The following is a 56,193-nucleotide window of genomic DNA, read 5'->3' on the forward strand; positions in this document are numbered from 1 at the left end:
TCAAGCCATGATATGAAAGCATATTTACAGTGTGGCACAGTTTTAATGCACGCCCACTTAATAAGTATTTGATCCAGAAAATAACCTCCCTGGCACTGCACCTCTCTCTGCAAAAGCTTGTGCAAACATTTATGAATCATTTTTAATGTATGTACAGAAAGTGTGCATCTTGGGGCATGCTAATGTTCCTGAACTGAAGTCTCAGGTGAGGTGCCACTAAATGAAGTGAGCAGGTCATCGCATGTCTGTTTGAACTGCAAGGAATTAAGCTAATGAACACACGTAACTGGCTGTAAAGGTGTGCTTCTTTGGTATTCAAATAATACGGGCAGTAAAGACTGATGGGTTGTGTTATTATAGCATGCTCAAGTATCACTAAATGACTATGTGGCAGGTATAATGTTGATAAACAGAACAAAACCACAAATCAATTCAAATAATATTTTTGTTCAATTTCACGGGAGAATCTTTTTTGTAAATATTCATGTTACAGTTGGTTGCAGCCAGTAAGACTTCACACATTTCTCTAATATATCTAGCATAGCCTCTCCAGAGACGATGATGATTTAATCTACATGACATGTATTACACGTATGTATATTTTGCCTCAATACAAAACACCAACTATTGAAATGGGAAGTGCCGAGTTACCATTCTCTCCAACCTCACAAGTCAAATTTGAATTTTAATCATATCTGCTTCATAAGACACTATTGTAAATCCTTTATCCTTTAGAGACTCTGTAGAGGTCTGCAATACCTTTTCAGGCGAAGAACCGGCATATTCTTAGCTTATCATAAATGTTTATGACTTTACTGTCAAATGCATAGCAAAGGAATAAAATATGCTTTTTACTTGACACTGTCAAATGCAAAACACTATAAAGCATGGCTCAGAGGTGCAAATGTTTATAAATAAATAATTACTGTGTACAGAAAGGACAAAAATGGGTATCTTATTTATGACTACTGTAAAAGTGTGAAATATTGCCCTGCTAAAAAAACACTGATTAATTTGGCTAAGTGAGCATTTTTAGTAGCACCTGTCAGATGAAATAGTGTTACTAGAATTTGTGACCCTTTGCAAAGCCCTCCCAGTTGATTAAAAACACATCCCTTCTATTACATTACAGAATTAACCAAGCCAACCGTTAAATACATGAAAGTCACAGTCAGTCCTTTGTTGCATTTTTTAAATTAATTCACTAAATATTTTGTAAGATACTAACCTTAAGTCCTCTTTTTGCCTTTGTTGGTGTAAATTAAGTGCTTTGAGATCCATGATTTGAGTTTCCGTCAGTTAGTGGGAATGTACAGAATGGCGAGGAACGTGTTAATCACAGTACAGGTGGTCCTTTTCATAGAGACTGCGATCACTATTTTCAATCTTTTCTATCATTTTTCTTTTGTTCTTCGTAAGCGTTTCGGTTGTTGAGCACAAAAGGCCTCTGTTGTTGCTTTTCAGTCATTATATCATCCAGGTCAGCAAACTGCAAGCATGGAAGATTACAGGAATGCCAAGATCACATTTTCACAAGTTCACAAACACACGTGTACTGTTTTGAATGTCTTAATCTTCTAAACAACTGCTAAGCTTTTAGACTTGTCACGGCTTGATTTTAGTGACAGCATTTGATTGCTTTGTGTTACAACAATATATCACAGGAGTTTGGTTCTCTGAAGCCTTGAAAAACAATGATGTCAAATGCGTGACCTAGGAATACATATAAAACCAACTGTAAAACAAACCCACACGAAAGCAGGTGGATCAAACTCTGTATGCCTTCCTCAATATGAAAAAGGTGGCAGACTAAGCCCTAGAGGCCTTTCACCTCCGGAGTGCAGAAATTAAATTAGGCTGATGGCCTTAACTGACATTAAGTATTCGCTATCGAAAAGCCCTGAGAACATTCAGCCTGATTGGGAGTCAACCTTAGACCAAGCAGTGACTGACATGGAGACTAAATTAATCTCTCGTGCAATGGATGGGGTCTGTGCAGCAGTTACTGAAGACACGCTGGCAGGAATGGTTGTGTCAGGTTTGTTCATGAGGGGCTTGTTGTGTGGATCTGTCAGTGCCATCTCTCCATCAACTTTCACGAGCATCCAAAACTCCATGGTAAAGTAGACAGCTGTGTCGAAGTGTGCAGAACATGAAATGGGGTTGTGATGTCATAAATAATGCAAGTGTTTTTATATAACTTGTTTTTAGCCGGAAGCGGAAGAGTTAGCAAACCTTTTTTTTTGTTTCCCCCCCCCACCCTTTTTAGGTAGATGTCAGACCCAGTTGGGAACACATCTAAGCATTTTTCACAATCCTTCCCTACGGATTTGTACACTTCACAAAACCAGTAAACAGTGGCTTTGCCACCCGAAAGATACCGAAAAAAGAAATAAATCTTGTCTTCCTAAAATGATGAAAATGGGGCCCTGTTGTTTTTCCATAGTCCATTTGTCAAAGCTGCACAGCTTTAGCAAGACACCTGTCCTGTTAGCAAGCATGAGAGATGAAAAACAAATGTGGCATTTCCTCAATCTCATGCAATTAGGTGTGTTAAACCCGGCAGAGAAGGCATTCACTAATACATGACAGATGCATTAAACATGGCTGCTGGGAGAGTTTATCAAACTGTCTTTCTCGTAATGGCTACACTTGACTGATAAGTTGTGTGTAATGTTAGTGGTCTTAGAAAGGTGAAACATTTTTCTGTTTGTAAAAAGTATCATATTCATGCTGATAACTTATTAGACATTGCAGATACTGATCCACAGCTTTCTTGGAGCTGCTATTATTTTTGTGGGGCAACTTGGTGATCAGTGACTTAAGTACATTTTTAAAGTGAAAGTTTCCTTTTTGCACTGCCAGAATATTCATAACTTAGATATTCATGAATCTACATTTTACAGATAACTGTTTTGTCATTGTAGTTATATATTCCTCTGTTTTAAGCTTTCTGTCATACCAACAATTAGTAGCTTTCACCACAGACTCTGCAAGATTGTTTGTATTGTGCCAAGAGTAACTGTTTGTTCTTCACTCCTCAAATAATAGTTTTTTTATGCTTTTAACGCAAGGGAATCATCAACATAAGCAAAACTGAACGTGGAACAGACGTAAAACAAGGAAAGGAAAAGATGAATCTCCTTCGTGAATAATCTCCAATAATCTCCAATGTAGCTTTGAGTGCACAGAACTGCCATGAATAACTCACTCATCCCTGTGGATCACATTCTGCCATTGCTTCGATGATGATGATAACATCAATAAAATGAAATGTTATCATAATAAATAATGATACAGATAATAATAAAATAACATTTTTTAATAATAAAAAGAACACCAACATTTACATTCAAAATGGGAAGTTGGTTCATAAGCCTAGTCAAACAAGAATGATTTAATCTTTTTATGTGCACTATTTAATATAACTCTTTAATCAAAATTTACATTCATGGGCCGACCTCCCTAGGGGGAAATAATCTGCCTTAGCAGCAGTGGATGTACGATGGGGGGAAACATAATTCCTTATTGTGAATACAATCAGTCATGCTGCCATTACATGACTGCAATAAATGACAAGTAGTACTATTAAATCTCAGCTCTTTTGCAGCTGGCTGTCATCGATGGAGTATATATGCCTGCATGTGGTGTTAATTATGATATTGATTAAATATTGAATATCCAACCGGGAGATATATCTTACAGCTATATTAATATGGAATAGGGTGGGAAAAAAACCCGGTGTATTTGCATTTTCAAGGTATGATTTCATTAAAAATGTTTTCCAGCAACACCAATGACTTTCCTGCCCCGTTGTTGCACCTTTAATCAATGTTACTTCCATTTCATTACCATAACTCCACCGTAGCTGTCATAGCAAGAGCAAGACAGCCGAACAAAATAATGGAGATGTCTGAAAATTCGAAGGACCTGGCTGGTGGACCTGCTGTAATGTGGTCTGCGGGAGGGCCTGTACAGAAAAGATACTGCTTCAAACATTGGCCACTATGCCTGCGGTATTGAGAGAAGACTGATAAATGGCTAGCAATGTGCCTGCCAATGTCAATGTCCTGGCATATGGTTCTTTGAGATCAGAGAGGAAAACATACATGCATAAACTGCTTCATAATGTACGAGTACTAATGAAGCCATAACATCCCTAATATCTACAATAGAAACAAACACAAAATGACTATGACTGTGCATAGACTGGGCAACTGGTTTCCCAGTTGAATTGTACATTTGAGTGTTTTCCCTGCCTTCAGTTGGGAGGTTGGATATCAGGAAACACACCCTTTTACAAGTCCAGTTTTATCTGATGCCCTTGTTAAAGCATCAGTATGTCATCTGAGGAGAACAACCAGCTACTGTTTCTGCTCCTTTCAATCCTTCCAGTATGGGGTTGTGAAGTGCAAAACCTCATGTTGTTTTTCTCCACCCCACCCATGCACAAAAGCTCAGTGAGATGAGCTTGGATATACATGTAATATGTTCTATTCATCAGATTTACAGCTGTTCTACATTTCGCACAGTACAAATCTACGCCTCAGATAGCATGCAGAAAATAGCAATAAATCATAAATTAGGGGTGGACTAGTGAGGGGTTTACTGGAATTTCTACAGTGTAAAAATATATAGAACGTAACAGAACATCTGGACATACAACACATGCATTTTCATATTTAAGGAGTTAGGCTTTTGCGAATATGGCTATGGTTATTAGGGCATAACAACGTCAAGTCACAAAACAAATTAACTAATTTAATGGCTATGATAAACATCTCATTCTCATAAATGTAGCAATGTAAGCATCTAATGCCAGATTGGGACTCTATGCATGTTTAGCCTGCTGTCCTAACCATTCCAAAGATCAAATAAGAAACAATACAGAACAGGGAAGAGTACAGAAAGAATATTCAATTCTGGATACGACCAGTTCAGTTCAGTAAGTGACTCCTATGGTGAAGTACAAAACAATACCAGTGAAGACTTAAAGACTGACAACGCAATTTTTAGCAAAGGATATACAGCTTCTCACTATATAATTTTGAATGTGATTGTACTGTAAATAGGCGGAAATTTCAAACATATCTCTCGTTACATTTGGCTCCTACTTCATAGTAGAGACATTCTGCAGTTAAAATACTTTTTTACGAACAAGAGACCACCTTGGGTTCAAATGAAAGTGTCTGGTAACAGCATTTTACCAGCATTTTTAAGCCCTAATTTAACACCATTTCCAGATTGCACTAATTATGCGCAGTCATTCTTTAATTAAAGTTCCATGCCAGGGACCTATACAGTCTGTTATTATTACTGAAAAAGTGGTTCCTGCATCCTGCAGACTATTCTTATTGAGTTTTGAGTTTTTCGATCCTCAAATCTTACCGACAGCAGCTTTTTATCTTGTATCCAAGGCCATAAATAATAATACACTCACGCATAAGAAAACATAATTTTGTCAAGAATAATGAACAATAAAATTCTCGCCTGCTTGAAAAAAATGGGCTCGGTTCATTCATTTGGATTTGTTCCATACATTCACATGTAGAGGTTTTATGTGTGAGAAACACTGAAATAATCCAGCATATAGGAACCCTCGGATGGGTTTAGGACAACAATTCAGAATTCAGTTTAATCATGAATGGGACTTTTGGGCTGGGTGGAGATTTCAAATAAAAGCAGACTGAGAAATGTGTCCCGGTGAACATCGAGGGGTGCACCAAACTGGAAGAGTTTTAGGTGAGAGTGAGTAATCATCATTTTCATTTTGCTAAATTAAGATGCCTCGCATTGTATTACTCTTTAAATATTACTGCCTACCTTGGTAGTGAAGTGCCCAATTTCATCATTAATATTGTTTTTAACACCCACTGAAAATATGTTGTATGACAGCCATGGCCACTGGAATGCTTTTTCAGTGTAAGCAGCAATCCATTATAATGTTATAATATATGCTCTGTTTTCACCTCTGGTAAAATCTCTAACCCAGATTAAGTGCGCTTGAGGTTGAAGTGACCTGGGGGGATATTAATAAACGCATAAAGAGAAGGGGAAGAAGACAAGCCCAGATCAATGCGATATAATTGGCTGCATTTAACAGATTTTAACTTTTGATGCATAGTGTGTACACTTGTAGTCCTGTCAATGTATAGTCCTGTCAGTCGATTTTATTACATATTATGTATTTGCTCAAGGTAGCCCACAGTGGAACATCAGGATGCTCAGTCTGAATTGCAACTGTAAATAAAGTAACCCAAACACTACAAAACACATTAGTCCAAGCACTTGTCTGTGCTTGCGTATATACGTTTTATTAAGAAATAAAGTACTTGCTACAGGAAGCCCAGGATAGCTGAAGCGACAAACAATCAGCTCAAGACTTATGCCAAGCACGACAGTCGGGACACTTAGTTATGCAGCGCACAGCGTTTAACTTTGCGCACTGCTTAAAAGCAATCTTCCCAATTAATCACATTCATTTTAGGTTGTTTGTATTTAGAAGGTGTAAGAGTAAGATAAGTGATACAAGAGTCATTTAGTCTTTGTGTCTCCATGCTTATCTCACTCCTTTGGGGTGTCTTGGCACTGGGCAGAGCAGTCAATCAACTAGTTATCATTTAAACAAATAGCAGTTGACCTAATCCTCACACGTATACTTAGGGTTTATTCTGTTTATCGTGGGGAGCAGTGCTAGTCTCATCCCAGAGTCTTCAAGGTCAAGCTGCTAGTTGAGGCCTTAAATACTAAGGTACACAAACAAGAGCTCTTAGGTTGGGAGTAGCTTGTCTCTCCCACTTCCCAGGGGTGCACTTCTGCACCCCCATAGTGAATGATGTATACATAAACCCCAGACAAGGCCAGGATGGACTACAGGACGTGATATTACAATCAGTATGTCTGAAATGGGGTTGAAATGCAGCTGGAGGGATGGCTCAGTTGTTTTAGAAACGTTGGTTCACCTTCCCCCCCTGTGGACAAAACAACCGATTGCAGCTGTGCTTCAATAAAACTCATCGGTGGCAGTAGCAGGTAGTATTGAATGAAGCTGCTCGTGTAGATATCTTAACTGGAAATGTGAGAATGCTTATTGTTTTAGAGAGACACTAAGTAAAAGCATATAAAAACATTTACAAGGACCAAAGTAGGTCAAGTAAAGAGCTCATCTTAATCCGTTCTTTCACACTTGTTGATATTGTATATGCAAGCTGAGCTTGCCATTAAAAAGTTAATTGAAATATGATCCATAAGGAAGTTCAGGCATTTTATGACATGAATTGTGTTCAGATTCTTCTCCCTTTAAAAGCCTCAAATTTCCATACAGATAAAAATGCCACAGTAATGATATTCCGACACAGAGAAGTGTCAGATAGCCCTTTGTAAGTCAGGGTAGAATAGAAAAAGCTGAATGCGTTCAAAAGAGAGAATGCAAATGACTGTGTTGTTAGAGAGGCTGCATAATAAAAATGTATTTATATAATATGCAGGAGATCCATTGTATAGAAAACACTTAAACACTCACACTGACACACACATGGACACAGAAGTTATGAATATCTCAGAATATTCCATTGAAAAGTCAGTTGATTTCAGATTATTTGGGGTGAAAGCTTGACTTGAAAGTCTGCTTATACACCTGGGTTTACTTGGCACACCATTCTTATTGAACTTTTTACCAGGAGCATGTGTGACATATTGGTGTACAATCAGCAGTCTGTGATGATGGACAGCATGAGCTAAGAAACAAGAACCTGAACCTTACTATGTAACAAAAAGCTGAAGCACATGTCAGGAATAACAATTTGCTGAGGCTTCTGCCTTTTCCTCTGTACGAAGAAGAAATTAAAATCAATATAACGTTTGGTTGCCAATGCAACCCTGGTTATCTGAAAAGGAGGATACTGCCAAAAAGGGGAGGGGCCTATGTCGTTACAGCCTTTCATCTTTGCTCCCCTTGTGGCCAGTGAAAGCATCCACCTGAGCACAGACACTCCTGCACACTCAGCCTAGGCCCGGGCCACGGCCTTAGATTCTTACAGGACCCCCTTTGGGTAGTATTGTTAATTTTAAAGTTCACCAAAATATTGTTTGTGCTTTTTTAAAAACATACACCACTACATAATATATATTACGTTAATAAATAAAAAAAAGGTCTACATCAGTGAAGCCCTTTCACATTACAGAAGTTATTTCCAGTTGGACCTTTTCTCCTAGATCTGTATTCACCAAGTTTCAGCACACACATTCTTTTTTTTTTTTTTTTAACATACTTCAGCTATAAATTATTGTCAGTGGCTGGTAAATGTCAAACACTACTGTGTATGTGAGCGAAAAATACATGAATAAATAAATATCTGAAATTGAAATGTGATTGAATGTCCCAGATAATATGACATGCAGAAGATAATGCTTTACTGACCACATCTTTATGTAAAGCAGAAAGATACTCTCTCCCACAATGAAAGACTAAAAGCATGCACCCAAGTTGTCAGATGAAGGCAGGAAAGTCAAATGTATCTTTAAATGCAGAGACATCAGCTTTGACATCTACTGCAGCGGCTGACTAGCGATTAGATCCGTGGTGATGGAGATGCAATAATTAAAATTAAACTCACTGACTGCAGATAGTATACATTAAAGGAGGGAACTGCTGAGAGTCATGCACCATTTGATCTGCAGTTACAAGCCAAATCTGTTTAATTTTAAATGCTGTTCAGCTAAGCAGATGCACAGCTTTAGTCTTTTATTCCATGCCTTTCCTTTATGTTGTAAAGATATATTAATTAAACAGAAAACATGGACAGTTAAATGCAATGCTGAGGGAAATTATCTTCAGATCTTGAGAGCTATATGCAAAGTCAAGGATAATTCTGTTGAATAATTCAGTCTCATGATTCAGACATTGTGTGTGCTTGTTCTGTCTGAACCCATGGTCTTAACACTGTGTCTTAAGTGCGCAATGCACATAGTGCCATGGAAAGTGGAACTACCAGACACATTAACGCCACAGTACTTAAAGTCAGGCATTCGTTTGCCTGTGATGTCATTTTTTCCATGACAGCCAACTTTTTTTTTAAAGCAGTGTGTTAATCAGTAGGTTACAATTAGTGTCCTTTTCTATTTATTTTGGACAGAAACATATTGTGAAAGAAAAAACTGTGGGCTGGAACACCAGGAAGGGCATGGTTTACTGACATACAATATGCTACTGCAATCCTCCTTTAAAACAAATACTAATAATAACAGGCAAGTAAGCAACGCAGCCCAAACTGGTTCCTCTCAGCTCTGCTTTTCCGTTGTTCTCTTGACTTTGAAGTGCTAAACCTGTAACCACCAACCCCATTTGGTGAAAACATGGAGGTGAACTTCACTCCTCAATGTTAACTTTAGAAATAGCTAATGATGCAATGCAGCAGACATGAAGTGAACTTACACAGATTAACAGCACGGCTGCACTTACCATGTCTCAAGAGCTTCCGATGACTGCATGTTTGCAACACACCTAGCAACATACTTTATTGAATTAAACCATTTGCCTTCATTAAATGGCCCAGTTCTTTTAAGTTAATACTCTACCAAATATGAATGTCTTATACACTGAACAAAAGTGCACTACAAGAAAAAAGTTAAATTGCACAACAAGAAATCTTACCTTCCACCATTAAAATCCATTAGCACTGTTTAAAAGTCTTAATATGCAATTATACACTTGAGTGCCTACCCTTGAAATTGTCTTCAGGCAGTACTTACTCCTACTTTGTGGTAAAGGGGCAGGGAATTCACTCACAAATGAGCACCCCTTCTCAGAATTAAGGGCAGAACAGCAAACCAGCACACATCCAACACATCTGATGCAAAAATGTGATCTTGTTTCCCCTGATAATGTGTATACTAGTGCAGACAAATGGCCTGAGTCATCAGCATTCTTAAATTACATTTGGGTAAAAGAAATAGAGGAAATAAGACATGCTAGACAGACAAATCGTCAGGAGGAGGTTGGAAGATTAAAAAAGAAATGAATAAAAGTAAGAGCAAATATCTTTTAATTTGGACTAAGTGAAAGATCTTGAGGAGGTCTAATAAGACAATTTTCTAACTGATTCTGTTCTGGAATAAGGGTCTTTGCACTTACTTAAAAACAAATAGATGGCTGGGTAATGGGAATGTAGTCTTTGATCAACAGCTGAAGCTTTCCCAGTTTTCCAAGGTGCCACACTTATAAACCAAAATGGAAAATTTTAAACCAGTGCCTGGTGACACATAGACACTGCTGTAGAAGGTCTTGCCCACACTGTGGGATATGTTTCACCGTCACCATCATCATCAGCCTATATCAATCCACTGCTGGATGAAGGTCTCCCCAAGGTGTTTCCACTACAGCTTCTCTTCTCCACATCCCGCCTGCAAAGTTTTAAGTTTATTAATCTTCCCATCTTTTATGTGGTCTTCTTCTAGGTCTTTTTTCATCACTTGGTATCCAATTCAATAGCTTCGTCTGTCCATCTTTGATCTGTTCTTCTTGCCAATTGCCATTTGAACATTTTCACTGTCAATGATGTCACATATTTTGGTTTGGTTCGGATACATTCATTTATTTTTCTATCTCTTCTTGTTGTTCCAAGCATCCATCTTTCCATGCTCCTTTGGGCCATCTGCTTAATTGTTGCATGAAGTGACCAGGTTTCACAGCCATGTTTGTGGGAAAAGTAATTCCTAAAGACTGTGTTATTAGTATATTGGTAATTGGTAATTGCGTTTTTGCCCAGTCTAGGAAAAAATAAGTCAGCTTGTTCTGTACTAAGCCTAAGCCTGGTGGAAATTTGCCTATGATTTTAATAGGTATCGATAGTTTGTTTTTCAAACTGAAAGAGATAATGAATATTTACCACAGGTAAGCAAATGTCCATAAAAGGGGAGTCTGCACTAAAGAGGCAAATGTTTTTTTTGTTTGTGTTACTATGGCAGTCTCTTTAAATATTAAATACAGAAGTGATGCATTATATTAATAAAATATTTACCACAGGCAACTTTCTACAAGGATAAACACAAGCAACATCAATATTTTAATGTAAATTTATAGCAGTGTTAAGTTATTTTCCGCACGTACTTTGTGTTCAGCGTTACACAATATTCAACGTTGAAGCACACACAGAAAAGGGGCGAGGGTTTCTGCTCATTTAAGCTCCCTGTGAGTGAACATTTTGTGTACAGATGTTTTCGAAAAATAAAGCGTAAACAGTTTAGCTGCAAACAGTCGCATCACCGGGTGGTAATGTCTGCGGATTTCTGACTGTTGATCCTTTCATCGTGGTCCTCTTAGGCTCCCGGTTTCCTGAGCAGTTTCAGCTGTCACAGTTGCTTAGAGTTCACTGTGCTGTTTTTAGTTACGCATTCAAATATTCATAGGAAACGAGGGCTGTAGTTTGCTCTCTGTTAACAACTTCATTTTCTGCTCCTACAGAGTTTGTCCTTGTGGGATGTCTGTCTGCAAAGGGATTGGCTGCTTCGGGGCCATGTGACCTTTCAGGGGTAATGGAGTTCCACTGGAGTAGTAGAAAACGGCATGTTCTACCTTTTATCTCTGCTTGACTGGACAATGAAAATAATTGCACCAGACAGTTATGGATCATCAAAGAGACATGTGAAATGATCAAACCTATATCAAACACTAGTTTGTGCTACCAGGGGGAGCTGTGGCTTAAATAATTCATCCTGTGGGAAAGCTCACATCTCCAGAGTCTTCAACCGGTCACATTTGTGTGCAAATATTTACTTAAACAATATTGTACTTTAACATGATAATCAAAATAGGTGTAATTCATGTACAATTGCTGAGAAAGATGATGAACTGTGACATATTTTTCAGAATTTCGGAAGAGATGGAATAGACATATTGCTGATGATTTATTAAAATGGTTGTTTCTTCTTGTGGGAGGTTAAAAGCAGCACTTAGGAGAAAAAAATATATTCTCTGTTTCGACCAGAAGGACTGTTAACTACACAACTCTTAAATACAGTCTCCTACTGGAGGCTGAAGTCTTTGTGCATTCAGAGCATATCTGTCTGCCAACAGCCTTTTTTAAATAGTGAATTTCTGGTAAACATATTTGTAAATTGCAGTTTGGAGTGGGTGATTTGTTTAATTTGTGCATAATGACAAATTGTGCCATGCATAGAAAAAAAAAGTCATACTTATAATTTGTGGATGTACCAGACGCATTCATTTACTGCCATAAAAGGCTCTTTCTGAAACTGCCGGAAATAAGATCCTCTACATGTTAATAGTTGATACAAATGCACCCAAATGTCTGTATCTTATCACTGCATGTCTGTCTTGTAGAAGGTACATTCAAAGTAGGTGCAACTAGTGAAATGTAATTAGCTTTGTTTACTGGGATACAGCTGGCACACTGAAGGAAAACAAAAAGGGGGATTTCATGTGGAAACTGGGACTAAGGTGAAAATGGCCAGGCTACATTGGTGGTAAAATAACCTAAAAGATGGCGCAGATGGCTGAAGTCAAAATAAACATTTTAATGAGGAACCAGTGAATGCCAGCTGTCTAGGAAAGTGTGGCAAAAACATGTAAGAGCAACTCCAAGGAGCGTTGTTCCCGCAATTCAGCAACACAGCGGCAGACCAGCAACTTATAAAGGCATTGCAAACAGATGGATGATTTTATCTAGAAAGCAAGCTGCAGCAGCCCATAATAGTCTCCTATATGGCTAAATTCTACAGTAAAGGGCTCTGACTTGTAACATTGTTTGAGATAGCAGATTTAGAGGCTGTTTCTCAATTGAAAACACTGTGGACAACATGTCAATGCTTAAGCCTTGCGCTGCCCTCTTGTGGTACATTGCAACACTCTCGCCTTTATGTAACAGCCGAGGTTGATTGAAAATCCTGCACCACACACACATTCATACACATATCGAAAAGGTCAACAGCGAAAGGTGTTTTATGCAGTTTCTTCACAAGACGTATCAAATCTAAATGAAAAACGCCCTTGATTTATACAGTCTGCATGAGGAATTTGCAGAGCAGTGTCAGTTTTAAGAAACAGCTTTTCAATTATTTAGCTTGAAAAAATTATAGGAGCACAAATGAGTTAGAAACAAAAGGATGCTTATTATTATTATTATTATTATTATTATTATTATTATTATTATTATTATTATTATGATCATCGTATTTTCAAATAATGTTAACCTACTATGCAAGCTGCCCCCTCAAGCAGACTTTCACTACGATGATAAAGAAATGCCTTCTGCTTCCTCTTACCTTCATAATCACTTCAGAAGCTATCCCCATTACTTCTAATTGGATGCCAAGACCTAGCACTTTTTAGTAATTGCTCTTCAGTGAGATATAGCTTTAATTTCTGCTGTAATTTAAGACGGATGAGTTCCCATTTTCCTAATATTAAAACATGTCATGATGATCCATAAATGGTTACCTATAATGTCTTTCATTGATGTCATATGTACTGTGTGCCAAAGTGAAATAAAAACTGCAGTGCTCTACTGCCACCTGGTGATTTGGGTACTGGAAGAAACCCAACCCAAAAATAAACACGTTGTTATTGGTGATGTACATAGAGAAATTCTATTTTTTATTAGCTAGATTCCTTGAAATGAACATATCATCTTATTTTCTGTAACTGTAACATGTTGCCATGCTTTTCACAGAAAGAATATACACTCACCTAAAGGATTATTAGGAACACCTGTTCAATTTCTCATTCATGCAATTATCTAACCAACCAATCACATGGCAGTTGCTTCAATGCATTTAGGGGTGTGGTCCTGGTCAAGACAATCTCCTGAACTCCAAACTGAATGTCTGAATGGGAAAGAAAGGTGATTTAAGCAATTTTGAGCGTGGCATGGTTGTTGGAGCCAGTTTGAGTATTTCACAATCTGCTCAGTTACTGGGATTTTCACGCACAACCATTTCTAGGGTTTACAAAGAATGGTGTGAAAAGGGAAAAACATCCAGTATGCGGCAGTCCTGTGGGCGAAAATGCCTTGTTGATGCTAGAGGTCAGAGGAGAATGGGCCGACTGATTCAAGCTGATAGAAGAGCAACTTTGACTGAAATAACCACTCGTTACAACCGAGGTATGCAGCACAGCATTTGTGAAGCCACAACACGTACAACCTTGAGGCGGATGGGCTACAACAGCAGAAGACCCCACCGGGTACCACTCATCTCCACTACAAATAGGAAAAAGAGGCTACAATTTGCACAAGCTCACCAAAATTGGACAGTTGAAGACTGGAAAAATGTTGCCTGGTCTGATGAGTCTCGATTTCTGTTGAGACATTCAGATGGTAGAGTCAGAATTTGGCGTAAACAGAATGAGAACATGGATCCATCATGCCTTGTTACCACTGTGCAGGCTGATGGTGGTGGTGTAATGGTGTGGGGGATGTTTTCTTGGCACACTTTAGGCCCCTTAGTGCCAATTGGGCATCGTTTAAATGCCACGGCCTACCTGAGCATTGTTTCTGACCATGTCCATCCCTTTATGACCACCATGTACCCATCCTCTGATGGCTACTTCCAGCAGGATAATGCACCATGTCACAAAGGTCGAATCATTTCAAATTGGTTTCTTGAACATGACAATGAGTTCACTGTACTAAACTGGCCCCCACAGTCACCAGATCTCAACCCAATAGAGCATCTTTGGGATGTGGTGGAACGGGAGCTTCGTGCCCTGGATGTGCATCCCACAAATCTCCATCAACTGCAAGATGCTATCCTATCAATATGGGCCAACATTTCAAAAGAATGCTTTCAGCACCTTGTTGAATCAATGCCACATAGAATTAAGGCAGTTCTGAAGGCGAAAGGGGGTCAAACACAGTATTAGTATGGTGTTCCTAATAATCCTTTAGGTGAGTGTATAGTCAAAGCCCAAAACTATTTGCTCTGCTGCATAAACAATACAAAGCAATGAGTGTGAAACGGGGGATCCATATGTGTCACACATTTCACAGTAACTTCTCTAAGCACTTTCATGTGGAAGACTGTCTAACGCCTAACTTTACACGTTAGGCAAGTGGTAGAAATTGACTGTCTTGTTAATTAAAATTAAGAAGGGGGTGGGGGGTGCAGGCATTCACAAAGTCTGTGAAATAAGAATAATATTTATTTTACTGCTGAACAAATCATGCAGCGGAAATAGTACACAAGACTTATTAAGCAGGTTTTCAATTTCAATTTCTTTAATGTGGACATACTAGTCCAATAAGGCAAGGAGACCCAAAATGATGGACAAGGCCCGTCTAGATATCAAATGCATTTGGCTTCTCATTCAATAGAAACTTTGCACTGATGAGCTGTGCTTTGAGGAGACAAACATCACATTGGCAAGAAAAACACAATACAAATAAAAGCATATTATTGCATAGTTAAATGTGACAGGGACTGTTGAACGACACAAATATTAATATTAAATGTTATGATTATGTAGGTTAATTCCCATTTGCAATTTGCACTTCTATTCTTCTATTATTTCTATGTGTATTTACCTGAAATTAGAAAATACTAAATCACCCATTCATGGATTCAGTAGTTATAGCAGAGAAATACATTTTGAACATAACATCCACTGAAATAGATTTAACTTCTTCATTGTATGTATGTATTATTGTATTCAATTTTAAAATGCATATCAGACCACAGCTAGTTTATTTTGCTATATAAGTAAACGTGGGTAGTATGACAGGCTAGGCTGTGGTGCTGTATAGGCGGTAATAGCAGAACGGTTGAGTGAGTCTGAGAGTCTCATCTGTCCATCTGTGTTGTCACCACTAAGTGGCGTAGTTTCTATACAATATGAACAGTGTAATAAAGGGTCCTTTGAAAGAGGGAATTGCCTGATGCTTATCTTTACATTGTTTATGCAGACATATGTTCAGTATTTTAACTCATTCTGCACTGGTTTCAGGATATGTCCAGGGTTAGGACTACCATATTTTGGATTGCGCTACGATAAGGATTGCACCCCACATTTAAATTACACGTTGATTTCTACTGAATTACATACAAACATATACATATCCAGTATTGTGTTATTCAGTCGTTTTGTATGAGGAATTTCAACAGTTTTTACTGGAATTCAGAGTATATTATTATTATTATTATTATTATTATTATTATTATTATTTTAACATAGCATTACATTTACATTTGACACTAATTTCCTTTGACAACCTTGCTAGATGGAGCAGCAGCATAAACATGTCCCTAATGAATGACTGTGACATCACCAGAGGTGTTTATCTTGTGGGGCGCCTTCTGGAATTTCAATTGACTCTTCTCTCCCATGTGCCGTGTTTCCCCTCCATGCTTGTGTGATGACATCTATCCAGCACCCTCAATCGATCACATTTAACACTGCCACATCAATGTATTACTACAGGGAATGAATGTACAGGAAAAGTGGCTCGTAGTGTTCTTTACAAAGCCACTGATGAAGTCCCATATAGAAATATGCAAGGCAGGCTAAACCAGCAGAGTAGCATTTGTTATTTCAGGACTGAAGCAGGAAGAAGCAGTCATGGTGAAAACCGTGCATAGAGGGCGCTGTTGAAGTAGGCTACATTTCTCAGCATGTGTCTTTTCGTATGCTACATTTAAACATTACCTTCTGTAATCCTGTGACAATTCATTAAAACAGTATTATTTACAATGTAAAGGGTTTAAACCGTGTCGTCTAGGAACCAGCCCGATTCCTTTACTAAAACAAGTTTCCTCTGACTCCTGTGAAGGCTGACTGATTCCTGAAACAAAGCTAGTGTGTTTATTGTATCTGTGCTCCTACTGTCGAGAAGCCTCTGTTTTTAACCGTCTAGTTGTTAAGTAATATAAATGTAATCTGTATTTACATAAATTATGATCATTTTTAATGTATTGCCTTCAAAACTGGAAGAGAAAAGCATATGAACATTGAAGAGTTTTGAAGTCTTCTTTGAACTCTTCCACACTTTACGCCTTCACGTGTGTCCTTGTAAAATATATTTTAACCTCTACTAGTGCGATTACTTAGTACACAAGCATTTGGACCGAACAGAGGCACCTACAAACACACATATACGAAACATACAAAAAGAAACAAAAGATAAAGCCCCATAAAAAGATGTGGAGTGAGTAACGGACAATATCGCAGACACAGAGAGATGGACTGCTCCTTATATGGGACCATGGAGCATCAGGGTGTAGCTTATTCGAAAAGTATGGAGACTGCTAAGAGGCATAAATCTGAATGGACAACAGAACACCGCAGTGTCATGCTTTCGGGGGCTTTTGCAAGTGAAGAAAATGCTTAAAAAATGTAAAAGTTCAACCTGTGATAAGTGGAGCAGTATGAGAGGTACCAAATCTAATTAAGGGAAGGAAAAAGATTCTACAGCCTTAGGGGGGACTCCTTTTATATCCACGTGGATGTATAAATCAAGTTAGTGTGCAAGGGTGAGCTTTTGAACAGTTAGTGCAAGACTATCTTTATCTCTCCCAGCAAAATGGGCATTTCTCAGTTAGGTCAAGCACATGTTCTGGTTCATTACAAAATATATAAATATATAGTTAAGAGTATATTCAGAAGATGTTTATACTTATACTAATGTTTCAAAGGAGAAAAATCAAATCGCTAATTTTACAATTAAGGAATAAGCTTGTTGAGTCAAGATAAGACTTTCTGACTACTTTTAAAGTATTAATATCATATCTTTTGTATTTATTTGTGTGCCCCCTATGGATCAGTAGTTGATAAACAACAATGTGTGCTTGGCAGAAGTTTGAAAACAAATATCTGTCATTCCTGAAAACTGAGTGTCAGTTGTACATAGACCGTGTCAGAGAGAAACCGAGCAACTGGATACTTTTGAAGTAGCTTTCTTTATCTTTCTTTTAGCTTGCTTCCTTCGTTCCATCTTTTTATATTTTTGTAATACCGATTTTACTTTTCAAGCACTTTGCCATGACGTGGCAGTTACAGTTGCATGGGAGCTAGAGTTGTTGTCAGAATAAATATGCTTTTTGTACTGCTGTCGGGTTCAATGCCTGCCCTGTGTGCATGTTTAAATTGGCCTCTCTTAGTGTACAACAGGGGTCCAAACCTCTGAATGAGATCTCTGAATAACCCAGTTGAAATACAATAGCAAACGAGCTCTCTCCTTCCTGACTATGCATATATGAGCAATCAGCAGAGGACCCAGACAAATCCACGGCAGGACTGAGTAAAACATAAATGTGAAGGAAGACTATTATGTAACAGTGCTCACCAAAAATGTATTTGAGTGTGTTTAAAAATGAATTATTGATGTAAGAAGAAACACAGCACATAAGCAGTTTTTAGGACACACTGGAGCGATATTTTTATGATATTTACAATCACACTATACCACAACTTAAATTATTTATGTGCATGACATGTTTTTTTTTCCTATTTCAGATAAGCAAACCTATTCGTGTGTATGTTTATTATTTTGATTCACACATTGTTTAACGAATTACTGTGTATGTAAATTGCTGTGCTTATTGAACAAATATACAACAGCAGCTGTCTGTGCAGAAGCTGATCGATAAGATGAGAAAATCTTAACATCAACTCTCCATGCAGCTTGTACAAAACACACAATTTCTTTGGCACAAAGTTCAATATCTCCTTAAAGGTCCCTTCCATGGTATTTGCAAATGTTGAAGCTGACCTAGTCAATCGCCCCGGCGCTGTCAGGCAAGACATTCCATAGTCGGCGGACAACAGCGAAGAGATTGTCAGCGTAAATTTGAGTGAACTTTAATGGGGCCAAAGATGACCCTTTTATTGATGACCTTTAATGACTGGTATCAAAGACTGAAGAGAGAAACAAAGACTGAAAACTTGAAGGGAACAAAAATGAAAATAATGACATAAATAAGTCTTCCAATACTTTTGAAAACTGAAGATGAAAAAAAAGGGGGTTTGAAAGAAGACCACTGTGGTGAGCGCCCCAGTTCTACTACCCTAAAGGCTATCTCATGTTTGGATTGGCTCCAGTTTTTATTAACAGAACTGACTTGGGGTTGATTCCAAACAAGAGAAATGCACTCCAAACACTGGCCTCACTGACGTCTTAAATGACTGCACTGGCTTGATTTTTTTCAAAGCCCCATGAAATAAGATATAAACCCACTATAAACTTGAGAGAAGGCGTTAAAGGTAGAACTGGAAAACATACATCTTGGCCTGTTACCTCAAATTACAACCTTTTTTTTTCCTTCATCATCTTCAGAAATTGCAAGCGATGCAGTCGGGAGAAATCAAAGACTTGTGTTTTCATTAGGAACTCTTAGAGCCCTGGCTGCAATTGGTATTAATTCTCTGTTTCTTTAGTCCATTGGAAACTTTCAACTGTCAAAGATGGAAACTGTAGTATAACGCTGGTAAAGCTGGTGGCGTGTTACAATTAGAAAGCAAAAGACTATGTAGCATTGAAATGGTTAAAGTAGTGATCGAATGCCTTGGCTGATGATTTGTATAGCTGTATTAGAATATTTTTTTCTTGTGTTTGTCAGTAATCTTTACTCTTGTGTAATTCTACTGCACTCCCTGTTTTTTTTATGTTCTCCCTCCCTTTACCTCACTCCTCAAATTAAAATTGCCAGAGAAACAAAAGCAACTACACTTTCCAGTAGTTCCATTAGGAAAAGAAACATTGATACAATACAATAACGTTGTACGTAATCTGTTTTTTAAGCTGTAATATTTGAAAAAACTAAATCCCACGGAGTCTCATCCACACAGATTCATCACTTGTAGCTATGGAACCATGAAACAGTGCTGGGATCCTGAAGTTGTACCTGTAGGGCGAAGCAGCATCTTGCAGACTCACAAGAGCAAGTTTGGTGTGCGTTTGTGAGTAATTAAAAAAAGCATTTATCATATCTTAATGGAGCAAAACGGCACTTTATGCCACTGGTAGAGATTCTGTCTCTTAAAGTTATACCCAATTTTAAGGTTTGAAAAAATGAACCATGAAATGATAGGCCGATTAGAACGGTCGTATGTAATACTCTGTCAGCATTAAGTGTTTAAACAGTGTGAAACTAGAATGTGCCCTGGAATTTTAAAGAGAGCCCTGTAACAAGATTTCAAACACACAAAGGGGTTCTGAACGAGGGAGAAACAGGGCATCTTTCTACCCTTATAACAATATAATTCAAACCAAAGTTAATAAGAAGGTATATATATATATATATATATATATATATATGACTACATTTGGATTTGTGTAATAAATCAATAATACACCTTTTCAGTCTTCACATGTTGTTGTAATTTAATCCAATAAAACAACAGGGATGGCATATCATTGAGATTGTATTTATGTATTTTTAAAAGAATTGTATATAATTGTGTCGGTTTTGCGAAAGAAACATCTGACATTTGTTGAAATCAAAAATACAAAGCAGTTGAGATAATGTTAAAAAAATGAATCTCCTAAAGGTGGAAAAAAAACTAAAACATTTTTGAGAAATAGCTGATTCTGATTCTGTGTGTGTGTGTGTGTGTGTGTGTGTGTGTGTTATCCTTTAATAAGGACCAGGTTAAACCTCACATGTCTAAACAGGACAGAAACAGTATGGAATATTGCTTTTATTCTGGCCTAAATCAAGTTTGGTTACTATAATGAAATATTCTATATTTATGAGATATTTACTGAGATACAGACTTTTTGATAAAGGTATACTGCCAAATATGAAATAAATCTGGGCACCATTCATATGTTTCTAGTTATATAATAATGCCTTTTTCTTTCTTTATCTAAACAGTACAACTGTGTGTATATAATATAAAGATACTTGTTGCTGCCCATGGGACAATGTCTGGATGTGACAGGTTGCCAGGTGTGACTGAAGTATTTGTCCTCCATGTCTCTGTGCAAAGCTCCATCATAACCATCATTTATGTTTGTTTGTTTGTTTGTTTATTTCATATATAGATAGCTGATTAATTTTTTTAATGCGAAGTTGCATTCAAATAACCGACAACGTTCAAGATCATAGCTGTGCGTCAGTGATGCTAATATACCAGTTCACGTTACGCATTACATCATTACCCTGCCAGACGAAAACGCCAATATTACATTTATGCTTTAACACTGAATAAACATCTGTATGAACTATGTGCATTAACTGTATTCATTAAAATTCTTAATATACCTCCAGGCTTCTTACAAACTATCATGGACACTAAAATTCCTGCTTTTATACAACTGCTACCAACATACATATTGTAATATACTTTTACTTATTAACCTACAGCTATCACTGATACTAACTTACTGGCTATATTACCATACAAAACAATGCACAGAATACTGTAACATGCAGACCAAGTACTTTCATATACTTTAAATTCTAGTTCGACATAATAGGCAATATTCAGTCGTAAATAATAATTAAAATAAAGACCTGTACTGACCTGAATTTACCATTGGGCAAGAGATAAATCAGTGCTGAGGAATTATTAATAAGACCTAATTCATCTAATAAGAAATTAAAATGATGCTCTATTTTTACTCTATTGTTTTTGCAGGAAAGAAGTTGGGTTAAATCATAACTCTTTTATGTATTATTATTATTATTATTATTATTATTATTATTTTATTATTATTTATTATTATTTCTTGGCAGATGCCCTATGCAGTTCTTTAAAGCACATTTTAAAATAACCAACTCTTTAAGCAGCCATTTGTGGAACTGACCGAACTTTATTACAGCATGTACAAACAGGAGTTCACATTATGTATGTGGGCAGTTATGTATGTGAGCATGAATACAAATTTTTATTTCAGAGTGATGAAGACTGTGAAGTACACTGGTTATAAACAAGTCCAGAAAGCACAAATAGATCCACTCTGACAAGATATGGATTAAATATTTGGCATTCATAGTGTAATATTTGTGCATCAATGGCAAATCAAATGTGTAAATCATAATGCTAATGATCCACAAATCCTCTGCATTTGTTTTAATTTCCTGAACAAGAATCCCGCAAATGAATTGTTTTAACAGACCGGCATGAACTTGTTCTGTTAATTTCTGACTAGTGTTACACTCAAACTGAACTGGAACAGCCTTCTGAACATCAGTTGCCTCTTTGTGTGATTTCATATCAGCACACAGTAGTGCCAGCCTGCACAATCTGTTTTGATAGAGCACACCCTTCTAACACTGATAACATCTGGCCCGTACATCCCCCAGTTCACTGCAGTCCACGGTGATTCATCAGTCTCTTCAGCTGTTGCTTCAGTCACATTTTTAAAATCACATGCTTGCTCCGCGCACAAACACATTGAGACCATGCGGAACCGACCAGTTCACACGGTCAGAGCATTTGGTTTGCTGCTCAGAGTTGCACATCTGGATATTCAGCCTCAAAACACTGTCCATTTGGGTCTGTACGTATATAAATCTGTGGATATTGTCATCATCTTCTTCATCCATGACTGGGCGATGGCCTCCTCTAGATCCTTTCACAAAGTTTGTCCTAAGCCATCCTTTTCCAACCCAATCCTGAATCTAAGTTTTGTTTGTACAGCTAGAGCCTAACATTTTGAGACATAGCTCTACTGTATAGCCACAGCCCTTTACTATTCTTAATCCTATCAAAGTACTTGGGCAATATGCTGTGATCAGATTCCATCCTTCTCCCACATTTTGATCTCTGTACACAACTTAGACAAACGCTGCAATTACCTCACATGTGATCCTAGTGAAACTGTGTTCTCGGAAGGCGAAAGATCTTTTGAATTAACCTGCCCTGCAGCCTCTACTCCAGAGAGCTAACTACTAGCATCACGATAGGAGCCCCCACTACTAATGAAAGATGTATTGTATTGACTTCCACATTTCTGTGGGGATTACTCTAAACATCTCTCTGCTACTATATAATGAATAAGCTTAAACATTGTACTTTTTTGTAATGCTTTTTCATCTGTTGGCCTAGTTTCACATGTGAAAGGAAGCAAAGACGGTCTGTTTCCTCTGTGCAGAAAAGATCTACAATCTTTATATCATAACGAGAAATAAAATGTGTTTCTCTGTTTTTCTTGTTTTTGTATATAACGACTACTCGAAACAGATGTTAGAGATCTCTGAACACATGCTATTCGTAATCTTTTCAGGCGAGTCAGTCTGTAGTTTTTGCAAGGCAAAATATGAGCTAAGTCTTACATTCAGAACGTATTACAGAGGGTGAACATGCCTAAAAAAGAAAACATTGAATTGAAGAACAGTATTTGCCATCATAAATCGACTATATGTATATCATAAAAAAACAATAGATGATCATGAAATTTGCAGGCAAAACAAATTTAAGCAGAGTGAAAACTACTGACTCTTTGAAATATGTAGTTATGAAATATTGAAATGTAAAAGAAGAATAATTAAAAAGTCCAAGGAAAGCAGGTTTCTTCTTCCTAAATTGTTTTACAAATCCGTGGGAATGGAGGTTTACACTTTCAAGTCTTTGCTTTCAGTTTAAATTCATAAGCCACGCTTGTAGTAAATTCGATTAACCTTAAATGCTTCACAGTTATTTCTTTTTTTTTAAACTTTGTTGTCAACGCTTTTCACTACAACATACAATTATCATCTGAAATAGTTTCCTTTTGTTAAAATTCCCTTTAGGTTCAAATGTAAAAAATGTCAAGGGGGTGGGGGGGCGAGGGGAATGGAAAATAAGTACCAGGACTTCCACTCTCAAATATTGATATTTTCTTGGCTCCATAACTGTCAAAACATTTCGGGAGTTCAGGCAATGCTCTCCTCTTCAAAGTCAAACTTTTCGGCTGAGGAGGCTGGATTAAATTTCTTGGTTGATGATCCGGCCTCCATAAATTCCTCATACGGATCCTTTTTGGATTTTTCATTCTTTGAGCGCACATACCCGTAAAACACTGCCAATGCCAGAAAAGAGTAGAAGAACATGACAAAAAGTATGTAGAAGTAAGCATTGTCATAAACATTGAGTTTTTTAGCGTTAGTTGACAAAGTAACGTTCACCTGTCCTCCTGCATTGTCAGGTTTACGTCCAGGCTCCCCTTCTTCTAAAATGGCCTTTTTGCATTCAGATAGGAGAGAGAGCAGCACAGTTTTGTTCATGTTGGTGGCACGGAGGTTGTGCTCTGAATGGCGAAGGAGGTAAGACAACACAGTCTCGGTCTACATTTGGTAAGGAATGCACATCCCCGATGTCCACTACTGCAAGCATTCAGATAATGACATATTTTAGATAAACTCCTATAATCAGCCCTCCGTCTTCATAGCTCTGCTGGCTGTCACAGTCCTGGAAAGCAAAGTAACACTCAACACGTTTAACAGCTTGCAAACCAAGAATAGTGCCTAGTGCTCCAAAAGCAACACCACCTTATGTACTCCATATATTTGTCTGTTGCAATACTACAATAAATAGCCACAGGCCTCATGTAAAAGTAATAAGTACATACACGTCTAAATACAATAATAATACAGTTTTAAAAATTCACAACTGTTAATACATTATTTTAAAGCAGTATGCTTTGGTTTAAGTGAGTTAAAAATAAATATATATAAAGGCAGCTCTTGCAGTTTGGATTAATTTAATTAGAACAAGAAGTTCTGAAGTGGGGGACTGGGGTTAGGTCCTGCAAGTGAAATAGTACTAGTAATTCCTAGATTGTCAACTAAGTCAAGTGGCTGAGTCTTTCAAAGAGTGAGAGGTCAGAGGTTAAGTTGTCTCCAATGTGTGTGGACACAGGTCATACCCAGTGGCATGCCAAAGGCAAAGTAGTTCCCAGTACATTGCTATTGTGTTTTACAGGTTAAGTACTTGTAAAGTGAGTTGTTGGTACGGAAAAGTGAAATCTTATCTTGCTTGGGCATAACCTGCCCTAAGACTGACAGAAGCAGCTGTTTCTGTGATCTTAAGCGCAACAGGGCAAGAAAAAACACAGGGACTTTGAAGTATATCACTGATATCTTCCCAGTTCGATGCTGTATTTTAAACATGACCCCTGAACTGATTTTGTGATGACTAATGCTTGTGTATTTATTGTGGTATATTTATATCACTTAAACATGCCTGCTTTTATCATTAAGGTCTAGGCCGACGGATGAAGGATTTGTGTGTGTGTGTTTTTGTGAAACTTAGAAGCCAGCATTAATGAGATCAAATATACACATACATATGCATTTTTTATGTGAAGTGGTTGTGTAAGCTGCAGTAACCCAAAACGCCTCCTGATTTTATTTGACCTATTATTTTCCAAGCTAGACGTAAGTCTCACAGTGTGGTCACATCTCCCTCCTTGGTTGAATCTAGATCGTCTCTGGTGTAATTCTAAAGGTTTAGCAAAGAGAAGATATTACTTTATTCCAAATCTCAATAGTAAAATACATGTTTTGTGGAGGAACGCAAATAGTAACAGTTGCAAATAGGAAACTTGCCTTATTCTCTGAATGTGATTTGTCTGTTTCTAATTCTGTCTGTAATGGTATATTGATAGATACTTTGTTATACAAAATTTATTTTAAACCTTGCAATTAACAGTATGATTGGACAGTCATGAAAAGGCTAGGCCCAATTTCACTAGAGTGCTTTCTAATTAGGGTTAATATCCTCAGGGATATTTTATGCCACACAGAAGAACCCTCTGTCTATATATATATATATATATATATATATATATATATATATATTATAATAATACATGTTTTTGTGAATGCTCTCGGTTATTTTCACAATTTACTATTTATAACAAAAGTGAGTTTGTTAGTGAGTGTTCGGACATGGTATTAATAGTCTTTGCAGATGTTGCGCTCTCCGCCCCCGTCTTATCAAAGGCAGAGTTTTTTTTGTGTGTTATTTTTAATGTTACCATTCTCTTGAAGAGACTGCTGCTTTAGGACTGCATTAGACCAGCACTAATTTCACCAAAGCAAAGTATAATCTCTTTTCTTGTGCTTTTATGTATGTATTTACTTTTCTTAATGATTTCATAGTGATATAAAGAGTGGTTCAGTTGCTCCCACGTGTTTGTACACCATTTTAAACACAACGAGAATAGGCTTTTCTTGTGGCAAATAATCTGATTCATGGAGTTAAATCGAACATTTTCACACTACATACATATATAAGAATTGTTATTCATTTAAATGTGCCATCTCTACATAAAATTGGGTAAGAGGTTAATAAATAATTAATTCCAATAAATAAAGACTACAATTAAAATACTGTAGGTTGATTTTAAATAGTAGGCTATGAAAAAAGATTCCAAGCTTTGCATTTTTTCATTTTTTTATTATAAATAGTAAATATTACTGCATTTGTACACAAGACATAATACATCACAATCTTTCTGTGCGGTCATATAACAAAAAGGAGTTGAAATTATAAAAAAACAAAAACATAAAAACAAAAAAACAACGTGTAATTTCCTTCACCATTAAGACAAATGTACAGTCTACTGCAGAGTGCTACTTCTGAGACAATATCTAGACTTACTAAACACCACCTAAGGATACACATGAATAAATAACAATTCAGCCAAGTAGCTACAGTCCTGTTTGTTTGTTTGTTTGTTTATTTACACTGAAGTACTGACTGGGGGATACGCCCTTTCACAATAAATCAATTTGGCTTTTCTTGTATTTCCGTCTGACTGAAACATCAATCCTGTTTGTTTTCTGCCGAGAAACGAATAATGTGTCTGTTGTTCAAGCCACCCCATGTTTACTGAAAAAAGAAAACGAAATCAGCAGTTCACACACGTAACAGAAGTGAATGCGACCTCCAGCATTTGTGATACACACAACCAGACACCTCAAAGGTCTACTTTGTTTAATACAAAAATAAAGACGCCAATGTAAAAATACATTTTGATACTCTATAAGACATATTCATAGGTCCATTTTTTAAATCTTATTCTGAGGTACTTAATATTGCACTTAGGCAGTTTGCAATACACTATATGCTGTACATTGGTCCTACGCTTCAAGATTCCCTGGGACTCAACCCTTGCAATGGTGGCTCCCAGGGGCAGTTTTAAATCCTTGCTGATTTTTGTGTCTGAGATTGATCTGTTTTTAGCTGTAGAGTTAAACCCTTTTCTTAATAAAATGCAATACTGAAGACACATCTACACTGTGTCCTTCCCATAGCTTCCTACCTTTAATATCACCATTGGAATATTTTCTGTTCTAGCTTTGCCTCTGCACTATGATCTTGCCTAGAAAATTGTCTGCCAGTTGTTGGTTCCTGATTTGTTTATTTTGCATTAATGCTATAAATAATATACAGCATTATGTCCTCTTTCCAAGGTTTCTTAAGCTTAACCTGAATTGTATTTTTTCTCTTTTTCAATTATTATTATTTCTTAAACCTAATCGCTTGTTTGCACTGTCTGTATCACCCCTGTACTGTACAGTCACTGCCCTACTGTAGCCGATGTTATAGAAAGCACTGCTATGGTGCCCAATATGAAAAGGCAGTATATAAAATAAAACATTGATTGACTGGAAAGTTTTTGGATTTTACGTAATCATTTCAATAAATCCTTCAATATTTTTCTTTCAACAGATTTAATTCTCTCCGGGAAGAATACAGATCCATATGTAATGCAAAATGGCCCCAAAACCAATGAAGTAGTGCTAACAATGTAGAAAAACGTCTGCGTCAGTGGTCTGTTCAGATGAGAGCTTGTATTTTATTTTTCACATCAGGCAGTTTTTGCTAGTTTAGCAATGCAAAAGTCACTTCAGGATTGTCCCTTGCCATATCCCATCTGTGTTGCCTTGAAAGCAAAAGAACTTGTTGACAAAGTCTGTTTCTAATGGTCGTTCTGATGTTCGTTAGAAATAAAATGCAGAATAGACGTTTTTTTTTCTTTTTCTTTTTCTTTCTTTCTTTTTTTTTTGCTTGGAACTGGCTTCATTTTCAAAGCATGATGTGAAATTAATGAGTCAGATGCCAGGTAATTCGAGAGGGAGTCCTTTTGGTCCTGATTATCTGAATAAACCCTTCTTGTACCAGGCTGGAGTGCAACCCCCCCCCTCTCCCAAGGTTTCGGAGCAGGGGAAATTCGAGGGTTAACTAGGAGCTTTCTGTAGACACTTCAGTTCATGCAATATCGGGCTTCAAATAATGAAAGGCACCTGTAAAATACAGAAAGAAAGGCCATCTCATAAATAAGGTTATGACAGCATCTCAGCAAGGGGTCGCGTCAATTCTAGTACATTTACAATATTGTCATATCTAATAGGGGCAGCCCAAAGATTTAAAGCTAATGTTTATACTATTAGGACAAGTTTGACAATGCAATGTGAATCTGGGACAACAATCAATAATGATTCTAGAGTTGACCTATGGTTGAAACACATGTTTTCAATACTGGCATGCCAAGGGCGATTTAATTTTTTACAAACCTTCACTTCTACATAAATGGCACGTGGATATCAAGTCTCAGCAATTAATAACATCAAGATGTTGTTGACAGCACATTAGACAATGATTATGTATCCCTGGTCTGTCAAATGCTCTGTGCAACATGTATTTTTTTTCTATAGCCAGGAATATATCCATTACCCAAAGTTGTTTCTTGGTTAGATGATTGTGCCAGGTCTGATAAAAAAACACTCCACTTAGAATCAAAGATCCGATTAAAGTGGACACTGAGTAATTCCACGCAAGGGCATGGGGTTAAAATGTGAAGTCACTTGTAAGAAAATAAATCTATATAGTTTTAATCACAAAATAAACCTTACAGATGGGGTTTATTGTACAGCCCTGGACAGATGACATTTCAGTGTGAGTTATCTTGCGTTTAACGGAAATGTATCGGGTTTATCCGTTATTATATCACTTCAATGCCATTTGACAAGCATTATCAGGCAGGTAATTGACTGCAGCCAGTGGTAAGAAGGAGATGTAGGTCAGGTCACAGTCACCCTGACAATAAGGCATACTAAAGCTGTATATTGAACTAATCTTTGCGTAGAAAATCCCACATTAGCTATAAATCAGATGTGAGGCAGTATTTCAGTGGCTGTATAAGGTAGCTATTTTTGTTTTCAAGGCTTGTCTGACAAATGAACAAAGAAGGAAAATCATAAATCATTTGAAATAAATGCTAATAAATACAAAAGGTGGTATTGACCTTACTTTGGCCGTATTGCCCGTACTGGTAGCTTGCAACCGGGTCCACACTGTAGCCTGACGAGCTGTAGGTGGGGGGGCAGTACGACTGGGAGCTGGGCAGACTGTCCAGGGTCTTCATGTGGTCGAGGCGCTGGCTGCAGCTGGCCGACATGGCGGTGCTGGGCTCCAGCCCCCCAGTCAGAGGAGAAATGGCGTAGTCGCTCTGTGGCTGGTGAGGGACTCCACCGGGATTTAAAAGTCCCATTACCTGCAGAGAAAAGCAACAGAGACAACCTCCATTACATCTCCTCGTCCAAAGCGTTCGCACGGACCTCAATGCGGTGTGAAATTAAACAAAATTAAAATGATGTGAAACCGTGGCCGTTTGTGTTCCCCCATGAGCTTTCAGTAGTCCACACTGCAGAGTTCATTGGGGTTAAACTGACACTCACGTAAGGAAGGATCAATAAACGTGTATTTATATTTAAATATTGTATATTCAATTGTATAATAATGGATCTTGATTCCCTATCAAAACTTAAAGAAAATAATATTTTAGTAACAAGTCTTTTACTTCTCTTTCAAAGTATTTTTTTTTATGAAAGTTACCATTTTGTTGTATTCTGCCATCATAAACAGACTTGTAGTGAACCGTGTTCAGGTGTAAATTATGAACACAGACCTAACATCTACACATTTACAACATGAGATAACAGATTGCAAAACAGAGAAATGCTCTTCTTAAATAAAGGGTTATCAGAAAATATTTAAGTAATAATACGTTTTCAAAAAACATTTGTCTAAGGCGGTTCTGCTCATAAAATGTACGTTAGGAATTGACCTGCAGTTGATTAGTGGCAAGATAATCAAATTTAGAGAATTTTTGTTTGGCGTTTGGAGCAGGAAAGAGACCCCAGGCCAAGGGGTGTCAGTGAACGGATTTTAAAATGACCCTCTCATGTACACAGACCTTTATGAAATTTATCGGCACAAAGATCTTCAGCACAGTATAGAGCATTTCTTCAAATCATGTTGTTTTTATAGAAATCATGGTGAACTTAAAACTACCAGTACCTTAAATGCATCAATTCCCACAAAACATACTTTTCTCTCTTAATACTTAATCAAAAGCAGGTACATTGAAATCACTGCTTTCTTGGGTTGCTTATAAGTGACATATTATTCTACATTTATCCAGACACATGGTTCGAGTTAAATCATTTCCCAACCTAAGGACAGAGTGGCTAATGTTGATTTTAAGGAGTTGTGTTTCTTTACGCAGTAACATTTTCCTTAAAAATTATCTGCCTTTTAGACTGGCCATGACTTGTCTGTTTAATAAGGAAACTATATGGCGGGCTGAAGAAAACATAGAAAAACGTATTTATTTCTTATTATTCCTAATGGGAGTGAGACTTCATACCTGTTAATGAGCTAGTTATTACATTAAGTCAAATTCCCTCAAAGTAGTGGGCCAACAACAGTTAAGAGATGGGGAACAGTGAAGAGAGGACTGGAGGCAACGGGGAGACAGAAGGGATTTGCGTCTGTCTTCGTTTTTCTGTATTATTGTAAGAATACTAATGCAAGTATCTTAAGAATGTCAGTTAGGGATTTGCAACACTGTACCTTTGTTACTTATTGGACATTGAAAAGACTGTTTTGTAATGTGTGAAGTTAGGCTAAAGCTTGTAGTCAAGTTTTGATGTTTCTCTGGCAGCTGCTAATGCCGGTAAGGGATTCAGTAGAAGCCAAGCACGGGTTCCCACCTAGGAGCTGCATGCTGTCTGTGGATAATTTACAGAAGCTCTGTCAGATGAATCTTGACAAATGCCCCTGAAGAGGGCCATGTTGTGTTCCTTACAAATGTGAAACACATGCAGGTCAGAGACCCCATTCGTCAGAAAGAGAGTCAATTTTGCAGCAATTTTTGAGGGTGGTAAGGGTTCCCTACACCAAAATGCTTGGGATTTGTTAAAAGCCAGAAAAATAATAATACATGAAAACAAAAATGTATAACAACAAGCATCCAGTTGTGTCTTTGCAGTTTTTTTTTTTTTTTTTAGTGGTTAGGAGTGAAAAGCAAGACAATCGCCGTGGAACAACACAATAAACCGCAAATATGTGTCAGATTAGATACGAGCTGGTGTGAAATTTTACATGGGATGACTGAAGAGTGAGGGCCAGTAGAACTCATGTGTGAGGCAATGGAAGGACTGTGCAACTTGATATATGAACAATACTCCTTTTGATGCTTTTGGTTGATTCTAAATTAATTATTTTATAAAGCGCATTTATAAAATCTCTTTAAAAAAAAATAGTAACAATGTAGAAGGGATCACGAAACGTATAATAGTATACAAGACGTCCAACAGAAAAAGACGTAGGGACAGAAGGGGAAACTTCACTGGGAGCAACAACTGTTTTATATATTGCAGCTGTAACATAAATTGGACTGACTGACCAATGCTACCTTTTATATCAATTTTATTCAATGTACCAACTGCAGCATTTATTTTTTTTAGAAAAGAAGAAAACATTTAGAAATGCATTATGCCCTGAAATGGAAATTAACTAATTTAAATATATACATCAGACAATAAAATGTTCCACACTGGGCACAAAATTAAGCTGAACAAAATAAGTAATTTGCATAAATTACACACTAAATTATCATACATTTTTAAGGATAACCTATTCAATAGCAATCAATTTAGCATTGCAGCCTTGCATAATTATGAATCTTCAATAAGAGCACAGTTCTTCCCAACAGTTCCAGCAGGCCTATAAAAGCGAGAGCGGCATTTCTGTAGATGGTGCAAGGTGCTAATGGCCAAAGCAGAGCTGCCAGATGACCCATCGTTTGCACCATAATTAGATCAACAGACAACATCTTGTCAAGTTGCTTCAAGTGCTTAGGCTCAAGAAAACAAACAAGCCACTTAATTCTGTGTGCTCAAGACGTCTCTTAAAGGATTGTAAAAACATGACCTCCTCCCACTTCAAGGAAGGAAAGAGCATGAAAGTGTTTACATTTGGCTGTAACTATATTACACATTTTAAAACAACGTGGTTTTGAACAAGGCCAGTTTGGTTTATGTCACTTTTTGTTTTTCACTTTCAGTCCTTAACTGTGTTTCTATAACATTCAGTTATTTTCAGTTCAGTCTGCTCAGTGTACAGAAGCTCCCATTTGTTTGAACACATTAGACATTTACATTTAAGGGAAACAAAGGGAAATATAAACTTTTTTCATGTTTGAACTCCAGAATCTACACTTCTTTGTAGCTGAAATCAATCGGCCTAGCTTTTCTCTTTTTCAGAAAATTAATGGCATTTTTGCCCTCTGGCAAAATATTTATTTCATTGACAATGTTTATAACATTCTCGGGAGTTATCACCGCTGTGCAGAAACCAGAGATGCAGCCTACAACATGAAACCCGCAGCTTCATAAAAACGAAGAAAGCCCACCAACGAGAGCAGTTATCCTGGCCACCCTTTGTGCCATTAAAATCTCATTTTCTGCCTATTAAAATGCCCCTTACTGTTTAGGTAGTGGCGATAGCCAATGATAAGTGTGTAATTGACTATAATTGTCTTTTCAGTTTTCATTTGTGTCATTTTGTGCTTGCCTCTGTATCCTTCACCAGAAAATACATTTAAAGGGAATAGAGCTGTTAGAACCATTGCCCTTAACTCTTTATTAACTTGTGATTTTAATTATAGATTTTATTGCCCCTTTGACATATCTTAAAAGCAAACTGAAGATCTCCCCAAAAACACCTGTGCCAGGTTCATGCCAACTTAAAAATGCTAATAGCAGCGAACGGTGTGAACCTCAAACATCTGTTCAGAGTTTTGGAAATTAAGCTCCCATTTTCTGACAATGCATTAACAAGACATGCATCCGGATGTCTTCACGCTTCTAAGAACCAGTGTCAGTGCAAAACATTTAAAACAGTTTAATTCTGTGTCTAGCACCAAACCCACACAAATGCAAGCTCTCACACACAATGTAAGATACAGTAAATGCCGGTGTTAATAATAAAACATTATAATCATTGCTAGACACACACACACATTATTGTTAATCAGAACATTAATATCTTCTGCTTCTAAATAAAAATAAAACGTACAGTTTTAGTTATTTTATCAATGCCAAGTTTGTTCATTTTTTGTTATTCATGGAGCAATAGAAGAAATTTGGTGGACGAGCCGATTCATCAAAGAAAATGTTGTCTTTAAAACAAACAAGTCTGAAACCAACTGTGTACAATGGGTTTTGATCTCAAGCCCACATTCATAAGTGCTTCAGCTATTAAAGGAAATAAAGAAAACCCACAGTGTGTGTGTTCATGTCATATGAGCGCTGATGAATCGCATGCAGTGGTTTGTCGCCGGGTGATGCACACAGCGAGTTAGCGCCCCAGGTAAAACAGCCCGGGAGTCTCCCAGACACAGTGGCTGTTCTGTTTAAAAAAGGGAAGGGACTGACCTGAGGTGAAAGGCCATTGCTGATGGAGGGGTTCATGGGATTGGAGGGTCCTGATGCAGTCACAAAGCTGTCTGTGTAGCCTGAGAAGCCATGTCGGCTAGAGGGCAGGCAGTAGGCAGAGCTGCTCTCCGGGGCTGAGTTCAGGCTGCCCTGGTGTACGGAGGTGGGCGGCAGAGGCTGAGGCCTGTGAACCGTGCTCGTCTGCTCTGACACTGCTCGTGACACGCACACAAACACACAAACAGGGTTAAGACATATTTTCACTACATGGCCACTGTTATAACAGAAAAACAACAACTCAGAAAACAAAACGCCACACAAATATTTACCATACATTTTCATTAATTGTTCTCAAGGGTTCACTTTTTCTTTCTGACTTTTATGTTTGTTTCTTTAAATAACACCTTCAACTATTGTGTGTACAATTGTGTAAACCACTTCCATCATGTTAACAATGTGTCTGAAAGGGCTATCATTTTTATTTTCCAATATTTTTTGGTTCTTGACACATACTCCAAATCCATTAAACTTCTGACAGGCCTACCTTGTGCTATGGACGTGGGGGGATAGGGGCTGTCGGACAGTTGGTAGGGTGGCAGAGTGGGCATTGCTGATGGAGGGAACCCTCCAGGGATCAGGTGGTTAAAAGCCATCAGCTGATTGGCTCCTGCTTGTTTCCTCCATCTTGCTCTTCTGTTACTGAACCACACCTAGAAAAAAAGACAAGCTCCCAGAATTAGCTAGCCCAAGGAGTAAAACAGTATGACATATTGGGAACACATTAAAGATAAAAAATACTAGTATCATTCAAATTTCAGGGAATGTAATTTAGTGCTGCTATTATAAATCCTATTTCATTTCTTTTGATATTTTGACAACCGGGTCCTGAGGCGGGGCGTGATTCTGAAGATAGTATTCTCAGGGCATTTGTATGTTCAACTACTTCTCTTGCTTTAGGCTAATTAGATACAAATCTGCTTTGACTGTCTGGTAAGTTATATGCAATGCCGTTATCCTTTTGTGAATAGTAGTCATGTGTTTTCTGAAAACAAAAAGGCTAAAAAGAAACATGATGAATACCCATTTACAATGTAATTATGCTTTCTATTTCTTTATGAAAATATGTTTTTTGATCCAAAATCATCTTTAAAAAAACAACAGGAAGTTTTATTTACACATAGACATTATGTAAATATATATTCTGTCTGTATTTACAGTTAGTATGTGTATATATACATGTGTCTAACTCTAAATCTATAACATTAAAATGTACTTTGTAAAAAAGTGTAAACTGGAGCAAATGGCTGTGGCAGGCAAGGCTTAATGTTTAAGGAAGTTTTGTAAGATCCCTGTCTTTTGTCTTGCTATATTTGTGACTGATTGACTGGTATCTGGGGTTTCATGCTGGGCTCAGTAAAATATCCATATGTTAGTTGTTGTGGAGAATTTGCCAGGCAGCACATCAGAGCCAGTTTGTGGGAGATGATAGGACTCGGGGGAGCAGATGAAGCAGGGAGGAATGTGAGGAAGTCACAGGGTTAAAGCTACATTACAGCAGCTGTTTTGTTAATGGGGCTGCTGCTTTTACTAACAATATGGGTCACAGGCTAAGCAAAACAGAAGCACGTTAGAACTTTATTCTGAGCACCTACACCAAGATTTCTGTATACAAATGTGTCTGGGCCCATTTTACCAAAGATATTCAACGTAGTTTGAATCAAAACATTTTGTTTAGAAAGCAAAACCCGAAGAAATTGATGTTTTGAGTTGTTGTAAACAAAAAGAAAAATAACACGCATGTTTTTGATTCTTTTAAACCTTTTTGCACCCTCCTTCCCATATGAACCTCCAAACATTTTCAGATGCAGAATGTGTGCCAGCAAACAACAGGCAGAGTTTTTCAGTTCCGCACAATAACTGCATTTTATGTGAGACAGTTGACACATGAAATAAATGCATCCAGGACATGACATGCATATGAAATAGGATTTATGCCTGGCACGTTTAATAATTTTACTTGATTCATATCCCAAAATTGGCTTTGATACATGTCCCAAATTTTAAATGTACATTTTTGTGGAGCTAAGTAAATGAATGGAGCACAGAGTGAGCTCTTGGAATTGTGGGTATTCAGAAGAATGTTCCTCTTCTTATTCTCTGAAGACTGCAATCCGGAAGCACAACTCTACGGCGAGTGATCGGACCTATCTGCTTGTAAAGACAGGGGACAGTACCTGGACACGTGCTTCAGTCAGCTTGGCTCTCTGGGCCAGTTCCTCGCGGGTGTAGATGTCAGGGTAGTGAGTCCTCTCGAAAGCTCTCTCCAGCTCTTCCAACTGCTCTGCTGTGAAGGTAGTCCGGCTGCGTCGCTGCTTTCTCTTCAGAGGCAGGTCTGGCTCCGACTCCACTTCTGAACCTTCGTCCGAGTGGCTTGCTGTCCAGGGGAATGAAAAGGTTAGATGTTTGTCAAAAAACACAGCCGGTTTCAACTGTCTGAAAAGCACTAGGTGGGGCTAACCTCCTTATCACTGTACCACATGAGAAAGATCCCCAAAATCAAGATCTCAAATTTAAAAAGCACAGGGTAATTTCTGAGTGGTTCTGAGTGTTCAGAATTAGTTTTGTTTTTCTTTTCCACACTCTGAAAAAATTTATACATTGATTTTTAAGCACATAAGCACCCTTGGCAACTGAAAAGAGTCTCCCTGATTTTGTACCTTCAGATGGACCATTACAGAACTGTGTGTTGCAAAGAACATGACCTTTAGATCTGAATCTGAATTTATCACGCAGTCTCCAGACTCATTATCACCGTGGCGCTCTGAATTAAATGCAGAGAATCTGAATATCCTTTCCACATCCAAGCTCCGTTTGTTTTCATCCCAGTAACCACCAGAATAACTGACTTATTCTCACCAATTTCCACTTCGAGTTTAGTCAAAACAAGAACCCTCACTACACTCACATATCATGCATTTAATAGATGCCTGTTTAGACAATTAAATTGCTCTACTCCTGAAAATTCAAAATTATTGAGATAAATTTAAAAATTCTCTCTCCGCAAAAAAGAGAGCAAGTGAATGTGTTTGCCTGTCCTTGGGTTTTCACTGTTTACATTGTGTGACCTCCTCTGGGGGTGTAATACCACGTATCATGTGTGCAAACAAAGTCCAATTGTAATTGAATATTCCTTGCTTTTAAATAATCCCCCGAACATGATTCTGAGGCATTCGTGTGTGATTGGGGAGACAAAGCAAACACAAAGGGCTAATTTTGATCCAGCCAGAGGAGACAGTCTTATACAATTGTATCCATCCTACAAATTCAATTTCGCTCAAGCTGAGTGAACTTTAAAAAACCTCCTTGCAGGTGCATACTAATCTATTTGCTCAGATTTACGTGGGAGAAAAAACAAGTCCCTTTTGGAGGTAATTCAGCAGAAGAGCGCATGAATTGGCTCCTCTAAGCTGTTCGCTCAGCACTGGTACCAAAGCAGGAGACTTAGTCTATTAAAAAATGATTAAGGAACTAAAGCCTGCATGACTGGCACCTATTGTCTATACACTTGAGCCTGCATTTGCACTGCCATAAGTTCTGCTGGGTCTGTCTGATGTCAGACACCTTTTTTTGGGGTCCATTCTCAGTCCATCAGATCCATATGTCATTATTGAAGACTGAAAGAGTTCACAGCAGAATTTTGAAATTTAAAGCACTGAGCAACGTTTGAATTGCTCCAGTAAGAACTGCAAATCTGAGGTAGGTAATATATCTGATTTGTAAGCTTTTTTTTCTTTTCTTAATTTGTGTATCATGGCTTTGTGGGACTGAAGTCTTTGTTTTGTGTAGTTGGCATTCTTTTATAAGTGCTAAATGACAGTGAAGTACATAAGATCAAATAATTGCAACCGTCTTAAGTGAAACAGACTTTTCTTTCTGTGCTGGCGATAAACTGAATGCTGGATGATGCCTCAATGTCTGAGATGCATGCAGATGTATATTCTCAGCTTGTGCTGGTTCTCTCATGTATTTTTTAATTTCAAAGCTCCTTACTGTCCCTTCTTTCAATAAAGGAAAACATTTCAACACATGCCTCTATCAGATTTTGACATTGTCTGGCGTTATGAGAACTCAGCTGGAAACTATATCAAATTCATTCACTAATATGTTGGCTGGGAAGAGTCCAATAGCGTTACCATCCAGAGAGAAAAAGATGATGCAGATATCCATTAGAACTGGGATCAAGAACCGCAAGGTAATAATGTTGACCAGGATGTCAAATTCTTCCTCCAGGATTAAAAAGAAAAAATGGAAAAAGAGGTATGGATAATCAAGAGTAGCAGCAACCGATAGCCTTAGAATAAAGTTTAATTAAAGAAGGAATTACTGAATTGAGAATCTCTCTTTGTACTCGACCCCTGGTGACCTCAGGAAATACTTTTCCTAGTTAACACTGTGGGTTATGAGCAGTTCGGTCTGATTTCATAGGGATTTGGACACAGGGAATTCTATCATTTTCACAGTCACCGGGCAAATTCTTTATTACATTAGGAACAGAGACAGTGAGCAGGGAAGTGGTTGAAGGACATAACAAAATTAATTTTGAACAAGATGTACACTGCAAGCCTATTGAGAATAATACAATGTCTCGAACTATAAAAAGTAATTGTAAACCATCTATCCCTCCTATGTGAGTTCCTAGATTAAATGTTGTTTTCAGTGACTGTAATTTCTTCCCACGTTTCAAAATAGTAGTTATTTAAAATAAATCGTACAAAGTGAAGTGCCTCTGCTAAAAAAAACACAAATTAAAAATAAATAAATAAATGTAACATAAAGTAACACAGGACAACAGAAATGCCGCTCCTAAAGAAAAAAATGATCGAAAAACCCAGACTACAAACGGGATCTTCTCTTCCTGCAAGGGGGAAGAAAACTAAACAAAACAAACAAAACAAACCCTGCAAACTGAAAAGATCTAAAACTACTGTATCATGTTTACTCGGTTGCAAGCCAGGCAGGGTTTTAGTAACTCTGATACTCCATCATGGACTCAGAGTTAATGGCAAATGACACTTTACTTTTGTGATCCTTGGGATTTTTTTGTTGACTTATTTGGCTGCCTTTGTTGCGCTCTAAGAAGCAGCCTGTGGCTCAAGCCTATTCTGCCAATTTCCACGCTCCATCTGTGGTATCCATCAACAGGGCCTTTGCCCGCATTCAGGGCTCTGACACCTGCCTGGTAGGGTGCTGGAGACACAATGAAGGCTGGAGTGGAGGAGCTGGGGGCTGGGGATGGATGCACAGCGGGGGTTAATCCAACCTTCCTTGTATATGGAGCCTGGGAGCACCTGAAAGTTTTCCCCCCACACGCTCCATATTTACACGAAGCTGGTTTGTTCCTTTAAGAAATGTGTCCAGACACCAGCATTGTTGGGGGGAAATAAAGAAAGGAAGAAAGAAAAAAAAGAAGAAGAAGAAGAAGAAGAAAAAATTGACAGAATGGAGGCAGAGGTTGACGATTTCAGTGTGTTTCTATCATCCCTAAGAAAATTACCCCAGCAACTGTATTTGCTTTTGTGAAACAACCCAAATGTCCTTATTTAAGAAATGCTGATGTGGACAGTTTTTAATTTGAATTTCCCCCCAAAATAGCACAACAAAGGTACCCCTGAGACTCTTAGACGTAAAGAGAGACAGAGCCTCGCAATTATAGGCACAAAGCATGATTCTACGTTGTCGTTCTATAGCATAACCAGCACAACCAATTTACCAGACAAGAACGCCTTCGTTCGTCTGTGCTTACAGATGCATACCTCAGGTGGGGAAATCTATTCTGAACCTCCTGCTGCCTCCACAGCCAGGCAGCTCCTTTTCATATGCCCCTTCCCCTTGGGTATCATTGTTTCTCTGTGAGGGGCCACTAACAGGAAAGCCCTCACTCTGACAGGTCTGTGCGTACCAAAATGGTGCAAATAAACTCTGACACTCAACAACTCCCCACGCGCGCCTTCCAACCTGCGAGCACTAATGATTTAATAAGCCCCTCGCTTGCGGGCAGAAAACAGGCCCTCGGTGTCAGAAGAAAAGGAAACGGCCTACCGTGTTAGGTCTGTGTTGTTCTGTTACTTTAAATTGATAAAGTGCCTGCTATATGTGTTGCATTGTGAAAGGAGCCCCACGCAGCTTAGTCAAGTACCATGATCCCCAGCCAAAACAAACTGCAGTCTGCGTCTGTCATAATACTACTGCTGCTACTACTACTACTACTACTACTACTACTACTACTATTATTTCTTATAATTATAATTACAACAACAACACTCATAAGTAATATAAAGGGCAGGATTGTATAATTACAATGATCTGCTTTTTCTCCTTATTACTTTTTCAATTTATATATGGAAAAAGTTTAAAGAGCTGCATTTTAAAGGAAATCATTTATTATATTATATATATAATATTCATGTAACTAATGCAAGGTGCTTATATCTATTTCGTTTTTCCATTCATATGCTAGTCACATAAACCCCCTGATAGCGGCAGATGTGTTGCAACAAAAGACTAAAACATTTTAAAGACAAATGAGTGTGGAAACAAACAAAAAACATAACTGAATTTAAAATGTTGACACAAAAACATGAATATATTTAAAGTTGACCTAAAGTTTCCGCCATACTATTTTACCAAGGTAAGATGATATCAAACTGGCTTTTTACAGTACGCCATTCATGACAGCCTTTTGTTTTTCATACGCTGCTTGAATCCTCTCCGAACAGATATTGATACAATAAAACTTTGTTTAACAGCAACTATGCAGCAAACACTGATAAAAAATACGCTTTTCCAGAAAAGAAAAAGTAAGCACTGCCACTCCTCGGTAGAGTTTCAGAGAAGGTCCAATATTGACCATATGTGCACCAATTATGGCCTCTTATTGAGGAATGGCCATTGCTTCCTTTGGGAGCTGTTAATGAACTGGGTAATTGAGCTGCTGACATGTGTTACCAAAACAAAACAAAAGGAAGAGGAGACAAATGAACAATTTATTTGCGCAGGGAGCAGTTCAGCTTTTCAGGGAATAGGGGACTAAGTGACTGACTGAATGCATAAAACAGTACATTGAAGCCAAGCAGATGCATGTAGAATAATAGTTAACTGACAGCTTATGGCCCATCTGTGCCTAACATTTTGTTAAAAGGAACTCACTTGACTTGCTAAGGAGCCAAATATACAGCTGCCTGCGTGCTCGCTAAGTTAAAGGAATAAATCATTACCTAATCTAGCTCATACTTCGAATGACAAAAAGCCATAAACAGTTACACTGGGACATTATGTCAGCACAGCATGACCCAGTTATTATTCATTTGTAATGTGGATGTGACGGTTTCATTTTATTTCTTGATTCACCGGGTAGGCACCACATGCAGGAAAAGTCCGAGCAGAGTTTACAGCAAATTGGTCGAGGCGGCTGCGTTCTCGCACGTTGTAAAGTGCATAAAAAAATATTTTGTGGGATTATTTTAACCCAGTTTACTGTTTGATAAATTACTAACATTTCAATTAAAACCCACAGCGTTGGAATCTGATTAGGCGTTTAAAAAGGCAGACAATGAAAACTACATTATTTTTAATCCTCATATAATTTTAGCTAACATAAACAGAAAAGCACATAAATTGACAGTTAATCACCCAAAAAATATTGTTTTCTGTTATTGTATAATACCATTTCTGCCAGTAGTTTTTGGTTTATTTCTTTGCTTTTTTCCTATTACCACAGACCATTCTGAACAGTTACTGTGCTCTGAAAAGGCATAAATATGTTTGTCCAAACTGCAAAAAAAAAAAAAAAAATCAGATAACACTACAATCTTTCATACACATAAACCAGTTCTATTTTTTGGTTGACTGCTTATTTTCATAACTAGTCTTACATTTTAATATCATGCTTCTTTAATATCTTACAAAGCCCTCTCCACCAGTAGTTCTACCAGCACTCGTTTTAGCTATGGACTATGTTTTGTTGTTATTCTGGCTGGTCTTGCTTTTACCAGTATTTGTGGCATATTTAATGTCATGATCTGCTTGGATTATGGTAAATGAAAAAGACATTTTGCATTGGATTAATTTAAAATTTAATTACCCAGTCAAATTTTAGTTAACTGAGCCTGTGAGACCACATATTTAAATACTTTGAGAAATATTTTGAGAATTACATAATCTTTCTTAGTTATAATTGGTTTTGATTTCGACAGAATCCTATGAAGAGAAATCTTATTCTGTTAGAAAATGTATGAAAAGTTGAATTTTGAAAGATATCTCCTGTCTGGAAAGGTTAATGTTGCTTGCATTTTAATTGTGTAATTCTACGGTCTCTACCACAGAGATTTGGGTAGATATGAGTTGGAGAAATAAAAGTAATTAGTAAAACAAAATACCTTTGAGGTTTACGTTTACATACCCACAGGGACTGCCGTGCTTTGTTTATCTGGAAAAGTCAAGTGCTGGAAATTATTATATTTATTTATTTTTGCTTTAAAACAAAGGTGATGCTTTAAAATGAATGATTTGAGTTTTAAACCAATTTGTTTTAACATGGAGGACAGGATATTGATTCCTGTCATTTTAACAAAATATAATTCTAACCCCATTTTTTTTTAAGGTTTGGTCACTTGACAGACACTGACCTAATGTTAAACTCTGACCTATAGAAGGCTTGTCTTTAACACTTTGTTCTTAGTTCACTGAGCTACAAGAGGACTACTGCCTGACCTTACTCTCTCCACACAATGTCAGCCACTAATATACTACTGACACAGAGATTTTAAAGGTTTTTCCTCCAGAGCAAACATTGCAGCCCATTTTCTGAAAGTAATTGTTAACGTTTAAAGGCAAATATATAACCAAATGCAATGTATATGGGGGAGATAAATTAAACAAATCGTTTGGTAAATTTAAAGTTTGTTTCTGGAAATTAGCAGCAAATACAGTTACTTGAGCATGAAGAATGAAGCCCGTCATTTGATTCCCAAAGTGCATTGAATGTGTGTCATTTTTTAATTATTTTTTTCATTTTCTAAATAAACTAAGGTTTTTTTTTCAGTTTGATTACATTCAGGTACAAAAATCATAAAATCATATGCCATAAAATATGAATTACTACTAATATTAATCCAAAAAACACATTCAGTCTTCCCATCATGAAAATTCACTTACAAGTTAGCCTGAAAGATGTTTTGTCCTGTGTGAATCTCTCCTTTTCCCCAAGGGCACTTTATCACATGAAACTAAAATATAAATTTTACAGAAAAAAAAAACTAGAATCCTAGACCTTCATTTATTTTAATAATCGAAAGCCTTTAAAATGTACAGCTATCAATATCAAATAAATGAATACATTTTTGTGTGACAGGGGACACTGATGCTGCTTAGAATATAAAGATGCCACCATTTCACCACAAAATATTATGGTCTTCCTTCTATTCAAAACATTCTTGAGGTTTTTTTTTAATGCCCTATTTTTTTCTTTCTTTCTGGGGCATCAAACTATGCTTTGTAGAAGATAAAAAGACACTGCCGAATAACAGGATATGAGCTGGACTGTAGATTGTAACACCATTTGAACACTTTTCCAATCTTGCCATAAAACATTTGTTGTCTGGGCACTGCTGCTGTTACAATATAAACTGGAAGGCTGTGTGCCTCTTAGTTTGCTGATTGATTTTTTTTTTCTTATTCAAAGAACAACAAAATGCCATGGCGTCCTATGGCAGTGTTTCCCAGGGTAATTAGATAACACAGCAGATTGTTAGTCGAATGCTGTTCAAGTTAAGTGATTGACAAGCCTCTGTCTGGCTGCTCAATTAACTATTTCATTTTGTTGCTTTTTTTTGCAGTTTTGCTTGGCTAATACTTCCAACAAATAGAGAGTGTTTCTATAGAAGCTATTCTCCTTGACCTTCGCTTGCCCATTTTCTTTCAGTCACTTCAAACTGTCTTAAAGGCGCTCTGCTGAATACACCGAGTCCATCACGACTCCAGGTTCATCCCAGTCCGTGCCCTGAATTCCTCACTTCAAAGATGGGCCGCATTCATTAATTGCCCTTTGAATTAATATCAGAGGGTCACAATGCGAGTGCCAAAAGAAAAAGAGGCTTTAATGAAGCATAGAGCAACCATTCATTTGCAGATAAGCATGTTTTTATGCTTGAATGGCCACCAAGCGGAAGGCCTCAAGGAGAAGAAGAAGGAAGAAGGAGAAGATGAAGCAGAAGCAGCAGAAGACGAAGGTGACCAATAAGGTGATAGAGAGGAAGATGTAGAGCTGAGAAGGATTAAGGATTCTTCTGCTCCTGTAACACTGCAAAACAAAATCTAAATAATTGCACAAATTCTACAACGTATGTGCCCTGTTCTGCATCCCCCCCTTCCTTTAATTATCCTTTGTTAAAAAAAAAAACAACTCTGGGCCAAAACTAAGACAACTCTTATCACTATCATGTGATTAGAATGCTTAGAAAACTCTTAAAACATGAACTCAGCTTAAATTGTAAGTATTTTCCTTAAATGACATGGTAGAAGTTATGTAATAAGGAATCCCCTTAAATATACATATAACCCATTTTTAAGGTCTTCCTCTGGTTCTGAAGTAGTGTTTTTCTTTCAGACATGAGAGTCACCGAAAAACTGACCAATATTCTCAGTTACTTCACGCAGTTTACATTTCGGGACGCGTAGAAGTGTTAAGTCCTCCGAACTCAGAGTTTACCTCCACACTTCCCGAGGGCTTGCTTTTAAACAAATGTTTTTAATTTACAAATTAAACATGTCGAAAGTGAAAAGTACCCCTCCTCGCTGGCCGTGCTCCAGTGTATCAAGATTAAATTCTATTGAGAACAGTACTGGCTAAATGCTAGAGAGCCAGTTACTCACTTTATTTACACAAACAAAGTCCTTCTCAGTTTCTTTGATAAAAGCAGCTAAATCTTTTTGCTCTTTCATGTTTTGTCAGCACTTGATTCCTTTTGTCCTCTGGCTATTTGCCTGGTTGTGGACAATGAGGCAAGAAGAATGGAAGCAGATTGTTGGAATGCTCCTCAATAAACCTAATTATGACATGTTGACTGCACTCACCATGACATATTTGAACGATCCAGGCTTATTCAATTAGCCTTTCCAGGATTCCCTTTCAAAAATAAAGTTATCCCTTTGACTGTTTGTATTTCTGAAAGGTATTTTTGTTCAGTATAAATGGAGATCCCCAAGACGAGGTTTGCTTTCTTCTGTTACTCTAGCTAATTTTAATTAAATAAATGAGGTTAAAAAGAGATAAGCTTTTTTTTAGTCTCTGAATACATAAGGGGGGGAGTTTGGTTTATAAATATATAGTAATGTTTGCCTTAATTGAATATACCTTATGCAATTGTTGAAATTGATCATTGTTAAAGAAAATAAGTGTCGTCATGCTGTTTCGTTTGCAAAATAAATCTAAATTCGCCAGGAGCTTGTGTGTGTCTGTTTGTTGAATGTGCAATATGAAACCTTGCTGGACACTTTTCCAGTGTGCGAATGGCATTTTAATGGCATTTTAATGCAGTTTAATTTTCTGCCAATGTCAAGGCTTATTATGCATTTACAATTGAACAAATAGACTGATCATATGATAACATTTTTAAAGCAGGTGAGCAAAAGTGTGCTCCAACCAAAACTTGAAACCCACTATGCCTTACTTTCTCAGAGGTTTTGTTCCCTGTGTTTATCTGACGGGTAGCAAAAAGATTTGAAAAGACCATTCTCCTGAATGCTAGAATCTGTCACAAATGAAGTGCCAGGGTAAGTCCGGAGTGGTTCTCAAGAGTTGCAACACAGGGCTATCAGAACCTAGGACCATTTTCCCAGACAAATAAATCTAAATGATCTGGCTTTGATCTCAGTACTTAAGGGAATCTGACAAAAGATACTGAACAACAAGGGGCAGGACTACTGGCCCCTCCATGCACAACAATGGCCTCTGCAAACAACTACTTAATCAATATTTGGCCAACGATACTGAAAACTTCCTTTTCAGATTTTAATTCTGAGTTGTAAAACAACTGCAGAGATTCTAAAGGCATAAAACGCAAAACTGAATGGGAATTACATCTGTACTGTCCAACAGGCAGCATTATCTAAAGCCATTAACACTTCCATTAGGGATTCCTTTGGAATAAACTGAGCTGTTAAGTAAAATATTTAACTTCATACCAAGCCTAAGAGCACAGTCCTCTTTTGATCTTAGCGTAAATTACACCTTGCAAATCTGTAAATTCAACCTTAATGAGGATCTAACAGTGGAATGAAAATGTTAGTTTGGGTGCTGAACAAACACCAGCTTTGCCCATAAGCTTTTCATTTCGACATACTGTAGAACTGAATTTATAAAGTGTTAATGGAAATATAATCAGTAGTTTATATCAGTAGAGCATTAAAAGACTTATTGTAAGACTTGGCATTCCTTTTTTTTTTTTTTACAAATACTGATAATAATTTTAAAATAATATAAATGCATCACATGTTATCAAATAATAGTTACAATGTGATTTTACTTGTAATGTTATCAGCAGAGGAATTCGAGCTCATGTTAGTGAAGGTCTGACAGCCCTCCTCCCATCAAATTGTCTTCTTCTAAAATGTGATTTATTGCGGCCCGTTAGGCACAATTTGCTCCCAAATTAACAGGAGACCTGTTTGCAGATATGGCTCATTTCCCTCCGCTGTTTTACTGCTTTACCCGTGAGAATCCCTCCCTCATGCCCAATACATATACCACCAATAATGCAGGATGAAATCTCTCCAAAGTGGTGGTTCGCATGCAATTGACGTTTGACTCCCACTGCATTGTACATACAGTAATATAATGTTTCCATGAATATGATATTGTTTGAGCCAGGAGAAAGTGTTCTTATGAAGAATAAGGTCAGACTAGACCCTGTACCCCCTCCCCGACCCTGACAGCCAGTTCAGAGTGAGTGCAACAAGTCACTGATTGTAAATGGACATCTAAATATTTCAGCCGGTCGCGTGTCTAAAATACAGTAATCAGCTGTCTTTAATTCCATTACAGCATGAAGGAAAAATGTTTGACAAAAAATCACAAACAGGAAAAGCCATCGAGGAGATGTAGCCCTCGCTAGAAACTGCTCGCCTTTGTCCTGGCTCCTGAAACGGGCACAGACATTTCACGAATGTGCGCCCCCAGGCCAAAGGGGCGGGTTTGGGCCGAGATGAAAGTGAGAAGAAATAAAAGAGTCGATTTAATCTGCTTGAAGAGATTTTCGGTCTGGGGGGGTTGGGGTTGGGGTTGTGTGGATGGGTGCATATGGGGGCAGTGCGCATGACTGGGGCGACTCCATTGTGACCACACCTCGGGGCCAGTTCCCTCTCCGGGGAGACATGGGTGTCTATTCAGGGCAGGACTCTTTAATACACTCTCCAAATGATGAAATGTCACACAGCTCAGCAACAGAAACATTTAGAGGACCCAATTAATGTTAAAGAGGGCCAGGAGAGGGTATTACGGCATTAATACAGCTAATCCCAACAAGAACAAGCTCCTAGGATATTAGTTAATATTGCGTGTGTCGCTCTGATGATGATGATGATGATGATGATTGTTTGTTTGCATGGTAGTTTGTTTTATAAGTATTGCTGCGATTCATTTAATTGTAAAATTCTAGAACTTCGATTCGGAATTATTATTATTATTATTATTATTATTATTATTATTATTATTATTATTATTAATGCTAATTAATATGACAACTTCCACTACCGCAAATAAAATTCAAAAATGCATACGAAAAGGGGTGCATTTGTTCACGCACTTGTTTATTTCACGCAATTTAGTTGTGATCAACAGTCACAAGAGTTGGAAGTTGGTTTAAATGGGTTTTAGCATAAAAGACACTACAATACAATTTCTCATTTTTATATCACGTTTTTCTCATTTGTTGAACAGATTTTCAAACAGTGCAACAAGTCTCTCTCTCTCTCTCTCTCTCGACCAACGCTGTTTAAAATGTGTTAAAACGAACAATGCGGCGGGTCTGAAAAGGGATGCTTCTGCTCCTGCCTTTTTAAAGAATGGCTTCAATTGTATCTTTGAATGGCAGTCGGCATCTTTAGACGACCTAAAAGACTCCAAAAGAAACATTTTGTAGGTGAAAACGGCCATTTTTCCACGGTGGAGAGTCCATAAAACTGCGAGGAGCTGCAGCTCTTGGAGATCACTGAATAATTCATCCCTCATTGCCAGCTCATAATGTCTTTTCTCAGCCCTTTGTGGCTCTGCTTTCTCTTCTTTTCTCTCTGAATTATAAAAAGGTTGGCTTCTTTTGTCCCGGCCAAGCTGCTGCGAGCCCGGGCTTTGTCACCCAAAAGCTGAAGTGTGAGTTTCAATGGACTCTCCCTCCTTTGTTTTCCAAGTTCATCTCCAAGTGTTGATTGTGTACTGAAGGACGGCTTTGTAAAAGATGGCACAGTTGTACAAATGTTTGATCAGCTCATTTGGGACTTGTTGTCTCCTCCTTGCACTATTTTGCGGAAATATTTGAGTACAGTAGCCTCTTAAAGTAGCCCCCTGAACATCCAGGGACAAGTGGACGCACCCCACCGACTCCTTAACACTTTTATCAAACATCCCATCTGACTGCCAGTGCTCACTTACGGCTTTGAAACCTGGTCACTTAACGCAAAAAAATAAATCATAATAATACAGAAACTACGGGACGAATGGAAAGATGGATGCTTGGGATAACAAGAAGAGGTAGAAAAAGAAAATAATTTGTCCGGGTCCAAACCAACATATGTGACATCATTGAAAGAGTGAAAATGGCAATGGGCCGGACACATTGCAAGAAAAAAAAATCAAAGATGGACAGAGGAAGCTACTGAATGGATCCCAAGAGATGAGGAAAAAAATACCTAGAAAATGACCACTTAAAAGATGGGAAGATGAAATAATAAACTGGAAAAGAGAAGCTGTAGATCGAAATAAGTGGAAATGTTTTGGGCAGGCCTTCATCCAGCAGTGGATCGTTATAGGCTGATGATGATGATGATGATGATGATATATGCATGTATGTGTGTGTGATCGGTACATCTATAATAAATATAGCCAATACAAAGACAAGTGGTCTATCAACAATATACACATCATCAACCATGTTTTTTTATGTATTGAAGACTATTCTTATGAATGCTATAATACAGTAGAAACCTCACTGGTCCAACTAAATGCACAAATAAAATCTAAAAAGCTAATTCACAACAGACTACAATTTATAACGCGTAAGACGTGTGTGTCGCGCTTCTCGTCCGAAATGAAGAAACTACGAAAAATGAATTGAAACTTTTCAGTTGCATACAAGTTTTCTCATTTTTATTCGATGTTGTGACGCAACAACACAACTGATTCCATATAAACGAAACTCGAAACTATAGGTATAAAGTATTTATATATACTTTACGTTTGTTTTGTACGATATAACCTATATATAATACTGCATATGTGACTAAGTAAATGTAGAGAAACTTGATGATTTTTTATACATCACTTGGAAGTTGGTTTTATTTATTTTTGTGATGTTAGTTTCTATATGCATTCAACACAATCACTTTCCATGTCATCACTGCATTGCTTCCCTATGGGCCTGAACACAATCAACAGGTTACCAAAGCAGATAACGGTTTATCCAGCCCTTTGATGCCACTCTAACACCTCAGTGAAACCTTTTACCACCTGATAAGGACCATAAAGCAGTCAAAACAAAGCCATAGGACATTTCCGACACACTTTCTTCGCACTGGAAACCGCAGTACAACAACAAAGCAAAATGTGCCATTTTCGCCCTTTAACTCCACTACAAACGTTGTATATGGACCCTATATTTCATAACCATAAATCCAACACGCGTGATTGTATATAATCAGAATCAGAACGAAAAATATGAACAATCAAACGAATCAATAATTTACATTGAGCAAATTAGTTATTAATAATACAGCCGATTGTTATTTTGTCCAATCAAAAAGTATAATATTTAGTCTATACAACTAACATGTACAATAGAAAAGTAAATGCATCAATAAATCAGATCAAATGACCGATGTATTGAACTATAAACAAATACACATTGTAAGTAGCCAGGTAGCCAAAACTTGTCAACAGTTGAATAGTCTTCTTTTAATATGCTAAAACTAGATCTGAAATGCTTTTTGATCTCGCTCAACTTACATCTGTCTCCCAGGATCCCGTCGATGCTGTGCTTCGCTTTCTTTTCGTTTTCTTCAAACTCTTTTCTTTCAATCTCGTCATCGTCATCTTCATCTTCGCCCTTGCCTCCGAATTTACTCCGCATAATACGACTAATTGAACTCACTAAAAAAATAGTTTTATAGTTTTTATTAGTATAAAAGAACAGTAGTATTGTATCTTCCCAATGTTCTTACACTTCGAAAAATACAGCATGTGAAAATACTTGTTGCACAACTTTAAAATGTGTTTAACATGTAGCGTGTTATTCACTTAATCCAGTCCCAATGTGAGAAGTAGTTTCGTTTATAAATACACATTCAGAACAAGATTTATGTTAATGTTTGGATTAGGAATCTACAGCAATACTTGAAAAAACACTGAACGAAATGGCACCTGTTGTCAATCGTTACGCATGTTTCATATATATATATATATATATATATATATATATATATATATATATATATATATAAGGGGTGTAGAAAGTAGAAGACGTTTTACAATTTAGGAATGCAATAGTCGGGTAGTAATCCAAACTTTGCATTTCAAGTTCCTATTTTTTGTAATTGTTGGCTCCATGTCGCCTATCGTCAAATATAATTAAATGCATACATTCATACATACATAATAAAGTACATTATTCAAAATAGTATATAAAAAATAATATATAAAAAAACACAATACCTGAGGGAACTGTATTACGGTCACAAATGCCATCTTTCAGCAGTTTATCTCGAATTTCCCAACTAAACATCCCAGGATTGTCTCTCTTGTATTCCTCAATTTTCTTTTCCACATCTGGCGTTGTCACCTGCTTTAATTGAAAATAGATTTTGAATAATAATAATAATAATAATAATAATAATAATAATAATAATAATACAAGTAGCTCATGCCTAAAATTGTATGGGCGACATTACCATCCTTAAATACATATATTTAGAATAATTGTACACAAGACAATATTTATATATTAACATTAAAATGTCATACCCATTTCTAAACGTATATCAAATTATCTTTATTTAAATTCTTACGATTGAATGCTTATTTCACTCAAATAAAATAAAATATAATTGCACATGTATGCATACACCAGAGGAGCATTTATTTTAAGAGGTGCATTCCATTTAAACATCATTTTCAGGGATATTGCGTTTTACACCGACGACTGTATGCCTATATAGGACTCACAGTTACAACCTGTAATCTGAATTTGTTTTTAACACTTGGGTATTACTATTTGACACATGAAACACATTAAGGGCGATGAGCAACACGCTGACCCCCTAAATGTCAGTTCTTGGATGGCAACACATATCTCTGTGCCTCACCTTGGGCTTACTTCCTCCAATAGCGCCAGGTCTGATAGAGCCCGTCTCCTGGTACCTGCACAGGATTTTGGACACACACCCATGGGAGACTCTGAGCTGGCGGGAGATGACACAGGGCCTGATGCCGTGATGGGCCATTTCCACTATTTTGTGTCTGATGTGATTTGGTAAAGGTCTGCCGTTAATGAAAACTCCACCCAGCTGGTTTACCCTCCCTTGTCCTAAAGGGGTAGAAACTTTATAAAACAAATACAAAAAAAGGAAAGAAAAAGAAGAAATAAAGTTACAGGCAATTGTTTTCATTGTAATGTGTTTCCATCTCAAGTACTTGCTTTATGTGGTCAATTATTGTTTCGGTTGCTGGAATGATCACTGGTATGATATTCTAATGTTTCCTGACAGCAACAATGCTTGACCCTTGGAAATGGAATTTTAACTAAAAACATTCGACATGTTTCTGTAATCTACACTTAAAAAAAACACACTTTATACCATGTCTTCTTGTCCATTTACAATTATTGGCGAAAGACGTTTAACAGATCATACTACAGTTTTTGCAGTAAATGCATTTCAAATAAAATAAAGTCTGTAACGTGTTAAGAATAAATACGCAATATTGATTTAATTCAACACAAATAAAACAACAGTGCGACAAAGCGAAACATTATAAATGACAGGCTTTAGCCGAGCAAAAAACAAGAAAGAAGAAGATGCTAAGACCAGCCTTTATTTCAAAATGTATTGCACGGAAAAAGAGGTGTTAAACTCCTATGCACAAGGATCACCAAGAAAGTAAAAAAGACAATACAAATAAATCTGCTCATCATAACTTTGATTGCTAGTTTGTTTCTAAGAGCGATTATTGGCGTTTCTACCGCACCGTTCAATAAAGTACGAAATAATCACAACAGCACCACTAATAATATGATTATTAATTTGAATTATAATGATGACAACAAACAATAACAAGAACATGGACACACAATCGGGATGGGTGCAAGCCAGGGAAACTGTCAATTTACCCTCAAGTGGAAATCCGCTGCGCGGGTAGTTCTGTCCTGGCGTGGGTCTCATCATCCTTGGCACTGCCCCAGCTATTGCTGTCATTTCTTCTGCACACTTCGATACACTTATGACCTGACGTGTCAGAAGTTTAAAAATATTGAGAAGAAAAAAGAAAGAAAGAAAAAAAAAATCGGTAGTCCAGTCTGTAACGATTGTGTGCTTCTATGCAGCTACGAGGCACTTCCTTCTCTGCCAAGTGATGTAATATCCCCCCAAAACTTAGGCAAAAGTCGAAATGTCTGAAAAGTTCATCAAATGGGGTGATCAGCACAGTGCTCAAGATCTAACACTGCTAGATCTGTCACTAGATAAAGCACTTCATATACCACTGCCGTTGTTGTTGTTGACACAGATCGAGTGAATGGGTACAGGGGCAATAGTGGAACATTTATTAGTTGTTGCACCCCTGGCTCCATCAGGCTTTCCTCGCCTCTGATTGGCTGGCGGAGGGAAGGTCCCGGTTGGAGAAAGTGCATCCCGATTGGCTGAGGCGTTAACTTTCTTCTTCCATGACTCAGTTGAAGAGTCCTGGCCGTAGTCTAGTCTGTGTATATTAGTATTGCATTGTGTGGGTGATGGCAGACAGATTGATGTGCAAATACCAAGTTAGCTCGAACAAATATATATATATATATATATATATATATATATATATATATATATATATATATATATATATATATATATATACGTCCTGCATTAAAACACTTCGTAATGGTTCTTCCAAGTGCGACTGCATTTCAGGGGGTCAAACATTTGGAAGACGTGGTATTTAAAGAGCCTGTTTTTGTATACGGTGTGTAGGGGGGGTTGTGGCAGATGTGTTACTTAAATCACGCATTTGTGCACTTGCTTTTTGCGTGTGTGTGTGTGTGTGTGTGCACTCGGTTTTAAAATAAGGACCAAATAGCAACAGATGTCTCATGACTTGCTCAGCTCCAAGGAGACGGTTCTCACAGTCATAAAATCACGAGTAAAAAGTTGACGGAGTTTCGGCAACCAAAATAACTAAACTGAGGCATTTATAGTGGGATTTAGATTGCACCGCACCAGTTAAAATGAAAGAAGAGAAATGTCTGACTGGGGGCCGCAGTGCCACAGCAGGATATGACGCCAGGAGTGCTGTAAAGGCTGTCTGTCCTGGATGAAGGTGCAATTGTGAGGAGCCTTTATTTATAACTTCGTAAGTGCCAGAAAACTCATCCCTTTTGACCGCGGCAGCTCTGTGCCAGCCTCGTCCTCCACAATACTCTTTATTTGCAGAAGCCTATTCACCATCTCTGTCAGTCACGAAAGTGCACTTATTCAGAGCCTTAATCAATCAAAAGGATGGGGCTCGTTCACCGTATAGCCTTTGAATCCAGCAAAACAAAGACTCTGAGAGCAAATGATCGCAGTTTTCCCCAAGGTTTCCTCTCAAACGCTATATGCATGGCTTCTTTCTTCGTTTATAGTATTTATTTTATTTTTCAATTCTGTGACAGTAAACTCATATAGCGAGTCAATTCCTTATACTCTATCCAATTGAGTTTCACATGTTTTTGTTTTTGCATTTTATAGACGCGCTACTAATGCATATTATTATTTATTTGAAGTACCCATTCATAAAGATTGAAGTCTAGATTTCCACCATTTCCATTTAAATGTTTATTTCATTATGACAACAAGTATGTGAAAATGATACATTCCAGTTGATTGTAAAATTGTATAATTGCTCTGGCAGTGAACAGCACATTTCACGGTGTCTAGTGGAAGTGTTTGGAGGCCTTTTGCTAATTACAGAGGTTTCGGCGACCCAGGTGCATTTTAAATGGATTAGCAATTACACCGTGTCTGAGCAGCACCCACACCACGTGAGAAGGGGACTTAATAAACAAGCATTTGCATTTAATCATTTCATATATATATATATATATTTTTTTTTCTAATTATAAAATAAACACTTTAAATGTATCATCGATTACATGTTTTATTTGTGATTATAAATATATCAAAATAGGCCTATAGGTTTGTCCCTGCGCAAAAAGTTATCCCCCCCAGTTCTCCTGCAATTGAAAATCATGTGCTGGACGACCGAAACATTGGGGAAATAAACGTTTTGAGTTCAAACCCGAAAGTCTAGCAGCGTGCAGCGTGTGTTGTCTTGTGTGCTTGTTTGCTTCCTTTGCTTGTTGCATTTTTATTGGGTTTTAAAGAGTTGAATGAAACATTTTTGTGGAAATGTCATTTTGTGTTTGCTAATTGCTTTTACGTTATATTCTGTCGACACACACCTGTTGTAATTATAATTACATAAAACAAAACCAAAAAGCAGCTACGTAACTGGATATATGATCAGTTTAATAAACGTCATTCTCAGTTAAATGCACTCTAGTCGTTTTACACTATCCTGTTTGGCCCCGTTGGTACTCTGTGCCTACATTATAAAAACACAGCAGGGAGAAGCCGCAGTAAGCACAACCCAACACCTTAATGAAGAAAGATTAAAAGAGCCCTCTGCCTCATAGGACGCAATTAACACTTTACCTTGTGAAGATGCAGAAGATACTTCAAATGTTTTCTTTTTTTGAGTACATGAGGACAATGGAAGAAAGCAAGAGGGTCAAGTGCTTTAGAAAAAGGGGTTTCTTTCACGTGTTAACGAAGAGTTTATCTCTTCACTAAAGAATTAAAAACGTTGTTCACATTGTTGATAACCACATTTAATAATATTCGTAATAAACAATAATAATGATTATTATTATATAGGTGTAATTTGTTTAATCATTCTTTATATTCAATATTCAGTACAAGCTAATGAGTAGGCTACCTCAAAACTGTATGCCTTTGTTATTTTAATTTATTTTTACTGTTGTATATTTAGACAGTAATATTTTATTGAAGCAGAGTGCACATTTCCGCCCTCCCTGCAATAAATGGTGTTAATTAGTCGGGTATTGACATAATTTCGGTAAATTAACAATGGTCGGTGTAAATCACCAATATAGGCTATATTTAATACAATTGTGAATAAATAAAGCTATGAGTATGTCTTATTAAATGGGAATGGGTATCACCCATATCAATTCTGGAATATGTTAATTTAATGATTTTCAGAAATCATTTAGCATCTTCAGCTGAATTAAAAGTGTTAAACAAGTTCGGTCTTCAAACCTCTCTAAAATTTATATCAGTTAATAATACCAAAATAAACGGTCCAGGAAAATAGCTTCGATGTATAAGCCTACGTTTATTTCTGTTAATAGACAAAATGGCAAATAAACTATTCGATCAATTTGACATCCTTAATCGCTTGTATTCTGTTTGTTTGTTTATTTATTTTTGTGTTTGTTTATTTAAGCGAACATACATGTATTTTGTATTGTTATGTTGTTGTAATTAGTTTGTTTACTTGATATTTCAGATGCCGTGTAGTATAATTGATTAATTTTATTTAAAGAAAGTTTTCGAAAGAACAAATATCTATAAAAAACGTACTATTGTAAGTTTCAAAACAGACGTTTTAATATGTTTGATCGAATTACTTCTTCCAGTTATAGGCTAATGTATTCTTTTGAAATGAAATCTACTCTTCATATGTGTTTAGTCTTTTGAAATGGAAACCCGAATATATATATATATATATATATATATATATATATATATATATACATACATACAGTTAAATTTGCATGGCCATCTTTATCTTTGCAACAACAAAACTTCAAAATGTGTGTTGCACCCGATCAATATATGAACATTACATACATTTTAAATTCCAAAAATTCAATCAAAGGGTTAAGGAGCTTCTATCATTAAAGCCCTATCTCTATAAACGCATCAATAGACTTTTATCAG

The 56,193-nt window shown here is 37.3% G+C and overlaps 1 protein-coding gene across 3 annotated transcripts; it reads right to left on the reverse strand.

Moving 5' to 3' along the window:
- Nucleotides 1-26,314: 26,314 nt before the first annotated feature.
- On the reverse strand, nt 26,315-52,713 carry pax3b (paired box 3b). 3 transcript variants are annotated; one of them, XM_066709303.1, is made up of 9 exons: nt 52,314-52,713; nt 51,292-51,527; nt 50,642-50,768; nt 49,937-50,080; nt 35,901-36,100; nt 34,211-34,376; nt 33,667-33,878; nt 29,195-29,438; nt 26,315-28,188 (listed from the first exon to the last, which is right to left on the reverse strand). In XM_066709303.1, the coding sequence occupies exons 1-9, from the start codon at nt 52,396-52,398 to the stop codon at nt 28,154-28,156; spliced, it is 1,449 nt and encodes a 482-aa protein (XP_066565400.1). In that variant the 5' UTR covers nt 52,399-52,713; the 3' UTR covers nt 26,315-28,153. The 3 variants fall into 3 exon arrangements, with proteins under 3 accessions (XP_066565400.1, XP_066565399.1, XP_066565401.1); XM_066709302.1 differs by having other exon boundaries at nt 50,642-50,771; XM_066709304.1 differs by having other exon boundaries at nt 29,190-29,438; nt 50,642-50,771.
- Between the last annotated feature and the right edge of the window lie 3,480 nt (nt 52,714-56,193).

The sequence above is a fragment of the Amia ocellicauda genome, chromosome 7 (genome assembly GCF_036373705.1).
Source record: "Amia ocellicauda isolate fAmiCal2 chromosome 7, fAmiCal2.hap1, whole genome shotgun sequence".
Lineage (NCBI taxonomy): Eukaryota > Metazoa > Chordata > Actinopteri > Amiiformes > Amiidae > Amia > Amia ocellicauda.

Bases quoted from the DNA above. Each gene is read 5' to 3' on its own strand.
- pax3b (XM_066709302.1), bottom strand. From the start codon at position 52,398: ATGACAGCAATAGCTGGGGCAGTGCCAAGGATGATGAGACCCACGCCA. The intron at 50,081-50,641 runs GTATTGTGTTTT...CTATTTTTTTAG, and splicing joins CCGTAATACAGTTCCCTCAG to TGAGTTCAATTAGTCGTATT. The intron at 33,879-34,210 runs GTAGGCCTGTCA...TGTCACGAGCAG, and splicing joins CCCCACGTCCATAGCACAAG to TGTCAGAGCAGACGAGCACG.